General features: G+C 45.3%; 2 protein-coding genes across 2 annotated transcripts; one reads left to right on the top strand and one right to left on the bottom strand.

The window, feature by feature from the left end:
• Positions 1-412: 412 nt before the first annotated feature.
• LHX4 (LIM homeobox 4) lies at positions 413-41,011 on the bottom strand. The gene is made up of 5 exons (XM_033151075.1): positions 40,818-41,011; positions 11,715-11,917; positions 7,609-7,763; positions 5,732-5,903; positions 413-875 (listed from the first exon to the last, which is right to left on the bottom strand). The coding sequence occupies exons 1-5, from the start codon at positions 41,009-41,011 to the stop codon at positions 481-483; spliced, it is 1,119 nt and encodes a 372-aa protein (XP_033006966.1). The 3' UTR covers positions 413-480.
• An 8,325-nt stretch (positions 41,012-49,336) lies between these two features.
• LOC117048008 (60S ribosomal protein L27-like) lies at positions 49,337-49,763 on the top strand. The gene is given in 2 exon segments (XM_033151311.1): positions 49,337-49,509; positions 49,511-49,763. Coding segments are annotated over 2 exon segments (396 nt in total). The 3' UTR covers positions 49,734-49,763.
• The last annotated feature ends 11,185 nt before the right edge of the window (positions 49,764-60,948 follow it).

Below are 60,948 nucleotides of genomic sequence, written 5' to 3'. Positions count from 1 at the left end.
GTTGCATTTCCATTGGTTGACTAGAGGTGAGCAAATGAAGGGCGGTGGCCATGCCACATGAGAACTGATGTGGAGCTGCCAAAGGGCAAAATGTTTAGTCATTTCAACATGTGCTAGTGTTGCACTCAACAGCAGAGCTCTATGGGAAGAGTCAATAAACTCTTATTTACTACAGCTGGCACCCCTAAAGTCATACAAATACTATACACACCAATGTGCTCTGTTCAGGAGCAGTGCCTCCTATGTCCCACTCTTTCAGACAGAAAGCAAATATATATCTTAATACCATGTTTTCTTTCAGCTCTACAGGAAACAAATAGTGGATTCCCATTCTAAAATGATGGAAATGTTCTCGGAATGGCACGCCTGTGATCCTTGAAGTCTGATTGCCGTCCCTCAGTGGCCGTTTTTTTTTTAGTATGCTTTCAGGCCCCAGAGAGCAAGTGGGGAATATGGCAAAATTGAAGGGAGCGTGAAATTTTAAAAAGGAGGATGATCCATTTCATCAAGCCAAGAGGCAGGGCTTGTTGGAAAGTCTGGATAACCAACGCTGCTTCCAGTAGAAATATCAGAGGTTGGGCCTCCCGCCATAGCTCTGAGTGTCTGACTCACCCCCTGCCCTCCGTGTGCCATTATTCCTAAATTATTGTCCATTGTGTAATCCAGGCCATTTAGCAACGGAGTGTGTGATGGAAGGGATGATATTGAAGCGGGAGACTGTGGGATTCCGTAGGGGCTTCCATCCCTCAAGTCCTGATACGATTGTCCAGTCCCATCCATTGAGAAAGTACCGTTCATTAGCTGTCCACTAGCCACCTCACCAGCATTGTTATAAATTCTGTTGTTGTGGCCAAGCTCCGAGAGGATTTGGTCTTCTGTAAACAAAGCAAGGAAAACAGCATTTTAAGTGCAGCAGCAATAAGGGTCACTGCATACATTTGCCATGAAAGGAAGAAAGAAGAACGCAGGTAATCTATCCAATTGGCAGGCTCATCCATGACAGCCAACCGTCCATTCATTGATGCCAATGGATTTAAACTAGCCTTGTATCTAACCACCTGTCTGGTAGCTGTAGGCGACAGAGAATTGTAAGAAAAGTGGGACAGCATAGAAACCCACATGCAGGGCGGAACTCTGTCTCCTCTTCAGCACCTAGCAGACTAGTAAATGTTGGCACAGGCTAGTAACTTTTGTGACCTTATTTTTAATGCTTTTTCAAGCACACTTCTGCCGCATCATGGCTTAAGTATCTTTTCCATCACTGAAGCAGGATCAGCCCCACCCCAACTGGCTGTAGACCTACATTAACTGATTTCCCTTTCTTCTTGTTGTGGCAGTTTTGAAGTTCTGACAATCCAAAGACTGAGAAGCCTCATACATGCTCCAGTGCCCCACTTCTGGAAAAGACTAACCAAAGCAGTGCAGATGATGAAAGACGGGCATGTTTTAAATGCTCTGACAAACAGCATTTCTGAAATTCTCAAAGAGATATTTACATTGCAAAATTCATCAGTGTCATTGAAAGGTCTATAGTGGCATCAAAAGCCAAACCGTAACAAAAAAAGCCCTATTGTACCTGTGTGGGAAATGGTCGTTGTTGTGGTCTGTTTGTTTTCTAAAAATACATTTACTATTTTGACTTAATTTTAAACTACCATTTCTTTCTCACATATTATTATTTGACTACTTGGTTAATCTCTCATCAACTTATTTCTGGCCGCTTGCTGATTCAGCACATATCCTTGTGTATTTAAGGGCATTAGTCAGCCAAACATAAAGGGCTTAAGTCCAGTTTATTTCAGTGGCAGAGTTAAACCTAGGCAAAACACACACACCAGGGGCGTTGCAGGGGGGGCGGAGGGGGCGGGGGGCCCCTGGGCAGCACCCCTGTTGGGGTGACACATGGGGGGCCAGCCCCGCCCACTGGGATTTTTTACTTTTAATTTTTTTAAAAAAAAAATGGGTTATTTTCGGCACTGCGGGGGGGGGAGCTGCAGGGGCGGCCAGCGAGGAGGGGTGTCACCCCCTCGCTGGCCGCCCCTGCGGCTCCGCCCCAGCAGCGCCGAAAATAGCCCCCCCCTGCAGCGGCGCAGCTCGGCATGGAAGCAAGGGGCGGGTCAGCGAGGTGGCCCGTCCCTCTCCCTGCCCTGACTTGCGCTGCCGCGGCTGCTCCCGCAGGCACGAGCAGCCGCGGCAAGAAGGGGTGCTGCCGCCGGGCGGAGGCTTCTTCAGGAGTTTTTGCAGCGCGCAAAGACTCCTGAATCCGCCGCCCGGCACCCCCGGGGGCGGGGCATCGCATGCGTCATGACGTCATGACGCACGCACGCCCCGCCCCCCAGGGGTGTCTCTTGGCTTCCCGCCCCCGGCAGCCAAGGGGCTAAGAACGCCCCTGACACACACCCTGCCATTGTCATCAGTGAGACTTACAGGGGCTTAGTTTTTCAGCTGGTGCTTGTTTTTAAGATTCTACCTTTTCATCAGCCACAACTGAACAGACCCATCTTGTGGCATCACTGTTTTTAATGAGGGTGCACAACACCACATTAAAAAAATGCACACAGAACACCACACAAAACTTTCAGTGGGATCTAACATTTCACAAGCAGACTTATGGGAAATGCACTCTCCCAGATCTGTTCAAAGGGTCCCCAACCCTCAGGAGGAGATTTGTGGGGACGAAGAGGAAGGTGACGTGTCATTGTGCCAGCAGAAGGCCCTTCCATCCATGCACACACAGAGACACCTTTCTACACATTTAAAAGGAAGGAAAAAATCCAAACCTTAAAACAGGGAGAAAGTTGAATTAAATTGGATCTGGCTTTAGGAAAGGCAATCAAGTTTATATGGTGTTGCATATCTGTGAATCTCTCTTAATTCTGCCAGATTTTATGCAATAAAGTTCTATTTGTGTGTACCAAGACATGAGTCCTATTCAATTCATTGGGGTTTATTCCCAGGTAACAGTATAAGATTTCAGTCTTCAAAGATTCAAGATTCTCATGGCAATGCACAAAGCCCGGAGCAACTTGGGTCCTGGATATCTTAAGGATTCCTTATATCCCAGCTCAATCATCTGGAAAAGCGCTGCTTGTTATGTTAAGAGACTTGAGGCATTTAGTCAGCCTCATGCTGCGGAACACTTTTCCTGTAGAGATTAGACAGCAAGCCTCCTTGTTGACTTCCAAGCATCTCTTCAAGCCCTTTTTATGCCAACAGGCCTTTGCAGCTGCTATTTATTTATCATTAGGATTAATGCCTGCCTCTTTAATAATTAACTGTATTGTTCGAATGGTGCTTTTACGAATTATTGCTGTACACCACCCTTAGATTTTATGATAATAGCAGTATGGAAACGCTTTTTATAATAAGAGAGTAAAAATATGTGTTACTTGGTGTGTTGGTCTGGCTCTCCTTTTTTCCCTCTTTTTATGATTGGTTACACATGTTGTTGATGGTTATTTTTTATATTTGAAAAAAATCTTATTTAGTCTTAAATAATGGGGATGAGATGTTTGAAGCAGGTAATTCAGGCTACAATTCTCAACATACCCTCGGTCTAGCTCAGGGCCCCACAAGTGCAAAAGTAGGTTTCTAAAAGGACTGTGGAGGCAAGTTTCCTCACTGAGCCAATAGTTTGGGGTTGAATGCGCAGAGCACTTTCAAGACTGCAGTTCTGCAGTGAAGCACTGATTCAGCCCTCCACTACACCACCCAACAGCAGCTTGGCAGGATTTTAAACTGTGGACTGGAGCAATTCAATAACTTACTTTTTTATTTGAATCCATTTCTAAACAGCTTAATTTGGGGGGGGGGACAGGACACTTAAGCAGCATACAAGAAAACTCAAATGTATGATAAATTTACAATCTGTGCAGTAGAAATGCCTGTGGAATTTAGCTTATGAGGAGGCTGTAAATTAGCTGTCCAAACAGTTGCCTTCTGAGCAAATGTTTAGGCATTCTTAAGGTAAAGGTAAAGGGACCCCTGACCGTTAAGTCCAGTTGTGGACGAGTCTGGGGTTGCGGCGCTCACCTCGCTCTATAGGCCAAAGGGAGTCAGCGTTTGTCCACAGACAGTTTTTCCGGGTCATGTGGCCAGCATGACTAAGCCGCTTCTGGCGAAACCAGAGCAGCGCACAGAAACGCCGTTTACCTTTCCGCCAGAGCGGTACCTATTTATCTACTTGCACTTTGACATGCTTTCAAACTGCTAGGTTGGCAGGAGCTGGGTCCGAGCAACGGGAGCTCACCCCATCGCGGGGATTCGAACCGCCAACCTTGTGATCGACAGGCCCTAGGCTCAGTGGTTTAGACCACAGCACCACCCATGTCCCCTTAAGAGAGGGAAGCATATTTTGTTTCCAACCTGTTTTGGCTAATGATTTTGAATCCTGTTAAGAACACGGGTGCTTTTAATGTGAGAAGAATCCCTGTGAAAAGCCAATGAGAAGTGTTCTCTCATGGGATATCTGCACAGAAATGTTTGGGGTGGGAGGGTCACATGCCGCCCATTCAGTCCTGAACAGGAGCACTCCACACGGCACCATTTTGCAGGTCCCACTGCCACATGTAGCGGCCTCCTCTGCCTTGCAGCTCCCACTAATAATTCTCTCTGGGTACTGGACCTTATATCTCTTTGATACTAAAAATCCAATGGTGATACCAGATGCTCCAAGTTTACTCACCAAAATTGGAAATGTGGCACCTGTGGGATGGTTTACCCAGCCATTCTCCAGTCAGTCAAAGACTATGCTGCATATAGCAAACTGGTTGTTGGGGGGGGGGGTTTGTCGCAAAAACAAACGGCAAATTCAACTTCCATCGGAGAACTTCATTATAAAAAACAATTCAGAAGTTCAATTTGTCGTTTGAATTGGGCAGGCTGCACACAGTGAGGGCATGAAAGCAAAGGTTGGATTTGCTGCCCTCTCCGCTGCATGTAGGATGTTGCATTTGGACTGCGGCATATGCCTAGATAGGAATACCCACCCCCCATGCAACCCATTCCTTTGGGTGGCCAATGTACAATGCTTCTGTATGGGAGATTCTACATCGAAGAGGGGAAATCCCAAGCCTCCTTCCATGCCACTGCTTTTGTAGCCAACACAGACGAAAACAAGGGTGGGGAACCTCAGGGCTGGTGTCTGACTGCAGGAAGGAAGGAGGAGTTTGGATTTGATATCCCGCTTTATCACTACCCGAAGGAGTCTCATAGCGGCTAACATTCTCCTTTCCCTTCCTTCCCCACAACAAACACTCTGTGAGGTGAGTGGGGCTGAGAGACTTCAGAGAAGTGTGACTAGCCCAAGGTCACCCAGCAGCTGCATGTGGAGGAGCGGAGACGCGAACCCGGTTCACCAGATTATGAGTCCACCGCTCTTAACCACTACACCACACTGGCTCTCTGCAGCCCTCCAGGACTCGCATTGGCTCTGCTCTGTGCTTCCCTGAAGCAATTTTGTCTCGATAATGCCTCTTACGTAAATGGATGGAAGTATTTATATGTGGAGAAATCCTATGGCTTGCTTTTTTCTCCTGCCCTGCCCAACACCAGCACGCAGAAGGTTGCCCTCAGTCTGAAAAAAGCTCTCCATCCCTAGCAAGGGCAACTTTAAGCACAATTATATGAGCCTATGGCTCAATCTGCCTTGTAGAGCAAGTTTGCATTGTCCTGTGGACGATAGCCCTAAGGCTAAGCCTTCCCCCAGTCTCTGCTCTTCCCCCATGCCTACCTCTGAAGCTCAGCTCACTATCACTAACCCCACAGTCCTCTGCAGAGCTCTCCTTTTCATGTTTGCTGCCTCCTCGATTCCTCTTAACGCTCTTGTAGAACTGGCCCCAGCGGTGACGCCCAGCATCTTTCTTCAGACGTTTCTCTTTGGCTCTTCTGTTTTGAAACCAGACCTGGAGCCGTAGAAGATAAAGGAGGAAAAAAAGACGTGCATTGGTGGTGGCTTGAGAATCCATCCAAGCAGAGAACTCTAGTGTGGGTTCAATGGACAGAGAGCAGCAATTTGATCTCCTGCATCTGAATTCAAGCCCTACTTCTGCCATAGATACGTTGGTTTGTTATTTGTAGCATTTCTACCCTAAAGCCAAAGAAAAGGCTCCCAGAGTTGCATATAGATAACTACAGAAAAATGGACAGGACATACAAAATGAAAATGGTGTGAGAGGGAGGAAGAAGCAAGCAAACTCAGACACAAGTTCATAGTTCCATGGTCATCTGGTGTGATGACCAATAGGTGGAAAAGTTCAGAAGAGTTTGCAATGGCTGCTGGAGGGTACAATGGCTGCTGGAGGGAGAGAAGCCTATGCATCTGTTTTCTTCCCTCTATTAGAGCCTCGATTATGTGACTTTCTCAGCTTGTTTCTGCATTCCTAAAAATATTATCTGCAGTTGTGTTTCTTTTGTGGTTTGCAAAAAAATGTAAAAAGATAAAATAGTTCCCCAATGTAAATTATTCCCATTATTAATGGGATTGCAGCAACTCCTCCCTTAAAAAATCCCAAGGCAGATTAATATCTGGGGTTAAAAAATCCCAAGGCAGATTAATATCTGGGGTTATTAATATCTGGGGTATTACTCTGTTATGTACTTTTGTGCTTTTGTGTTGTAAACCAGCCTGTGATCCTTGAAGGGCATAAAATAAATTTCATAGATAAACAACATTCCTGCCAAACCAGACGATCCACAGTGCAGTGTGGCACAAACAGAAGCAGCTCCTAGTTTACCTGAAGAGGTGCTCCATGACAATACAAGCCTTACACATGCTCAGTTGATACGGTTAGTATGAAATCTTTCCCTTGGAGGATGGGTGAGAGTTAACACAGGAGCACATGCTAAGAGGAAAGCCTTGGAGCTGCTTTTGACATCCCTATTTTACTGTTGTGTCTAACCATCGGAGGATTCACCGGCCTTGCAATTAATGTCACATCCAAAGCTACCTCTGCATATGTTTGAACTGGTGCTGGTTTCTGCACCTTCTCTGAACGTGACCAGATGAAAAAGAGGAGAGGAGAAGAAGAAGAAGAAGAGTTTGGATTTGATATCCCGCTTTTCACTACCCGAAGGAGTCTCAAAGCGGCTAACATTCTCCTTTCCCTTCCTCCCCCACAACAAACACTCTGTGAGGTGAGTGGGGCCGAGAGACTTCAGAGAAGTGTGACTAGCCCAAGGTCACCCAGCAGCTGCATGTGGAGGAGCGGAGACGCGAACCCGGTTCCCCAGATTACGAGTCTGCCACTCTTAACCACTACACCAAACTAACAAGAGGATTAGTAAAAGGTACCGGATCGTATAGGTGGGATTTGCAAATTTCCCCACTCCTGCTTGACAAGCTGCAACAGCTGATATTCCTTCTTCCACAACAGATCTTTATAAAAGCCCTAAAATTATATATACATTTCTTTCATTCCGTTTCTGCATCTGAGGTCCATAGCAGGTTCATGGAATTTTAACCCACAGGTAAAGGGACTTCTCCTGCCTCCTGCTTGCACACACAAACTTCTCCTGCATGGGCTCAGCTAATGCCACCTGGCAAGTAATTAATGCTGTAGATCAATCAGTTACTTGAGGACAGCACCTGCATTGTGCCATTTGGCTCACCTGTACAACCCGCATGTCCAATCCAGTTTCAGAAGACAGCTGCTCCCGCACATGCCTCGCCGGTTTGGGGGAGTTTTTATAGGCATTTTTTAATGTTTCCAACTGTTTGGCTGTGATGGTGGTTCGAGGCCTCTTAGCTCCAGCTTCTGAATCGTCTGTAACAGAACAGTTTCCTTTTATTTTGGCACACGGAGCATGAAACGGAAGCTTAGGCAGAATCTAGGTATATGTGTGCAGTGAGTTTTGAAAGTGGAAGCTGTCTCAGGAATGAGATCAAGGTAAAACCAGCCTTCACTTTCTCTTTTAACAATAGGTTGACGCTATTGAGTGGCAATTTAGAGCCATTTTGATTGCACAGCTTGCAGAAGTGCACAAATAACCTTGTTTGTTATCATCTCACTACCTTGTGCTTTTGATTCTATAATTAAGTAACACTTCAACTGGAAATCGTGGATCTCACTGTCAGTTGAATCTGCAAGCAGCAGCACGCGCAATTCTCTGCAGTTAAAACAAATGTATAATTTGAAAATTGTATAAACTTACTCCAAATCTGATTTAGTCTCAGATAATTGCCTATGAATTTCAAGGAGAGCAGCAACAGCCCCTATCATCAGATCAGTAAAAATGCTAGTGTGAGTATACTCTCTGGTTGAAGTTGCCAGGCTGAAATGGGTAAAAAAATGCCTGTTTTTATTTCTGAACTCTCGCAATGGGTTGCTACTTAGCAGCCATTCTAACGGCAGCGTTTTTCTTTTCTTGAAGGACAGAGTGCACATTCTGGAAGAAGCGTGACTGCCAAAGCCACAAATTCAAATATGCTTCACGGAAGTATGCTACCTACTCTGATAACAAAATGTATTGCTATAGAAGCACAATCTCCCCTTCCTTCATATATAGACAGTTCAGCGATCCTGTTTGGTCCATGCCTTGGAATTCCTCATCTCTTGCTTTGCAGCTCCTTGGGCTGCAAAACTTTATGACACTGTAGCCATCGATAACGCTGAGTCAATAATAGAAATTGAGCAATATTCAATCTATGATCTTTTTAGCCCTGCCCCCCCAAACCAATCCCCTTAGCACAAATAGGCATTGCATCACCCTAGCTAAATTGATTAGGTCAAAATAGAGTCCTTAATTAATGAGAAGTCAGGGCTTGTCAACATGAAATCCATTAAAGACCAGTTCAGTTTTAATTTCAGTCAGGCACTGTTTGGCAGTCTCTGTGGATTCATTAGTGTTTGGTGATCTATAGCCTCTTTCTGTCTCGCTTGCCTCAACCCACCCCCCAATTCTGGGTTTTTCACCTACAGTAAATATTGGCATTTTAGACCTCGGGATGAAAAATGGGAGACTCTTTGGGTTAAGGGCCAGATTAAGCTGATGTGTAAGATACAACTCTGTTGCCTCAAACAGAACTGAGCCTGGGGGGGATGTTTTGGCTCTTAGTGTTCCTTCATGCACAGCATCTTAAACAGAAAATAGATGGCATGCATCCCTCTGTTGCTCACCAATCCCCCGGGAATAGAAGGTTCTTTTGGGGGGGGATACATTTGTGGGGAATAAAAACCAAATAATTTGGCCCAGTTCCGGGAGCTTGAGGGAGGAACTGAACAATTAGATGCTCAAGACCTGCCCCTGCTCCTTGCTTCCATGCACCCTGGCACAGCCGTTTTGCCAAAGCTGAGGATGTGCCAAGGATGATGTTATGCAAAGAGATTCAGGCTGGGGAGGCTAACAGCAAGAGAGAAAACAATGTGTTGGGAAAGAGGTGGAGATCCTAGGGTGGCAGGACAGAGCCAGGCCATTGTTCAGGCCTAGTGAAATGGGCAGGTTCTGGCTGCCTTTCCCCATTTCCCTGCACCTGTATTTTTGCAGGTAACACTGTCCATTCCAGTAGGATGTGTGTTCGCTCGGTAATTGATATGCCCCATCCATTGCAACTCTTTCTGCGATAAGGAAAAAGATGTTTTGTGTGCACAGAACTTCAGGAGGAGGTTTGGTGAGGTACATTAAATCTCGAGAAAAGGAAGAGGACATGGTTTCAGTAGGACAGCCCTTAAAATCCAAGGGAGGCAAGCAGGGGCGTAGCAAGGGCGGGTGGGGGGGCGGGCTGCCCCGAGTTCCAGGGGAGGGGGGTGACACTTTGACCGCCCCCCCCCCGCCCTGCCGGGTGGGCCCCGAACGGGGGCATGTCGCCTTTTCCCCCTTCCAGCGGCTATTTTTCAGCGCGAGGGGCGGGCCAGCGAGGAGGGGCCGTCACGTTTGTCACTGGCATGACACCCCCTCCTCGCTGGCCCACCCCCCACCGAAAAAAACTGCTGGGACGGGGGGAAAGCAAAGCAGAGCAGGCACATTCAAGCGCCTGCTCTGCTTCACTTTTTCCCCTTTCCGTCACTTTTTTCGGCGGGGGGGACAGGCCAGCGAAGAAGGGGCGTCACACTTGTCACTGGCATGACACCCCCCTCCTCGCTGGCCCACCCCCCGCCGAAAAAAGCCGTGGAAAGGGGGAAATTCCCCCTTTCAGCGGCATCCATGTGACGCCACGACGACGGCACGGCGCACGCGTCGTGCCCCTCCCCCAGGGGGGTGCCTCTGCGCCGCCGCCGCCCCCAGCAGCGCAGAGGCTTGCTACGCCCCTGAAGGCAGGTACATCATTCAAATGGGAAAGCTACAAACTGCAAAGTTCGGCTTCCAGGCTTAGCTGCCACCTGGCCATGCCCTTCCTATCTCTTAACACTGTTCATCCAAGGCATTCCTCCTTTCCCGAGACATAGAAATCTCCCCAAGAAACAATGCCAGGCTTTGTGTCTGGAGTATGGAGTTTTGAGCTGGGACGCAGCAGCACTTTGCTCCAGACCTTGCGCAGCAGAAGGAGACAGCCTGCAACGTTCGGGCAACAACCATCCAAGTGGCCAGAGGCAGCAGGAGGGGTGACACGACTGGAGAAGAGCAGGAGAGCCCACCGGTCATGGCACGACTCTCCATTCCCCAGCTCAGGCAAGCCACCCCACGGTACAGCGACCTGCAGGTGTACATCCTAGGGCGGTGCCGGCATTTGGTTTCAGTTCCGTTCACGGCACACTTGCAAATGAGGCTGGGCAGAACTGATGTACCATGCGCGTATCTATGCGCTCTACGTGGGACTACCTTTGAAGGTGACCCGGAAACTGCAATTAATCCAGAATGTGGCAGCTAGACTGGTGACTGGGAGTGGCTGCCGGGACCACATAACACCGGTCCTGAGAGATCTACATTGGCTCCCAGTACGTTTCCGAGCACAATTCAAAGTGTTGGTGCTGACCTTTAAAGCCCTAAACTGCCTCGGTCCTGTATACCTGAAGGAGCGTCTCCACCCCCATCGTTCAGCCCAGACACTGAGATCCAGCGCTGAGGGCCTTCTGGCGGTTCCCTCGCTGCGAGAAGTGAGGTTACAGGGAACCAGGCAGAGGGCCTTCTCGGTAGTGGCGCCCGCCCTGTGGAACGCCCTCCCATCACAGGTCAAGGAGATAAACAACTACCTGACATTCAGAAAATACCTGAAGGCAGCCCTGTTTAGGGAAGTTTTTAAACTGTGATATTTTAAATGTATTTTAATGTTTGGTGGAAGCCGCCCAGAGTGGCTGGGGAGACCCAGCCAGATGGGCGGGGTACAAATAAATTATTATTATTATTATTATTATTATTATTATTATTATTATTATTATTATTATCCGTGTGCCAGGATTGGATCCCAGGTCCCCAGAGGGCTCAATCCCTGCCTTGCAAACAAATCCCAAATGTCATTTCCCATAAACAGGCTTGCTACCTTTCCTGCTCGCATGTACTTAATGCCAACACTGGGTGGTGCCAGAGGAGAAAAGGGGGGCAAGTGCCCCCAAATAAGGAGCTTGCCCCCCCCCCCACTGCTGGACTCCTATCGTTAACATAATTTTCTTTCATACCTTGCCAACCTAGAAATATCCTTTGCCTTCCTGCACCCCCACCCTGGCCACCACTGATGTTAACCTGAAAGAAAAAGAACCAATTTTTCCCCCCTAATTCACACAAGCTCTCCTGTCTGTCCAGAAGCAACTGTATCTTGCCCGGCATGTTTGGTGAATCCCTACCGTTCTGCTTGGCTGTCTCATAGTCTTCCTTGCACACCAGGCGTCCGTCTTCCATGAGGTAAAACTCATCGCCTGTGGCCAATTGTCGATTGCAGATGATGCAGGCAAAACAGTGCAGGTGATAGACGAAGTCCTGGGCTTTCCTGACCACCTGCGTGGGTGGAATCCCCTGCTGGCACGCTGTACATTTTGTACCAAAACGCCTGCAAAGGAGAAGAACAAGAGACTACGCCTATAACCAGAGCGATATACCGGTATATATACTGTACTTGGTGCAGGGAAAAAAGCACAGAAAGTAGCATTAGGCACAGATTTCAGCTGAACACAATTTTCCGCTCATACAGGTGAAACTCGAAAAATTAGAATATCGTGGAAAGGTTCGTTTCTTTCAGTAATTCTATTATATCGTTCCGGGAACCTTAGTTCTTAAAATAAATGCCAAACACTGGATTTAGGAGAAATCAAGAGTAAGCGTTTTATTGCTGAGCAATAGGTCCAGGGAGTCATCTCCAAAAGACTGGACATCAATCACAGGTATCCAAAGGTTTTTATAGGTCCTTCAAACGTTACATATTCATGCCTTGCCTTAAGCATCAAGCCAATGAGTGTATGACAGCAACCCAGAAATCCAACCCTCTTGTCCCCAGAAGACTCTCTGAACTTCACCCTAGTTAGCTGAGACAAGGAGATTCCCTTCTGCTTTCTTGTAACAACCTTCTGCCCCTGTGAACTCTCCTTTCGTTGGGTCATTCTTTCAGCTTGGTAAGCATATAGATCTCATTATGTCATTTGGTAAAACTCTATATATGTATCTCAAACACCCAGGACATTCTGCAGACATCCTCTTTCTCCCAACATCCTGACTCACTTGGGGACATAGGACCCATGACATAACTTATCTTCTGTGGTCAGTCTGCCTAGCTAGATATTTCTGCTTGGCTCAGCTGTAACCCACAAACTCTTTGTAAGAAGCATTCCTTACAAGGGACAGTCTTAACGCATAAGCATACAGAATAAAGCAAAGGTGAGATTATATATCTATTCCAGGTTACAACAATTCAACTTAAAAGGTGAAACTAATATAAGAGATAGACTCATGACATGCAAAGCGAGATATGTCAAGCCTTTATTTGTTGTAATTGTGATGATTATGGCGTTACAGCTGATGAGAACCCCAAATTAACAATTTCAACTTTGGGGTTTTCGTCAGCTGCGCGCCATAATCATCACAATTATAGCAAGCAAAGGCTTGACATACAGGTGAAACTCGAAAAATTAAAATATCATGGAAAAGTCCATTTATGTAAGCAATTGTTTTCATTAGCTACTGGAGTTTAATATATGAGATAGACTCATGACATGCAAAGCGAGATATGTCAAGCCTTTGCTTGTTATAATTGTGATGATTATGGCGCACAGCTGATGAAAACCCCAAAGCTGAAATTGTGAATTTGGGGTTCCCATCAGCTGTACGCCATAATCATCACAATTATAATAAATAAATGCTTGACATACCTCGATTTGCATGTCATGGGTCTATCTCGTGTATTAGTTTCACCTTTTAAGTTGAATTACTGAAAGAAACGGACCTTTCCACGATATTCTAATTTTTTGAGTTTCACCTGTACCTCGCTTTGCATGTCATGAGTCTATCTCATATATTAAACTCCAGTAGCTAATGAAAACAATTGCTTACATAAATGGACTTTTCCACGATACTCTAATTTTTCGAGTTTCACCTGTATGACTCTTGAGAGCTAACCTAGAGTGTATGAGTAATGCCTGCTGAAATCTCAGAAGCCAGAGACATTCCTATATCTGCTTTTGAGAGGTAGAAGGCAAGGTTTCAGGGCCGTGTATAGGAAATTTTCCCCTTCCAAGGACCAGCAAAACTAGAATAAATTAGGTATTTAAAAAAACCCAATGCAGATTGGCACAGTGCATGCAGCTTTTCTTGGTCGTATAGAGCAGGCACGTCCAACAGGTAGATCGTGATCTACCGGTAGATCACTGGACGTCTGTGGTAGATCACTGGTAGATCACCGGCTCCCCCAAAGAAGCTCAATTCCCCCCAAAACTAAAAAAGCTCAATTTTTTTTTGCCCTGGACCCCAAAAAACCAGGGATTTCTTTCTCCCTAAAAAAAGCTCAACAACATATTTCACCTGAATGCCTAAAAAACGGTATTTTCCTCCTCCCCCAAAAAGCTCAACAACTTTGACCTGAACCCCCCAAAAGAGGGTAGATCACTGCCAGTTTTTAACTCTGTAAGTAGATCACAGTCTCCTGGGAGTTGGCCACCCCTGGTATAGAGGATGGATTACCTGGGCACCAATTTTTATTTTAAGGGTGGGATGCACACAGCTCTGCCTGCAGCAGAAAACCAGGACGGAGTGAGTCACTATTCTGAGCAAGGGAGGCCAAGAGATCTTCTGAAGAAGATAAGTACTCAAAATGAAGAGAAAGGGATGTGGACGAAGGGGCAGAGTTTAAAGGAGCAATCGACCCAATTATGCATGACATTTCACACAGCAGGGCTTAATCTTCTTCACTGGAGAGAGACTGGACTAATGGATCGCTGGAAGGGTTGGTTTTAATGGTCCTTTTAACTAAAGCCTACGTGGGCCGTGCGGTTGCCCCCACAAGGACAGTACATATTTCATCCACATTAAGTCTAAATTAATTACGGCTAAATAAATAAATTATAGCTGGGGTGATGAATACAGAATTAATTTAGAATGATGGGGTCTCACATGCGCCAATAATACTGTGTATAGGGGAAAGTGAGGAAGGAAATGTGTCCTCGATGAGATATTGTCCCCCTGCATGTGAGTGGGGACCTAATGGTCTGTAAAGGTAAAGGGACCCCTGACCATTCGGTCCAGTCATATCCGACTCTGGGGTTGCGGTGTTACTGGCCGAGGGAGCCAGCGTACAGCTTCCAGGTCATGTGGCCAGCATGACTAAGCCGCTTCTGGCGAACCTGAGCAGCGCACGGAAACGCTGTTTATCTTCCCGCCGGAGCGGTACCTATTTATCTACTTGCACTTTGACGTGCTTTCAAACTGATAGGTGGGCAGGAGCTGGGACCGAGCAACGGGAGCTTGCAGGGATTCAAACTGCCAACCTTCTGATCAGCAAGCCCTAGGCTCTGTGGTTTAACCCACAGCGCCACTATAAGGCAGTGTTAAAAGCTGTGCTGCGAATCAGTGCCCAAGACAGGTAACAGTCTCGGGAGGGAGTGCAGCAACAGCATGCCAGCATGACAATGTGAACATCATCGGCAGAGTCCCAATCCTGTGCAGTAGATGTTTATGCCCTTGGAATTCAAGGATGCCATCTCTTAATTGCGGGGTCTCTTGTGCGCTCCACAAAGTTGCAAGGAAGTACAAACTGCTCTAGCAAGTAACAGCAAAACATTTGGTACACTGCAATGTTTACCAGCAGCATATTTGTACTCCAACCAGCAGGTGACTGCAAAAAGGCTCCCACAGCTCCTTTTGGTTATTTTTCAGATGTATACATTTTTCAGATGTATACTTCAGATGTATACTTAAATTTTGAATTATGGTGCTGGAGGAGACTCTTGAGAGTCCCATGGACTGCAAGAAGATCAAACCTATCCATTCTTAAAGAAATCAGCCCTGAGTGCTCACTAGAAGGACACTCCAGTACTTTGGCCACCTCATGAGAAGAGAAGACTCCCTGGAAAAGACCCTGATGTTGGGAAAGATGGTGGGCACAAGGAGAAGGGGACGACAGAGGACGAGATGGTTGGACAGTGTTCTCGAAGTGACTGGCGTGAGTTTGGCCAAACTGCGAGAGGCAGTGAAGGATAGGCGTGCCTGGCGTGCTCTGGTCCATGGGTTCACGAAGAGTCGGACATCACTGAACGACTGAACAACATACTTAAAACATCTCAGGAAATCCCAACATCCCAAGAAATGCAGGTGCTCCCGTCTGCCTGATTTGTAGCTTGCATTCAGTTTCCAATGTCCTCTGCATCGCAGAGAGAGAGAGAAGGAGACTGTGCTCCTATATTCTGGGACAGCGTATACCCATAAAGTCACATTAAGGCAACATTAAGGAGCCGCATTTATTTTAAGTGCCGGAAAAGCAGAGTCATAGCATCACAGTTCAGCCATGCAGCCACTTGATTTTATGGCCTACCTTCCCAAACCTAAACTGCAGCTAATCAATCTGCAAATGCAGGAAAGAGGATAAAAGCTACTTGCAGAGATTCACCTCTCGGTTTTTCTAAGCGTTGGCACGTGAGTTCTGGTTAGTAGCAAAAGCAAAAAAAAAATTTACTCGCTAACTTTTTGCAATTTATGCACACCTGCAGGCTACTGTCCTACAACAATAACAAGATAAAATGGGAGAGTAAAGGTAAAGGTAAAGGGACCCCTGACCATCAGGTCCAGTCGTGTCCAACTCTGGGGTTGTGGCTCTCATCTCACTCTATAGGCCGAGGGAGCCGGCATTTGTCCGCAGACAGCTTCCGGGTCATGTGGCCAGCATGACAAAGCCGCTTCTGGCGAACCAGAGCAGTGCACGGAAACGCTGTTTACCTTCCTGCCAGAGCGGTACCTATTTATCTACTTGCACTTTGGACGTGCTTTCGAACTGCTAGGTGGGCAGGAGCTGGGACCGAGCAACGGGAGCTCACCCCGTGGCAGGGATTCGAACCGCCGGCCTTCTGATCAGCAAGCCCTAGACTCTGTGGTTTAACCCACGGCGCCACCTGAGTCCCTAAATAAATCTCCAGGACTTCTCCACAATAACCATCTTTGGCTGAAAATATTGTAATAATATTGTATTGTTACAGCATGCATGGATGTCCTCACAACACAATGAAAAGCAATTGACCCGGGGTGTTCAGATCAACCCTCATTCATTGACATTTTGGCTCTCTTTGTATTTGTACTACTTCTCCTTCTGACCCTACTGCCCTCTGTTCCCATCTTTGCCTTTTCTATAAACAGCTTCCGCCACCGGCCTTACAGTCAGCATGCTGGTCTTGATTTTATAACTGGAAATAGGACATCGGCTCCTTGCACCCCAGTTGCTCACCCAATCCTCAGAACTGGGGGCTTTGCAAGGGAGGGGCACTGGGGGCAATTGCCCCCAGGGTTTTCTACATGGAGGGGCCTCATACACGAAGGAGCATCAGCATTGGCATTGCTGCATTTTGTCAACTTTTATAAGCTGCAGACAGCAGGGGCCTGGACACTTAGGCGTTGCCCCAAAGAGGAAAACGCATCCCCAAAAATAAAAAGGAACAGCATGGAGGGAGAATAAAGGAGACCAGGGATCATTCTGGTTGATCGGCTGAAATGCTTGTGCAGTTGGAATGACTGGAAGAGCGCAACCCATTCGAATTCCACCCATTGTGTTTCTTCTTTTAATCGGGGGACCTTTTTTGGTTCTAACGAATCAGGAATGCAGAAGAAGAAGAGGAGGAGGAGGAGGAGGAGTTTGGATTTGATATCCCGCTTTTCACTACCCGAAGGAGTCTCAAAGTGGCTAACATTCTCCTTTCCCTTCCTCCCCCACAACAAACACTCTGTGAGGTGAGCGGGGCTGAGAGACTTCAGAGAAGTGTGACTAGCCCAAGGTCACCCAGCAGCTGTATGTGGAGGAGTGGAGACGCTAACCCGGTTCACCAGATTATGAGTCTACCGCTCTTAACCACTACACCACACCGGCTCATATGTGTATATACCCGAAGGAGTCTCAAAGCAGCTAACATTCTCCTTACCCTTCCTCCCCTACAACAAACACTCTGTGAGGTGAGTGAGGCTGAGAGACTTCAAAGAAGTGTGACTAGCCCAAGGTCACCCAGCAGCTGCATGTGGAGGAGTGGAGACGCGAACCCGGTTCCCCAGATTACGAGTCTACCTCTCTTAACCACTACACCACACTGGCAGGTATACATCATGGAATGGCGGTGGAAGAGAACTATTGTTGCATGCCACCCCAATCTCTGAGCGGTGCGAGATTCCAGGGGTTCCAGGCATGTTCACCCAGGGTGTGACTGCGGTGTCTTTATGATATATGGTTTATTTACACATACATACAGTGCTGCTTCTGGTTGCAAACGCTTCAGGTTACGAGCTCCGCTAACCTGGAAGTAGCTGCTCCTGGCTGCGAACTTTGCCCCAGGATGCGAACGGAAATTGTGCACTGGAGGCGCGCCCGCAGCGGGAGACCCCATTAGTGAAAGCGCGCCTCAGGATAAGAACGGTTTCAGCTTAATAATGGACCTCCGGAACAAATTAAGTTTGTAACTAAAAGTACCACTGTACAACCTAAGCCGATGATGGAGGGGTTCACAGCGTTAACACTCTGAGGGGGTTTTGCTTTTCTGGATCCAAACAAGCATCAGGCATTCCCTGCCCCTCTCCAGCTTGCTCTAAAAATATCTACTACAAACTCTGCCTTTGCCTTCTAACTAACTCTGAGTCCTCTCCCTTTGGTTTTCTTGATGGCTCATCACCTTCGTTTTGCTCTCTAAATGGCTCACCTCAAGAGGAAACTGCCTGGCTTATTTAACTTTTAACATCTGCTGGCTCCAGGGATTAAGACTCCGGCACCCACAAACTCATAGCAATATTAACGTGTGCTTCACAACTAACATAATGTACAAAGCCATCCTAGGGGGATCATCCATAAGCCCATTAAATCCATGCTTATTGGGCTATGGGCTGCACCACTGCTCCTGAGTATTGCCTACCTTGTGGAGCGTAAGGGGCAGTAGTAGGCATCATGATGGTATCAATAGGGCCTGTCTGCCCCAAAAGAGCAACAAGGAGCCAGAAGTGACAGCTTGGCTCCTGAAGGCCAAGGCTCCACCCTGTATACTCAATAGCTTTCAGTTCCATGAAAGTCACTTCCAGCAGGGGGCGTAGCCAGGATCATAACTGGGGGGGGGGGCAAGCCATGGTCGTTCAGGTTCAAAAACAAAAACAGCTTCAAAAAACAGAAAAACTCCCCCCCCCAAGCAGAAAGCCCCAAATGGCTGAAAAAACTCAGTTTCCCAGGATCCTCAGTCCTCGCAAAGGAACTACTCACCATGCAAGGGAACTCAGTTGCCAAGCTCCCTTGCAACGATGAATCCCGGCAACGATGAATTCGCCCCCTGACACTGCCCAAGTCTCAGCCTGCATCCCCATTTGACCAAGCAGGGTGCAGGCTAGGATCCGGTCTCTGATAGGCACGCCAGCTCTTTGTCGGCATGAGGGAGGGGGAAACAGCCAGCGCAACACACACACACCACACAGAGTGGCCAACTGCCTCGGCAAGAGCTCAATTTTATTGAGATTTGGGGGGGGAGAAAGATCAGTCTTGAGCTTTTTTTTTTTCTTTTAGGCTGCCGATAACCATTTAAAAAAAATTTGCTTCTGGGGGGGGCAGCTGCCCTCCTGCCCCCCCCCCCGGGTACGCCCATGACTTCCAGGTAGGTTGGGTCACAAGGGCCATTTCTCAGGGGCCAACAAGCCCTTGCTTTCTCGAACTGCGAACAACCCCCTTCCATCCAAGATGGTGCCAGGATGTTCTTCCAGCCCTCTACTGCCGCTGCTGCCAGGAAAGGAGTGGAGGATCAGTTCTAACTTCACACTGCCAGAAGAGGGAAGGCAACATCGATCATTGATGCAAAATAATCATCCCAAAGTTCACCTTGAAAAATCTGTCCCAAACAAGATGGTCCTTTGGAGAACCTGCCGCACAGATTCTTCTTGTTCTCCGACAGCGAATTTTGAAAATTTTAATATGAAAATTGTCATTGAGTTGAAAGAGGAAGGTGGCAGTTTAAGTCAGAGGCAAACTCTTTGGTAAAAACAAACAAGCCCGAAAACATTTGAGATACATTTAATGGCAGTAATCTGGGCACAAAGTCCTTCAAAAATTTGACTGTGTTGACAAAATCCTAACAAAAACAGGTCTTGATGTTCTGTCAAGGAACAGTTGCCTTTCCTCCTTTACCGTGGGATGTAGAGCACTCTGAAGAAATTGAAGAGGCAAAGGAAAAAATGAGTCATCAGCAGAATCCACCTATTCAGATGAAAGAGCAACAGCATGGAAACACAAATCAGTTTTCCAAGAAAAAGTAGAAGAAGAGTTTGGATTTGATATCCCGCTTTTCACTACCCGAAGGAGTCTCAAAGCGGCTAACATTCTCCTTTTCCCTTCCTCCCCACAACAAACACTCTGTGAGGTGAGTGGGCTGAGAGACTTCAGAGAAGTGTGACTAGCCCAAGGTCACCCACAGCTGCATGTGGAGGAGTGGAGACACGACCCGGTTCCCCAGATTACGAGTCTACCGCTCTTAACCACTACACCACACTGGCTCTTCCAAGGTGGAAAAGGTGATGGCAAGCTAACTGGCAGAGACAAATGAATGGTTTGAACATACTACAGTCTCTCAAGTGGAACTGAATAAAAGCTCCTGGGTTCCCCCAGAAATTGTGGATTTAATTCAACTCCTGACAAGACTTATCACTCTTCCCAAAATAATGCTACACTCAAAAGGGATGCAGTAGCTTTGGTGAGAGCTTACCTAAAAGATCTTCAAATCTCTGTTCCCTGATCTGAAATATTTCATTTTCTTCTTGGATGTAATGGACCTGAGATTATTGCATAAAGTGGTTTGAAGATCGCTTAGAGTAAGAACCTGGTAGAGGTGCTTCCAAAAGGTATCATAGCTGATGATAATCTTTAACTAACTCTGCCTATTTCAAGTGGTGAAGGGAAAAAGAGAATTCTCTAAATCATATCTTATGAAAAGTAAATTATGGTAAGCAATGCAGCAGTCAGGCTGTGATCGTTATCGTTCTCCCTGCAGAATAAGATCTTGGAGAGAATTTCTCCTGATAATCTCATTTCTGATTTTGCTGCTCAAAAGAATGAGTTATCCAAGGCCGGATTCAACTAACCTTGCGTACTGGCAGAAGCCAGTGCAAGGACTCCCAGGAGCACAGTGAGCCTCTCTCTCCCCCCCTCTATGCCCAATGCCTCCCCCAAAATCTGCTTGGAAGAGTCAAGAGAACCCCCAAAACATCAAGACGGGAGATTGTTCTGTCTGGCAAACAGAAATGTTTACCACTGAGGGCAATTGTAATAGTGCCCGGTGTTGAGCGCCACCCAAAATTTCTACGCAATGTAACTTCTACAATAATCTGAATGTGGTTTTTCATTGTGTATAAATATATTCCTTAGATTTGTTTGTGTTTATGGTTCCCAGATGCAGAAAGACTCAAGGAATGCTTGCAAGCGAACTTTATAAAATTGTCTTCAAATTCTAGAGGCATATCTTAACACACTCTTTCTGACATCAAATCAATATGTCTTTTTAATGGATTGCATGCATATTTGCTCTCTTTGGGGGTTTTCACAGCTGGAAGCGGGGAGGAGAATGGCATTAGCACATGGCAGTGGTTTTCAAACAGGGTGCCGTAGCACCCTGGGGTGCCACGGGCAACACTAGCCTCTGTCCCTCATTCCTTCCCTCCCTCCTCTGATGCCCTCTTGCGTCTTTGCCTCCCAAAGGCCTGCACAGCTGTTTGTTGCAGCAGCCCTGGCTACAAGCTCCCAGACACCTGTGGGGCAATGTGAGGATGCACCTTTTGGGGGGGACAGCTCAGAGACTAGGGGGGGCAAGCAGCGGCTGCCCGGAGGACTCCCAAGGAGAGGGGAGGAGGCTGAGGAACACCCCACAAGAGGGCCTTCAAGAAGGGTGAGAGGCTGCCAGCTCTGCAGGGAAGGGGTGACATAACTGGGCTCCTGAGCCCCACAGGGGTGCCACAGTAAGAATATATACTGTATTTTTCGCTCCATAAGACGCACGGTTTTCCTCCTAAAAAGTAAATGGAAATATCTGTGCATCTTATGGAGCGAATGGTAGTCCCGGAGCTGAATTGCCCAGGGGCCAAAGAGGACCCTGCTTTTTATTTTACAAAGGGAAAAGGGGTGTTGAAAGGACCCCACTCAGCAGCTGATCAGCAAGAGTCGGGAGAGAGATAAGAGTCCCCGGCTCCCTTTTAGCCCCGCCCTCTTGCCCCGCTCTCCTTTGTCGAATGTGCTGCAGAGGGAGGTTGTTTGTTTCCCAGCGACATGTGACTGGCTGATTAGATTATCTGTCTGGAAACAGTAGAAAAAGGCTCCCTTTCCTTCAGAAGCTGCAGAAATGTGAGTTGAACCCATAAAAACGGGGGCTTTTCCTCTTTGCTTTTCCCCCTTTGCAAAAAAGCTGCAAAATTTTAGCTGTTCCTCAAAAAAACAGGGTTTTTCCCTTTGCAAAAAAAGCTGCAAAAATTTTGGCTGATCCTAAAAAAAAACAGGGCTTTTAGAGGAGGAAAAGCAGGAAAGTATTTTTTTTCTGTTTCCTCCTCTAAAAATGAGGTGCGCCCTATGGAGTGAAAAATACGATAGTGGTCAAGGGAGCCTTGGACTCAAAAAGGTTGAAAACCTTTGGCACATGGTATAGTGAATGGGGAACCCCTCAAACAGAAATTCTGCCCTGCTCCTCTCAGAGTCATATGCCCTGCTCAGAACACAGGATTAAATGCAGTCCTCCTTACATGCTATCCAGTCTCCTGCCAGAACCTTCCAAGCACCATGATTACACTTTAATACATCTTTTTGCCTCTATTCACGTTGCATGAAAAATGTTCCACTCTCGTAAAAAACATGTTCTTTAATGGCACCTGTCAGAGACTATCAGCAGTCTGGAAATGTGGCTAAGTAAACACGCAATTTGTTACCGAGGGGCAGCAACAGGAATTGCTGGACATCGATCAATCAGTTTTTAAAAGGGCAAATTAATAAAAGGGTACGTGGCGGCATAACACATTAACATGGGGAATTCGTTCAATTCCTTCCCCCAGTTGGATGCCTCTGTGAGTAACGTAAGAACAGCCAGGTTCCACCTAAAGAGAATTGCTAGCTTCAGCGCTAATATTGCTGCATTTGGCAGCTGCCGGGTTTGCAGGGATTGGCAGGACTGTGATGTCAGTCAAAGGGCCTCTCCACGCATTAAATGTTTGGTGCACAACCTGAAATGTTTCAAGTGAACATTTAAACAAGCGCTTGTGGATGCAAAAGACAGCCCTTCGGTTATTTAAGTCTGAGTCAAGTAACCCACTTTTCGAGGCTAACCAATTTTAAGACAGCGTAGTTTTCGAAAATTGCAGTCCAACATTCCTCCTCAAATCCCTGCACTGAATTTCACCAGCCCCAGCCCACCCCACCCCCCTCAGTTGATGGGTATTGTCATTCAAATGTGTCATGTGAACAATTATGTGGGGCAGGGATTACCTCCCCCACCCCCAATATTTTATTCATGTTGGCACCCTTATTCCAACTAAACATCAGGAAGAACCTTGGATGTGTAAGAGCTGTTTGACAGACGAGATGATCCTCGGGCTCCCTTCCAATTCTATGAAATGTCCCCCCCACCCCATGATATCATTAGCATTCATGTATTATCCGACAGAAGCATTATTTAAAAAAAATGTACTTTATTATAATTATTTAAAATACAAATGTATACAAATGAAGAACAATAGCAACAACCAAACCCAAATGAGGGGAAAACATTCATCACTTAATATAGCTTATAAAACTTATAAAGTTTTCCAGTTACAAAAGGAAAAAGAAACAGTATATTAAGAGAGGGGAAAAAGGGGGGGATATAGAAAATAGGAGAACAAAAGAAAGAAAGAAAGAAGAAAAAAGAAAGAAAAGAAGAAAAAAGAAAAAAAAAGAAAGAAAGAAAGAAAGAAAGAAAGGAAAGAAAGAAAGGAAAAGAAAAGAAAAGAAAGAAAGCAAGAAAAGAAAAGAAGAAAGAAAGAAAAAAGAAAAAAGAAAGAAAAAGAAGAAGAAAGAAAGAAAGAAAAAGAAAGAAAAGAAAGACGGGGAAAAGAAAGGAAAGAGGAAAGGGAAAGGAAAGAAAAAAAGCACACTTATTCTTCCAAATGTACTTCCACTGCTTTATACAACGATTCGTTTTTCTAATTTCTACATCATTCCATCTGTCATTTTTAAACTATCACCATTCATTATATACAAAATTTCAGTCTCTTCCGAACCTTCTCATATTTACTTATACTTATTCTAAACATAACCAAAATCTCTCATTCACTCCTTGATTATTGATGCTTGAAACATATCTGGCTTGCAGGTGCCCAGCGTTGGATCTGGTCTTGGGAGCCTCAACCTACCCAAAGTCCAAAAGATGACTAAATAAAACTGAAAGCAGCAGTCCTGACGTGAAGACTTGGCACTCGCCAACCTGCTCTGTAAAGAACTTCAGGAAAGCCTTGGCAGTGCTGGTAAGAGCTCCAGTTAGTGCTGAAAGTACATTCTGTTCCAGAGGCCGGGGGGGGGGAGGGATGTCAAATGAGCAACATCCATAAGCTACGTGCAACTTCACAGTTTCAAGCACCGGAAGGAATTCATGACAGACACATGGAGAAGCCACAGGGCTGTACTGGACCAGTGTGAAAAGGCTGTTGGCATTGTGGAAAGAACGGGGAGGCACAATTTTTGAGTCTTATTCAACATCTTTATCAATGACTTGGATGAGGGCTTGAGGGCATCCTGGTCCAGTTTGCAGATGACACCAAATTGGGAGGGGTGGCTAATACCCCAGAGGACAGGATCACACTTCAAATGACCTTAATGGATTAGAGAACTGGGCCAAAGCAAACAAAATGAATTTTAACAGGGAAAATGTAAAGTACTACACTTGGGCAAAAAAAATGAAAGGCACAAATACAGGATGGGGACACCTGGCTTGAGAGCAGTACATGTGAAAAGGATCTAGGAGTCTTGGTAGACCATAAACTGACATGAGTCAACAGTGTGATGCAGCAGCTAAAAAAGCCAATGCAGTTCTGGGCTGCATCAATAGGAGTATAGCATCTGATCAATAGTACCACTGCATTCGCTCTGGTCAGACTCACCTGGAATACTGTGTCCAGTTCTGGGCACCACAGTTCAAGAAGGATACTGACAAGCTGGAACGTGTCCAGAGAGGGCAACCAAAATGGTCAAAGGCCTGGAAACGATGCCTTATGAGGAACGGCTTAGGGAGCTGGGTATGTTTAGCCTGGAGAAGAGAAGGTTAAGGGGTGACATGATAGCCATATTCAAATATAAATGGATGTCATATAGAGGAGGGAGAAAGGTTGTTTTCTGCTGCTCCAGAGAAGCGGACACGGGGCAATGGATTCAAACTACAAGAAAGAAGATTCCACCTAAACATTAGGAAGAACTTCCTGACAGTAAGAGCTGTGGACAGTGGAATTTGCTGCCAAGGAGTGTGGTGGAGTCTCCTGTTTGGAGGTCTTTAAGCGGAGGCTTGACAGCCATCTGTCAGGAATGCTTTGATGGTGTTTCCTGCTTGGCAGGGGTTGGACTGGATGGCCCTTGTGGTCTCTTCCAACTCTATGATTCTATGAATTTTTAAAAGCTTTTCAGAGTTGCTGAAATGGCTAAAGCCAGCCCTAACACAACCACTGCTGTATTTTGATAGCAAAACCTTTTGAACATGGTTTGGAGGGCCATTGTCTTGTTTGTTTTTCTCTGGCATTGCGGTGTTGCTTACGCTTTTTACATTTATATCTCCCTTTCCTCCAAAGAGCTCAAGGAGGTAGATACACAGGTGAAACTCGAAAAATAAGAATATCGTGGAAAGTCCATTTATGTAAGCAATTGTTTTCATTAGCTACTGGAGTTTAATATATGAGATAGACTCATGACATGCAAAGCGAGATATGTCAAGCCTTTGTTTGTTATAATTGATGATTATGGTGTACAGCTGATGAAACCCCAAAGTTGAAATTGTAATTTGGGGTTCTCTCAGCTGTACCATAATCATCACAAATAAAGGCTTGCATAGCCGCTTTGCATGTCATGAGTCTCTCATATATTAGTTTCACCTTTTAAGTTGAATTACTGAAAAAATGAACCTTTCCACGATATTCTAATTTTTGAGTTTCACCTGTAAATCTCTCAGGCGCCTTCGTGATTCATCCCATCCATATGACTCATGGCTGAAGGTGACAGCGCTGACTGGAAGAAGAGGGAGCAGGAAGTGCCCTCAGCCTCCCCCAACCTGGTGCCCTCCAGATGTTTTAGACTACAACTCCTCTGATGGCGGGCTGATGGGTTGCAGCCTAAAACATCTGGCGAGCACCAGGTTGGGTGCTAGTTCGAGACCATCCTTTTTAAATCATTGCTTAATTGTCTTCACAAAACGAACATCAAAATAAAGTAAAGTAGGCAATTGTGTGTGCCATAAACAAGTAGGAATTGCAATTTAACTGGACTAGGCAAGATTCACTAGTTCCTTATGTTTGCTTTCATATGATTTCATTTGATTCCAGGGTCTTACAAAAGATCAAGGGCATCCTTTATCACATAAGTCTGTTATTATTATTATTATTATTATTATTATTATTATTATTATTCACTAGGGCGGGGCCTGACAGGCTCCATAAAGCGCTGCTGCTGGGCAGAGATTTTAGTTTATTTGTTTTTTTAATTGCTGTTATTTTTTCCCTATGTCATTTTAAACTGTGGTATTAATGCTGTATTCTCAGTTTTAGATTTTGATTTGTGTGGAAATTGTTTTCCACTTAGTTGCGTATTTTCTTGATGTGGTTTATTTATTGCTTGTGGCTTTTGTAATTATGTAAAGCTTGTCATGTTGTGAGCCGCCTTGAGCTTAAAAACTGTGGAAAGGCGGCATACAAACAAAATGATGATGATGATTCTAAGATATCACTCCTGCTTTCCCCTCCAATGGAGATGTCAACCAGATAGAATAAGCAAAAAAAAAAGTAAAAATAACAACAGTCCAATTATTTAAAAACTAAGTAAATAGCAGGTGTGTTACCAGGCTAAAAACAGCATTAAAAGAACCAGGAAGTTGAAACGCACAGATTGTAAAACAGCAAAAGGATCTAAGACGGTTGAGAAACAAGATTCAGAAAACATTTCTCTTCAACTATGTTGGGGGGCCATTGGTTTGTTTTCGTTTTACTGTATATTTGCATTTTTCTGTTGTGAACGGACTGAGATCTTCAGATGAAGGGTGGTATACAAATGTAATAATAATAATAATAATAATAATAATAATAATAATAGGATAATCTGAGCTCTTGGGTAGGATGCTATACAATGGGCCATGTTCCCAGCAACAGTACCTGAGAAGATAGTGGCACATTCCTCTCCTCACCCCCCCTGTTGTCCTTCTCCAGTGTGCCCCCCTTTGCATCACCACTGCACTTCTCCTCCCCATTTTATGGTACCTTCCTTTCCTTTCTTTTTCTGTACCCCTTTCGGAGACCTGCTCAAGTATCACGCTGCGTGTGTCCTGACAGGTAGGCTCCTAGTTCTGCAAGACAGCACCTTCCGTAAGCCATGGTGCAAAGGCGAGAGAGAGAGAGAGGTTCATCGGCAGCAGGGCCGGCGCGTCCATTTAGGCGAACTAGGCAATTGCCTAGAGCGCCAAAATGGAGGGGGCGCTGGCCAACCTGCCCCCCCACCCCCGTAAGCCGTCTTTGCCTTTGGGCTTACTGGCGCGTTGGGCTTACTGGCCTCTGAGGGGTACCCCAGCTAGTCCCGCCAGTGTGCCCTGCCAACTATATATGGCTGGCGGCAGTTGCGGAGGAAGGGGGAGCGGCAAAGCATCTGAAAGAGCTGGCTGGGTGGGTGCGCCAATCAGCACCCCCCGCGGGTGAAATATGATTGGCCGGGGGGGGCACTAGAAGGTGATCTCGCCTAGGGCGCAAAAAAAACCCTAGCACCGGCCCTGATAGGCAGAATGGCCAGAGGAGGATTGTGTGTGTGTGTGTGTGTGTGTGTGTGTGAGAGAGAGAGAGAGAGAGAGAGAGAGGTGAGGACTCCCCACAGCCTCCACTGTACCTCCTCTCCATCCAAAGACACCTTTTCAGCCAGTGAAAAACACTCAAGAAAGGCACAAAGGGGGCGGCCTGAGCCCCAGCAGAGAGGCCTGGAGGGCTGCATTCGGTCCCTGCTCCTGATATCCCTATCCATGCCCTAACCCGGCACCCTTAACAAGCTTCAGTGCCCAGGGTGACACCATTTTCTGGTTTGCCTCAGGCAGCAAAATGTTTGGGCTGGCCGGAAGCAACATCTTTCCAGAGAGTGCCTTCCCCTCTCAGAAGCTTGTTGTTGTTGTTGTTGTTGTTGTGTTGTTGTGTTGTTGTGTTGTTGTTGTCAGTCGTGTCTGACTCTTGTGACCCCATGGACCAGAGCACGCCAGGCACCCCTATCCTCCACTGCCTCCCGCAGTTTGGCCAAACTCATACTAGTCGCTTCGAGAACACTGTCCAACCATCTCATCGTCTGTCGTCTCCTTCTCCTTGTGCCTCCATCTTTCCCAACACCAGGGTCTTTTCCTTCTATATTTCCTGTAAATTCCTCATGGACTCTGCATTTCATGTCTATGCCTTCAAGGATGTTCTTCCATGGTGAGGGGTTGCGGGGGGCAATATTACAGTAGAATTGGCTCCTAGGCTTATCCTGCTGAGTGATGCCCACACGAGAGCCGTTACTTCCTTTGAAACCTGCTTATGTAATGCCATTAAAGAGGTTTTAACTAAAAGCAAAAACACTCATTTCTGCAGGGCAGATCAAGCAGCCATTTCCCCACTCCAGAGAGATCCAAACAACTGGCGAAATGAGGGGGGATATTAACTGTTGGATTAAAAAGCTCATTAATGCCAACAAAGGAGCGCTGGAGAGATGTCCACAGAGCAAAATATTATCTTACGACATTATGCCACTGGGAGCTTTGAAAGCTGCACAAGTTTTGAACAGCCAGCCAGCCAGCCAAGCATTATATGGTTTTTGGGTGCTTAGAGAATGAGATATGAATGCTAACAAGCAGGTGTGCCAACATGAATAAAATAGGGGGGGACGGACATCACCTTGCCGACAAAGGTCCGTATAGTTAAAGCTATGGTTTTCCCAGTAGTAATGTATGGAAGTGAGAGCTGGACCATAAAGAAGGTTGATCGCCGAAGAATTGATGCTTTTGAATTATGGTGCCAGAGGAGACTCTTGAGAGTCCCATGGACTGCAAGAAACCCATCCATTCTTAAGGAAATCAGGCCTGAGTGCTCACTGGAAGGACAGATCCTGAAGCTGAGGCTCCAGTACGTTGGCCACCTCATGAGAAGAGAAGACTCCCTGGAAAAGACCCTGATGTTGGGAAAGATGGAGGGCACAAGGAGAAGGGGACGACAGAGGATGAGATGGTTGGACAGTGTTCTCGAAGCGACTGGCATGAGTTTGGCCAAACTGCGGGAGGCAGTGGAGGATAGGGGTGCCTGGCGTGCTCTGGTCCATGGGGTCACGAAGAGTCGGACACGACTGAACGACTGAACAACAACAAACCTAAAAGATCTTCAAATCTCTGTTCCCTGATCTGAAATATTTCATTTTCTTCTTGGATGTAATGGACCTGAGATTATTGCATAAAGTGGTTTGAAGATCGCTTAAAGTAAGAACCTGGTAGAGGTGCTTCCAAAAGATATCACAGCTGATGATAATCTTTAACTAACTCTGCCCATTTCAAGTGGTGAAGGGAAAAAGAGAATTCTCTAAATCATATCTTATGAAAAGTAAATTATGGTAAGCAATGCAGCAGTCAAGACTGTGATCGTTATCCGTTCTCCCTGCAGAATAAGATCTTGGAGAGAAATGTCTCCTGATAAGAGGACGAGGACGAGAAGGTTGGACTGTGTTCTTCAGGCTACCAACATGAGTCTGACCAAACTGCGGGAGGCAGTGGAAGACAGGAGTGCCTGGCGTGCTCTGGTCCATGGGGTCACAAAGAGTTGGAAACGACTAAACAACAACAACAAGCCCTGCCCTGCAAAATCACAAGATGTGGTGCATGTACACCATCAACTTGGGGGGAGGGCCTCAAATATTTTATTGGGGGTGCCAAAGCAACCTTGGCCCCTAGGAGTTGGCTCCTATGCTAATAGGGGATTCTTCATGTTTGCCATCATTGTGAGTCACCCTAAATCAAGCAAGAAGAGGGCCAGTTTTCAAGTTATTTGGTGAAATGGCTATTTCTAAGCAATGACTTGTTTTCAGCTCCCAGAATTCTTTGACGGGGTTTGTGTGTGTGTGTGTGCCCTTCAAAGGTAATATTGTGTACACAGCACAGATTTTACTCAGAGTAGGCCCGTTAAAATTAATAAGACCTATCTGAATCACGTTCATTAATTTAAATGGGTTTACTACACGAAAATTTAGTCGAACACTACCCATAATCTCTAAAGATGCGTTTACAAAATAAAAAATACATGCAGCAAACACCATCACCAGGGAACCATTAGGTGTCCTCTTCCTGTTGCTCTAATCCCTTGCATAAACAAAACCCCCACTCTCTACATTATGACTTCAAATGATCCATGTTAATTGAGCATCTGGCCTATTACATGTTCCTCAGCTGCTAATGGCAAAAGGGGGGGGAGATAGGGCAGGGAGAAGCATCAGGTTTCATCGCAAGACCTGCAAACAAACCCACAAACAAAATGGGAAGCTTTTTGGGGGGGGGGATAGAGACCACAACAACATTCACACCTCACATTTGAAGCTCTTTATTATACCACTTGGCCATGGTTTCCCCCAAAGAATTCTGGGAGCTGTAGTTTGTTAAGGGTGCAGAGAGTTTGCTAGGCAATCCTATTCCTGGCATCCTATGCATGCCAGGAAACACGCTTAAATTGTTAAGCATGCACTTCAACAATTTAGGAGCACATCTTAAAAAATGCACTGTGTTTAATCCCCCCCCCCGCCAAGTTTTTTTTTAAAGTAAGCTCACCTGACACTAGCTATGCTGTATTTAATGCTGGCATGCTAAAACTTTCTGCTGGTTCCCAGGCACATTTCACTGCTTCAGTCTGCCGTACAACAAATGTTTGGGAAAGATCAGGAGGAAACAGGAGGGCAATTGAGAATGGGCATTATTGTGGGGGGCTTCCTGCCCTCTGGCACAGAACAGATGTGCTTGATGTGGGCAAGAGAGATTAAAATCAGACGAAGCAATAGTCCAATTTGGGCTTAAAAACTCAGTGAGGGGGGAGGGGGTGTATTAGAGGGATTTGGGTCTCTAAGAAGGTTAAATTCCCACAAATAGCATTCACCCTGTGAGAGCTCTAGAGCAGGACAAAATTCCCTTTATTACATGCTTGGAGATTCTACTCCATTTTAAAAAAATGATCCAGTATTTCCCCACACATCACCTGCTTGTCTTTTACAGAGTCTCCTCCCCATGACATCTACCTTCCCCCCCACCCCACTCCATCCCGTTCCATTTCCCCCCCAAATCTGAATTTCCTCCCCTCTACTAGCACATAGCATAAGGACATATCCGTGGCACATTATTGCAGTCAAAGCAACAATTCATGCTTTGCCAGATAGACACATCGCATAGTTGTCAACCCTCCCTGCTGTTCCCCACTGCTATATACTTAGCTGTCAACCCTTCCTGCTGTTTCCCAATGCTATAATAAGGGAATTTCCCGCAAAAAAGGGAAAGGTTGACAGCTAGTTTGACCAAACCAAAGGTTGACATGAGTTTGACCAAACTGCAGGAGGCAGTGGAAGACAGGAGTGCCTGGCGTGCTCTGGTCCATGGGGTCATGAAGAGTCAGACAAGACTAAACGACTGAACAACAACAAAGCAATTGCAGCATCCTGGTGCTTTGGTGAATTCTGGATGGATCAGCTACACAGAGAGAGGGGGGCATCCCCTCCCCCAGCTGTCCTGGGATTTCTCTTCGCCTAAATGTTAAGGGGTTTTGTGAAGGTCCCAGCATTTTTGTGGCAATTAGAGACTATGGAATTGGGGTGTTGATTCCATAGTCCCAGCCTGCATGATTAGGACTCACTCACATAGCTGAGTCATTTGCAGATAAGTTGCTCCCACAAGGCTGGGAAAGTGGATAAAAGGCGACTTAAAGGTAAAGGGTAAAGGGACCCCTGACCATTAGGTCCAGTCGTGTCCGACTCTGGGGTTGCGGCACTCATCTCGCTCTATAGGCCAAGGGAGCCGGCGTTTGTCCACAGACAGCTTCCGGGTCACGTGGCCAGCATGACAAAGCCGCTTCTGGCGAACCAGAGCAGCGCACGGAAATGCCGTTTACCTTCCCGCCAGAGCGGTACCTATTTATTTACTTGCACTTTGACGTGCTTTCGAACTGCTAGGTGGGCAGGAGCTGGGACCGAGCAACGGGAGCTCACCCCGTGGCAGGGATTCGAACCGCCGGCCTTCTGATCAGCAAGCCCTAGACTCTGTGGTTTAACCCACAGTGCCACCTGGGTCCCTAAAAAGGCAACTTAGAGATGCAATATTAGAAGCCAAAGGGCATGCCGAGCTGGCATTACATGAGCTGGGGTTTAGAAGAGGGAGACAGATAGAGGGAAAGTGATACATTTCTAATTAGAGTAACTTCAGTTGGTGAAGGAGTCCAGACTTTAGATCTGCCTACACACATTTCATTTTAAATTTGTACACCGCTTTTCTATGTTGTTAAAAACAAGGTGGTTTACAAGCTGAAGAAGCAACGAAATGGACAGCAGCAAAGACCACATACCTAATAACAATCTGATCCAATACACAAAAAGTCATAATAAAAACATAACTTTAAAACAAACAACTTGCTTCAAATCTGGCTGGGTAAAGAGTAAAATTAAAATGAGCAAATAATAATTAAACTGTTTACACTTAACAATTGCAACAAAGAATTACTAAACTATAATCAATAAAATGAATGGGAAGTTACATGCATAAAGTATCGCAAAACATACAAAACCATGGAAATGTAAAAGGATCAAATTGAGAAACAACGACACACAACACACACACACACACACACACACACACATATATATATATGTAAAGGGACCCCTGACCATTAGGTCCGGTCATGTCCGACTCTGGGGTTGCGGCACTCATCTCGCTTTACTGGTCAAGGGAGCCGGCGTACAGCTTCTGGGTCATGTGGCCAGCATGACAAAGCCGCTTCTGGCGAACCAGCAGCACAACACCGTTTACCTTCCCGCCGGAGCGGTAACTATTTATCTACTTGCACTTTGACGTGCTTTTGAACTGCTAGGTTGGCAGGCGCAGGGACCGAGCAACAGGAGCTCACTCCGTCGCGGGGATTCGAACCGCCGACCTTCTGATCAGCAAGCCCTAGGCTCTGTGGTTTAGACCACAGCGCCACCCGCGTCCCACATATATACCTGAACTCCTCTTCCCAGCTGCTTCTGCTGTTCTCAAAGTCAGGGTCTAGAAAATGATTCTAGGGCTGGGGGGCGGGGGGGGGCAAGGCAGGTGGGAAAAGCCATTGCCTGTTGGACAGGACAAAGACTCTCTCCCTCACTTGAACTGGTGATAATTAATTCTAGGCTATAGCAAGGTTATTTATTAATGATGACTGTCTGGTAGTAATTATCCAAACCCCAAACTGAGCTGTTTTAATGCTCAGTCCCAGAGGCTCTGGTGTCCCCTTGGGGTTCATGAGATTGCAGTGAAACTAATATAGAAAATAACTAATAAAGAAGGCTGATCGCCGAAGAATTGATGCTTTTGAATTATGGTGCTGGAGGAGACTCTTGAGAGTCCCATGGACTGCAAGAAGATCAAACCTATCCATTCTTAAAGAAATCAGCCCTGAGTGCTCACTGGAAGGGTAGATCCTGAAGTTGAGGCTCCAGTACTTTGGCCACCTCATGAGAAGAGAAGACTCCCTGGAAAAGACCCTGATGTTGGGAAAGATGGAGGGCACAAGGAGAAGGGGACGACAGAGGATGAGATGGTTGGACAGTGTTCTTGAAACAACTGGCATGAGTTTGGCCAAACTGTGGGAGGCAGTGAGGGATAGGCGTGCCTGGCGTGCTCTGGTCCATGGGGTCACGAAGAGTCGGACACAACTGAACGACTGAACAACAACAATATAGAAAATAGTTGGAAAAATTGATCTTTCTCTAAGGTTTCCACCAAATGCTGAAGAGCAAGCCACTTTTCAGTTAAAATGTAAAATTAAAAACAACTTGCCTCTTCTGCATGCAAGTAGCTGTAATGAAAACCTCAAAGAACCTCCTGGCTGTGTGTGCATGGGGCCCCTATAGCTTTGGTGAAACACAAGGGAAGCTGAGTTTTAGTATGGAATCCTTTCAAGCCTCTCATAAGGTTGGCCATAGAATAAATCTCTGGTGGGCCTCAAGAAAGCAGAAAACCGGGATATGTATCCTTAGCACAACAACATTTACTAACTACTGACATTAAGTGTGAAGTCAGATGTAACATTTTAAGAGTAACAGAGGCAGCTTCACAGTGCCCCACAGTAATCCAATGTATCTTTTTCTGTGGAGTCTGTGCTAGGATTAAAAAAACAACAACCACCCAGTTCTGCAGTTTTTCAGTGTCTTTTGGTTCAATAGGGCAATCCCAGCTGTGGAGGGCACCTACTGGCTAGCACCAATGCCATCGACAACGCAATTCCCAGAGGAGGTATGCTATAGTTCTCTTTTAAATGATTGCATTAAAAACAAAAGCAAACCTTCAATTTTGTTTTATTTTAGGTAAATCGACGAATATGAGCTGCTTATTTTAAAAAATAAATAAAACAGAAAGGTCTCCAAATAAAAGACCTCGGAGAGCAAGACTCGAAAGGACCCCTCTGCCCAATTGTATGCCAATATGGGGGGAGATAGACCACCTGCCCAAATAAGTACAAGACCTTTCCATAGGGACTGTCACTCAGTACATAACAGAAGGGACAAAGCTAATCCAACATTTGTCTTGCTGACGTGTCAATGTATAAGGCAAGCTATGGTGCTGAGTTCACACTGTGTGTGAAGAACCACTAGAATAGATCTTAAAATCTGCCAGTTTTTATCTCAATCCTTCCTGGTGGAAAAAGAAATTCCAAATAAATCAAAAGAAGTATTTCTTTATGCAATTGCGGCGGCCAGAATTTTGGTGGCAAAAAGCTGGAAAAGAACAAGAACTTCCAAAAATTTCAGACTGGCAGAGCAAATTACAAGAATTCGCTGAATTGGCCCTACTAACTAATAATCTCGGAGGAAAATCTAAACAAAAATTTGCTGAAAAATGGGATATATACAAGAAATATGCCCAAAAGTATAATAACAACTTTACTTCCATGCCAGATTTTGAGTGCTAAAGGAAGGGCAAAGAGTTGTGGAAAGATGGATATATAATATGGCAGAATGTACTGGAAAATATCTGAACGAAGTAGCATTGTTTGATCTACATTCAATAATAAGAGAGGTAGACGCATGGGGATTTGACAGGAAGACTGATTTGTGAAATTAAGTTTTGTCAAGTTAAGTTTGTTATGTATACGTAGGTAAGAGAGTCTAGGTATATAACGTATGTATAAGTAAGTGGATGTATGGACTATCTAATTATATGCCTGGCTGAATTTTTTTTTCTTTTTCTAATTTTTTTTTCTTTTAGTTTTCTCTTAAGATATAAACAATAAGACATAGATACGACTATGTGGGATGTTAAATTTTATTCAGTAATATTATAATAGCAGTTGTAATACTTTGTTACCTTTTTTTCCTTTGTTTGTTAAATAAAATGAATTAATAAAAAATAAATTAAAAAAGAAAGCCATGTTAGATGTGTTTGAAGAATCGAACATTTCGATTCAGCAATTATCTGTTTCTTAAACAACCGAATATGCATGTCTCCTTACACATAACTGAGAATTATACCTGTTTCCCCCCTTTTCCCAATGAAGCATGCTGGGTAATTCAAAAGCCAGCATACTCTTTTGCCCACAGAAATGGGTCCAGCGCAATGTGCATTGCCATGACTATTTTGTGTCCTCCCCCACACCCTCCCCCTGCCGTCAGTCCCCACAGCAGGCAGACAGGGCAGCAGCTGTCTAACAAACTAACTGGGTCACTGGGCTACAATCCTGTGCATGTTTGCTCAGAATAAAGTCCCATCTGTTTTAAATGAGGCTTACTCTCAGGTAGCTTTGCACAGGGCTGCAGCCTGGTACTTTACCTGGAACTGATCCCAGAGGCGCAATGCCCTTGTTCCATCAGTCCAATCCATAGCCGCCTAGGTTCCCCACTCCCGCAACTGAAGCAAAGCAGCTGCAAGGAGCAGATCAGGTTTTGATTAGGAGAAATATTAAAGAAAGGGATTTATTTCTAATGCAAAACAGCTTGGAGGGATTGTTATATGCTGGAGGGTGTCTTAGGTTAAGCCACGCGTGACTCTGTGCAGGAAAGGCGTTTGTGTCCCCCCTTTGCACTCCTTTAACTACTTAAGCACTACTACTTCTGAGTTCCCTTCCTGGTGCTACTGTGCAGTGACTGAGTTTGCAAAGAGGTCTATCACTGGCCAGCCAAAGTGATGCTCAAGAAGCCCTCACGAACACCTGTCCTGAACCCAAAATCAAAGACTTCACACCCAGGTAGATGGCCCAGAAGTGTATAATTTTCTTGCTGTATGCTTGTGAAACATCGACCACTTATAAACGCCATCTCCAACTCCTCAAAAGATTCCATCAGCGGTGTCTCCCAAAAAATTATACGTCACTTGCGAAGATAGGCAAACTAATGGCAGTGTACTGGAAAAAGCAAAGATCACCAGTGTTGAAGCAATGATTCTTCAACATCAACTTCGTTGGACTGGTCATGTTGTGGGATGCCTGATTATTGTCTTCCAAGGCAACTACTCTACAGTGGACCCTTGGGTTATGTTACCTTCAGGTAACGTAACTTTTGGGTTGAGAACGCAGCAAACCCGGAAATGTATACTTCTGGGTTTCACTGCTCATGCATGCGCAGAGGCGCTCTATCATGCACACGCACATGCGCAGAAGCAGCACCTCTAGATGTGGACTTTTGGGGTACATACGGACCCCGGAACAAATTAGTTCTTATCTGGAGGGTCCACTGTATTCTGAACTTAAAATGGAAAGCGCAATGCTGGTGGTCAGCAAAAGAGGTTTAAAGACTCTCTCAGGCAAATCTAAAAAATGTAGTATAAAACTGACAACTGGGAAACACGGGCCTATGAGTGCTCCAACTGGAAACAGCCTTCACCAAAGGTGTTGTAGACTTTGAAGACGCTCAAACTCAAGCAAAAGCGAGAGACGTGCTAAGAGAAGACACGCTTGGCAAACCCTCACATGATCAACTCCCACCCGGAAACCAAGTCCCCACTGTGGAAGGATGTGTGGATCCAGAATTGGCCTCCACAGTCACTTACAGACTCACTGTTAAGACTGTGTTGCTGGAAGACAATCTTACTCGGCTACAAGTGGTCACCAAAGAAGAATGTATAATTTTTTTTCCCTGACACTAAGTGGCTGAGATGAGCTTCCCAACCCAACCAACTAGCAGCAGAAGACAAGGTCAATCTCTGTAGCTCCTCCAGAATCATTCTTCGCTATAACCGCTATAACTATTGGCACTGTAGCCCCTTCTTGGCTGGGCCCAGAATAGTTATCTGCCTTCTCATCAACCCTAGGATGAGTTACTGGAATGGAAACAAAAGCTGCTGAAGGGATTGAGGGAGAAAACACAACAACTTGAGGAAGCCATGGCATGACACCATCATGCTCTGTAGCTGGGGCCCAGAATATGAGATGCACAAAGCTGATGATGTCACCTGAGACACCAGCTCAAATTCTGCAAGCAGGGGAGAAAGAACATGTCTAATAGACACCAGTTACTGTATTTTTCACTCCATAAGACGCACTTTTCCCTCCTGAAAAGTAAGGGAAAATATCTGTGCATCTTATGGAGCGAATGGTGGTCCCTGGAGCTGAATTGCCCAGGAGCCAAAAGAGGATCATGCTTTTTATTTTACAAAAAGAAAAGGGGGGGTTGAAAGGACCCCGCTCAGCAGCTGATCAGCAGAGATCGGGAGAGAGATAAGAATCCCAGCTCCCTTTCAGCCCCGCCTCTTGTCCAAGCCTCCATTGTTGAATGTGCTGCAGAGGGAGGTTGTTTGTTTCCCCAGCGACATGTGACTGGCTGATTAGATTATCTGTCTGGAAACTGTAGAAAAGGCTTCCTTTCCTTTAGAAGCTGCAGAAATGTGAGTTGAACCCCATAAAAACTGGGCTTTTCCTCTTTGCTTTTCTCCCTTTGCAAAAGGAGCTTTGCTTATCCCCCTTTGCAAAAAAGCTGCAAAACTTTTAGCTGATCCTCAAAAAAACAGGGTTTTTCCCTTTGGAAAAAAGCTGCAATACTTTTAGTTGATCCTAAAAAAAAACACCAGGGCTTTTCCCTTTGCATAAAGCGAAAAATACGGTAATTGATATAGCAATACTCCAAAAATATTTTGACATCAGCCAGTTATCCGTTTTTTTAAAAAAGCAGCTAGATGAAGCTTCTCACACCTCTGTGTGAGCAGAGCTTGTCATTGCCACCTTAAAACTGCAGTTTAATTGGGACATAATAAACTACCTGAAGGCCTGAGGATTTCTTTTCCGTCTTAATTAGGTAGTAAAGAAAAAGGCACTTTTGTCCTTGATTCTACTAGACCCCTCTTTCAGAACCTTCAAACTGCTGTCAGATAAAAGGATAAAGAAAATGTATCTTATGTTTAAAGGCCATGCTTCATTCAATAGTAAACTGTCAAAAGGTGGGGAGGAAAAACAAAACAGCGTCTGAGCTTTGACTACTCACAAATCTTCTACTCAAGGTGTGTCTACCAGGAGTTCCTTATCCCAATGCACTGAAATCCGAACAAAAGAGAGACAACTATGCCCTTTCAATGGATTAGGCTGAAGCCTCGTAAACATGAGAGAGGACAAACCCACCCTCCAGACCAAACTGCGATCCGTAGACCACCAGAGGTTTACGAGCCTGCTTCAGGTGGCCTGTGGTGCGTCTGAAGAACACCCATCACATTAAATATCTATATTGGCTTTAATTGCATTGAAATTTGCATTTCATACACAGCATCTAGCACAGCAAAACAACCAGTAAGTGGTCCGCAGAGAAACATTGCGTTTTCAAGTGGTTAAAGGGAGTGTGGATTTAGGGAACCACAGGCAAATGCTTCACTCTCCTTGTGGACTTGTGAGGTAATTCTATTATTAATTTAATTTCGAACAGCAGCTATTGCGGATGGCAAATGCTTCCGTAAGAGTTTCCACAAATGCGTATTACAGGGCCTTCCCATAGGAAACAAAGAAAAAAACAAATGCTCATGAAGAAATCCCAGGGGGGATTTGTATTTATTTATTTATTCATTTATTTGACTGTAGTAATATGTTCCCTGTTGTTGCTCTTGGAAATGCTTCCTTGACCCTTCAAAGCTTTGGGGAGACAGAGAGGGAGCTCTCCACAGAGGAGGAGGAGGAGGAGGAGGAGGAGGAGGAGGAGGAGGAGGAGGAGAAGAAGAAGAAGAAGAAGAAGAAGAAGAAGAAGAAGAAGAAGAAGAAGGAGAAGGAGAAGGAGAAGGAGAAGAAGGAGAAGAGTTTGGATTTGATATCCCGCTTTTTACTACCCGAAGAGGTCTCAAAGCAGCTCACATTCTCCTTTCCCTTCCTCCCCCACAACAAACACTCTGTGAGGTGAGTGGGGCTGAGAAGCTTCAGAGAAGTGTGACTAGCCCAAGGTCACCCAGCAGCTGCAGGTGGAGGAGCGGAGACGCGAACCCGGTTCCCCAGATTACGAGTCTGCCGCTCTTAACCACTACACCAAACTGGCTCTCCATTGTTGAATGTGCTGCAGAGAGTGTTTTTATTGTGTATTTTGGTGCTGTGAACCGCCCTGAGATCTTCGGGTGAAGGGCAGTATTCAAATTTAATATGTACAATAAAAAATAGCTGAATAAAACAGTTTGATCATGACTTTCTAGTGCATTCCGCAAGCACTAGAAAGGCTATAGATGAGAAGAATTGTTGTCTAGAGAAAGAAGAGCCAACATCACCGACAGCAGGCAGGGTTGGTCTGGAGGGAGGCATGACTCCTCTCCTTGGAGAGGAGGCAAAACGCTTCAAAGAGGACCCTGCCCAATTCTTTAGGAGCAGGGCCGGATTTAGGTTTGATGAGGCCCTAAGCTACTGAAGGTAATGGGGCCCTTTCTGTGTCCATAAATTTGTCAACAACAAATTGTCGCTGTTTGTTTGTTTTTTTTGTTAGGGTTAGGGTGGTCGAACCTGATGCCCACTTCCAGTTTAGTTCCTTGTTATGGGTTTGGTTGAACATGAGAACAGAGAGAAGCGTCCCAGCAGAAGTTATTTGCTATGGGAGTCTCGCCTTTGCAACCCTAAACATGTCTGCTCAGAAGTAAGTTCTCAATAGCTATTCAATCCCCCAAGAAGAAAATGTTGGCCGGAAAATACATACTGCTCTTGCTGCCCCCATCTGACTGTAAGGAAGTAGGTGTGTTGGACGGAAAACAATTTACATTGCCAATAATTGCATCAAGTGAGCCAAACTGGAGCTTTCTGTGAAGCAAGCAGGATATCTATCTATCTATCTATCATAGCTAAAACAAAACAAAACAAACAAAATAAAAAATTCTTTCCAGTAGCACTTTAGAGACCAACTAAGTTTGTTCTTGGTATGAGCTTTCGTGTGCATGCACACTTCTTCAGATGCTACCCACCTGTAACTATCATAGCTGTCAACCTTCCTTTTTCTTGCATTGGGAAACGGCGCTGGAATAAGGGAATTTTCCGCAAAAAAAGGGAAAGCTGACAGCTATGATCTATATATCTGTATAAAATAAATACCATTGCCATGGGAAGCTGCCACAGAATCAGAATATGATATTAATTAAAAAAAATACCCAGATTTCATATAGCACTTTTATCAAAAAAATTGTAACAGTAATATTTACAACAATCTTGCATATCATCACGGTTTGCCTGCTTGCCCTTTCAGTCACTATGTGATCTCTCAGTTGATCCAAGCGAAAATGGCATGTTCAAGCATCAGCAAACTCCTTTGAAAGGAAGTGAGATTGCATATCCTGCAGCTACTTAGAGGGCTAGCAAACTCCCCGAGGTGAAACTGGAAAGGTCTCTGCACCTACTTGAAGAAGTCTTCTTTGCAATAGACGCTCCCGCCTCTCGAGAAGCAGCGATCCGCCAGCTGCATTTGGCAATCTGCACACTTGAGGCAAGAACCGTGCCAGTGGCGGTCGAGGACTTTCAAGATGAACTTATCCAGGATGTGCTGGTTGCAGCCGGCACACTGGGGGATCTCTGGCGGAGGAAGAAAGAACATCAGCCAAAAAAAAAAAAAAACCCCACCCAACAACACTGCAGAGCGAGAAAAGACTTCAAGGCATGACCATTTCTGACATAGATAATGACAGCAACCTAATCTGTTGCTTGAGCAATTTTAGTGGGGGAAGGTGCATTGGAACTGCTGGTTCAACATGTGTAACAAACAGCGCTCCTAACAAAAGGATATCTCATATTCCTCTGCTGTTTGCACACCATTTCCTGTCTGGACTTACCATCCGTACCAATTTGGTCACTTCTCTTGGTTCGCTACATGAACTAGCCTCGATCCGGCACAAGAGCTCAGGGCAGCTGCCACACAGCTTGTAGTAGCTGAGATCAGCTCTTGTGCAGAACTGTGACACAGAATTATTGTGAAAACCCATCCCTGTGACTTGCAGGAATTGTGGTAAATATTAAAACAGGCACACCCTAGATCTCCTAGCCCAAGTCTCCTGTTTTAATTGCCGTGCTGTTGTTTTATGGCATATTTTAATTAGGGGTGCTTATAATGGGATTGCTTATTGTGTATATATTTTCATTTTTAAAATGTTTGTATTTTGAGGTTCATATGAAATCGCCATCGTCTGAACCAGGGCATCCAAATATGCACCCATTTAACAGCTTTGTCCCGTATATACACTGATTGAATCAAATAGCAGAAAGGAGCAGGAGGTGGGGCGGGGGGAGGCCGTGGCAGTGGGCGACAAACACTGGAGGTGGCAAATGGGAAGATCCTTTGGGGGCCCAGATCTGCTGCCCACCCCCACCCCCCAGCTGTCCCCAGCCTTCCATTCAAGGTGACTGCCTCACTGAGCCTCATGGGCTGGCTGGCACCGGGTGGAAAGGCCCTGTATAAATTGATATATATATGTCCAAATAAGTTGTTATAAGTAGATCTAGATAGGATTGCCATTCCCCTCCCCAGTTTAAGTCCAACAACTAAAGAGGGCTTCTGCCTATATATAAACTGCCTGTCTGCAGGCAGAACAGGTAATACTGATGTGCATATCTGTGTGTTCGTCTCTATTTCTATCCGCCTATAGTTCGAAATAATGGAATGCGTTGTAAAAATCTGCCAAGGGAGATTACCCAGTAAAAGCAATGCGCATAAATTCTGATATACATGCCGGAAAGAAGATTGATTTCTGAAGAGTCAAACGGTAGAGCAGGTTTAGTGTAATATTGCAAGAGATGTTTATGCATCAGAGCCTTCCTGTTTTTGCTATCCACTTGGGTAGCTATGGAGTGGCAGGAGACTGGCTCACAGTAAATATCAAGGATTTGTTGCCTTTTGATGCTGCTACAAATCCTCTGGATGGCCGGGAAAGACTTCGCAGGAGCAAGAGCGATGGAACCTTTTGTATTGAAATCCAAATGAAACAGCCAAGCTGATTGGCTTATTTATTGAGGAGCCTTCTATTGCTGGAGACAGGCATTGGTTTTTGAAGAGAACCGAAGGTGGAATGATAGACCCATGACTGCCCCTGCTGTACAGACATAACCAGCTACTGTCTCTGAAGTCACAGAGCATGTAGGGTTCTGTAGTCCATCAAAAACTTGCAAGACATGTTTCTCCAGAGATGACCATGGGACAAAGGAAACAATGGGTACACACTATCGTATACCTGTATCTATTTTTTAAAAAATTATTTAGTTTTTCTGTATTTTGAAATTTACAAACAATTATCAAACAACCAACATAAAAAGAGAATTCCGAAGAATATCCTGGACTTCCCTCCTCCCTTTGTGGGTCCTCATATTAACCTTTTCCTCCTGCATCTTGTCTATTAATCCACATCTATTAAATCTCCATTATACCCAAAATTCAACATTGTAACTACAAGTGTTACTCCAATCCAACTAATAGTTTTAATTGTTTACAATGCTTTTTAAGGTAAATTATATATTTTCCCTATCGTATACCAGTATCAAACCACCTTCAGCTTTTCAGAGCAACTATCTCCTACTCTAAAGGTTCCATAGAATCCTTACAACATATATTTTTTTTGCTGTCCAATTCATTCGGCAGCTCGATCCAAATTTTTGTTTCCACTTTTGAAGAAAAGATGGAACTCAGGATGCTAAATTAATTTACTTATTAAATGACGAGGAACCGAATAGAACCCATATGGTCGCTAGGTTTTTGACTAATGTGCTATTTACAAAGAAGAGGAATGGTTCTCTTCCCAAGAGATCTTCCGCAGGCAAAGGCATGCACAATACCATTCGCTCGGCTGCAGCCTTTTCCCAGAGGCAGCACCGAAGTGAAAAATAAAAAAGAGTGCCTCTGGCCATGTCCTGCCCAAGTTCAACTGGGCTTGCACTGCAAATTTTGATCAGCAAACAAACAGAATGGTCCTTTTCAGCAAGACACCACCTGAGCAGCTCTGAAGCTGTCTGACGACTCTGGCAAGGCCATTTTTTTTTATTATTATTTTAGAAAGGAGCGAAACCAGTGGGTTTCAGATGACCCAATGGGTCTCATCCTGTTCTATACCAAGCCACTGCAAATATAGCAACCCCAGCCACATGTCCCAGAAATGTGCTAAGTAAATCCAATATGCAGAAAACATTGTTGTGAAGAGGGTTGGGGTTAGTACTGTGCCCTCATCTAGGGCTTGTTGTTGTTGTTCAGTCATTCAGTCGTGTCCGACTCTTCGTGACCCCATGGACCAGAGCACGCCAGGCACGCCTATCCTTCACTGCCTCCCACAGTTTGGCCAAACTCATGCCAGTCGCTTCGGGAGGCAGTGGAGGATAGGGGTGCCTGGCGTGCTCTGGTCCATGGGGTCACGAAGAGTCGGACACGACTGAACGACTGAACAACAACAACAACAACAAAGACTGCTGATGCAAGCCTATTCAAAGTCAACTAGGAAGGCAGCCCCAACACCACCTACTGGGGGCTGAAGGAAAAGGAGGTTTTTTAATGTAGCTGGTGTAATGGGTTTTACTATCAGATTTCTTAAAACAGGAATATCCCTGTGAGATTCCTTAAGTCAGGTGTCAATATGGTAGCTCCAGAGCCTGTGGCACTCCAGTTCCCATCAGTTCCAGCCAGCATGGTCAGTAGTCAGACACCATGGGTATTGAAGGAAATCAGCCCTGAGTGCTCACTGGAAGGACAGATCCTGAAGCTGAGGCTCCAATGCTTTGGCCACCTCATGAGAAGAGAAGACTCCCGGGAAAAGACCCAGAAATTGGGAAAGATTGAGGGCACAAGGAGAAGGGGACAACAGAGGACGAGATGGATGGACAGTGTTCTCGAAACTACTAAAATGAGTCTGACCAAACTGCGGGAGGCAGTGGAAGACAGGAGTGCCTGGCATGCTCTGGTCCATGGGGTCACGAAGAGTCAGACACGACTAAATGACTAAACAACAACAAATCAAAGTATTTGATTTGACAAAAGAGTGTTAATAGCATGGAATATTTCAGGCAGCAGCAGACTGGAGTGGCGAGTTCAGGAAAAGTTTTGCCTCCTCTGCTGTTTGGCAAGACTGCTGCTTTGCGTTAGATCTCAGGCTGGATCTAGACACATCAAAAAAGCGTTTCAGGAAAACGCATTGTAAACTTCATAATGGGAAACCACATTGGCGAAAGACAGGACTCCACAGCGCCATCTGGTGTCATGGTGTAATAAAACGCTTTTCCTTTACTAATGTAGCTGAGCCTTCAGTGTCCTCCCCACTGACCTCCAAAACAATAACTGAACCCCTTTCCATCACTGTTTGTTTGTTTATTGCAATGCTGAGATTCTGCTTTACCAGCAATGACCCTCAATGATAGCTCACAATAACGAAATTTAAAATTAAATATCAATCACATTAGATGGAATGGCCCTGCCCAAGGGTTATTGATTGTTGCTTTCCTAATCCGTCCCACTGGCCGTCCCACATGGCACAAAACGGAAGCCCACCAAAATGGGGCAAAACACCTTTCCAGCTTGGAGAGCGAAAGGCTAAAATAAGCAGGAGTCAATAAAAAATCTATACGCCCGCTTTGTCTTCTTAAATAGAATTGTCTTTTGCACCAGCTCTTCCATTGCTATCATAGGCCTGGCAAACAGCTTTCATTTATCTAATTTATTTTAACTAAATCATTTAACATAGCAGGAATCATGTTAATGGAATTCTGCATAGTGACCAGATTAGAGTCTAGCACTTTAAAGCAACAAATGTCTCCAATTCACCTCTGAGCTAACACCATCTTATTAAAATAAATATGTTTCCTCTGCATTTGCCTCTCGGTAGACGTTCAGCACAATACGCAATTGGATTAGCGCCGCTGCTTAATTGACTAGCTACAAATTCATTTCCCTCGTTTGTCCTCATGCACCTTCCCCACTCGCCCACCCCAGACACACCTCCAGGACTTGCCAAGATCACAGAATGTACAGGAAAAGGAGGGGAGACTTGGAATCATAGAATCACAGAATTCAAGAGAGGATCCCAAGGGTCATCTAGTCCAACCCCTGCAGTACAGGAATCTCAGCACGTGGCCCTCCCCCCAATTGAACCATGTTGGTCGATCCACAGTAGAGAGGTAATAAGCTTTTGAACTAGTCTTGTACAAAAAGGCAACAGGAATTAATCCTCCCTTCTCTTTTTGTTTATTTTTGTGTTTCTTAAGGGTTTGAAAACTGTTCTACATTCAGAAAATGAACAGCGTACAGAAGTGGAATATAAAACAGTATTGAAATCTAAAAATTGAACTGGAATGTAAAACTGCAGAAATAAAATAGACTGGCAGTGCGGTCCTAATTTTGTCTACTCGGGAGTAAATCCTATTAAATTTGTTGGGGCTTGCTGTGGGGGTTAGGTTTACGGCCTAATCTGAGAAGGTTTGGGAGAAAAAAAGTTTTCGGCAAATGAACTGGTACCACAATAGTAAAAGCACATGCTCAAATCACAGCATGCTTTATCTAAAGTGGCACGTGGCAGAATCAACAGATTTTCATTCACAGGTGAAAGTAACCTGGTTGGGATGTGGAGAAGAGATGGCTCCTCAGATACCCTCCTGCAGAACAATAGAGGGCTTTCCGTACCTTGAATGTAGTTCAGTAGCAGATTAGCAACTAGTGCAGTGCTTTTAACATAAAGCACATTTAGTGCTATAGTGCCTTGAGTCCTTGGCCCTGAAACCAGACCCTTTTGCCGTCCCAGTTTCTGATTTGATCCCAGAATGTCCTGCTTTTCCTTAGGATGTCCCTCTTTTCATTGGAGAAATGTTGGAGTTATCTGACCCTGAGCTGTCTGAAGGCAATCCTGTATAGGGAAGTTTTCTTAATGTTTAATGTTTAATGTTTTTATATATGTTAGAAGCTGCCCAGAGTGGCTGGGGCAACCCAGTAAGATATAAAAGTAAAAATTATCATTATGGAATGGGATATCCCTAGTGTCAGGCTTCAGGGGCTCGACTTCCTCCCCCATTGGCCGTAGATAAGCGGGGGGTGGGGTGGAGGGAGGAAGCTGAGTCCCTGAACCCTGACATTGTGCTCCCACTTCCCTCTAGTCACTTCCGTCCTTGTGTCTCCTAGCAACCTGATTTCAACCATTAAACCTTTTGTGAAGTTACCATATCTAATCTCCTAGCCTTGGGCCTGAGAGGCTGCACATCTTCCAGTGAGAGAGAGTCGGCTAGCTCACTCTCTTCCTGTTGTTGTTGTTGTTGTTGTTTCTCCTTCTTCTTGCTGTTCACCTCCCAGTCCTGCCCAACTATTGCCTTCCGAACTGTGCCCCTCAGCAAACCATTGTTCCAAATCAATACTACTCCACTGCTGCTGTGGAGTTTCAGGATCCTGGCCATGAGCAAGCTATTCCTCAACAGAGCTGTGCTCCTCAGCCTGATCTCTGACACCTATTTTAATCAGAGGAATGTTGGAGGATATGTGAAACTATTGCATGAAACATCTGTAGGTCATTTGAGAAGGGCTTTTAAAAGTGGTAAAATAAGGAGAATTTGGAAGGCTCTGCTTAGATCAGGCATGGCCAAAGTTGGCCCTCCAGATGTTTTGGGACTACAATTCCCATCATCCCTGACCACTGATCCGGTTAGCTAGGGATGATGGGAGTTGTAGTCCCAAAACATCTGGAGGGCCAAGTTTGGCCATGCCTGGCATAGATGAAATATATTTAGGAAAGATGAGGTGAAGGAATTTCAATAAAATTAGTGAAATTTTTCATGTGGCTTTGGCACACCTTACAGACCGATCATTATTTCATAAGCCTCTCATATCACAAATATTTTTTAAAGTGGGGCTTTTTTAAGGCCCCAGGAATAGCCTTGGAAGCTTTTCTGCGTTTGGCTCTTTTCAATCTGACACTCGATCAGTATTGTGGGGGGAAATAGGAAGCAATACCTTAAAATGTTAGAGTGCTAAATATGACAGAGATTAATGGCTCCCCAGGATTCTCGGAACTGACTAGGGATTTGGAAAGTGTCTTAATCGGGCACTTTACACATCATTAATATCAGAACATCCTGAGTACTTTGCTCCTGAAACTTCAAAGTGTTTCATTGTCCTTCAAAGTAACGGAAACTGCCTGGGCAGAGAACTTGTTTAGTGCTCCAAACACATTTTAGAACCGTTTCTTAAGACTGTTGGGACCTTTCAGGTTCAGCACATGAAATAAACATCTGAAAAGCGATGGACAGTAGGGAGATCTGAATGCTTTCCTTGTGGAAACACTTATTTTGGAAGACTATCACACACACACACACACACACACACCAGCAACACAAACTGCAATAATTTGACACTAGAAAAATGTGATCCCCATTTACCACTTCAGTGTTGCTTAAATTGCAACGATGTGGACCATATGGCAGGAACAGCCAGTGTTTCTGTTGCATGTTGGTGGTGAGTGGATGGTTTATGGTATGTGGGGCCATGTGCTCAGCCCTTTGCAGGGGGCCCTACTCATTACCCAAATTAACATGACTATGACCAAAAAATATGTACAGTGGTACCTTGATTACGAGCGACTCAACTTCCATATTTTTCGACTTCTGAATGACCTCCGGAAGCGAAAAAATGGCCGCCACTTCCGAAATTTTCAACTTGCGAAGGGAAAGCGGCGGCCCGATACCTCGACTTATGAAAATTTGAATGCGCTTTTGTGACTTGTGATTTTTTTCCCGTTCTGAGATGGCGCCTTCGACTTACGAAGATTTCAACTTACGAGCGCGCCTTCAGTACGGATTAATTTCATAAGTCGAGGTACCAGTGTAGTTGGTATCCATTACTTAGCTCTCCCCTATGGCTCCTGGAAGATGTCCTAACCCAAAATATGAGGGCGCTAAATGCATAAAAAACGAGCCCTTGTGCTGGCTCCTGCTAGCCTGCCGGGTTAGTTTAATCCAGCCAACTGTTTCTGATTCCAAGGTGATCTGAAAGTTCTGCCTGTGGTGGCCATTTCACATGCCAGGTCATCACTTGTTATAGCCATCGCCTGTGAAGCATGCATGTGTGAAACAGTGTTAAGCTCAGTTATGAATCTGGATAGGTAACTCCCCGCCCCCATTCCTGCCCTTCTCCATTGCTCACAAATAGGTGCTTAACTGTGCTGAGACCCTGCCTGCCCACGGACTGTCTCGCCAGAGTGGTGCATGCTCTAGTTATCTCCCGCTTGGACTACTGCAATGCGCTCTACGTGGGGCTACCTTTGAAGGTGACCCGGAAACTGCAATTAATCCAGAATGCGGTAGCTAGACTGGTGACTGGGAGTGGCTGCCGGGAGACATAACACCGGTCCTGAGAGATCTACATTGGCTCCCAGTATGTTTCCGAGCACAATTCAAAATGTTGGTGCTGACCTTTAAAGCCCTAAACTGCCTCGGTCTTGTATACCTGAAGGAGCGTCTCCACCCCGATCGTTCAGCCCGACACTGAGATCCAGCGCCGAGGGCCTTCTGGCGGTTCCCTCACTGCGAGAAGCAAAGCTACAGGGAACCAGGCAGAGGGCCTTCTCAGTAGTGGCGCCCGCCCTGTGGAATGCCCTCCCATCAGAGGTCAAGGGTATAAACAACTACCTGACATTCAGAAAATACCTGAAGGCAGCCCTGTTTAGGGAAGTTTTTAATCTGTGATATTTTAATGTATTTTAATATTTGATGGAAGCCGCCCAGAGTGGCTGGGGAGACCAGCCAGATGGGTGGTGTACAAATAATAGATTATCATCATCATCATCAAAACACATGTCAGAACCCTGCCACCAACCACTTATGAAACATGGGTACCACAAAGGCAGCTCTACTTCTGCATCAATCTAACTCAAAATGGTCAAGCTGGGGTGCCATTGCTGCCGCAGCTCCAAGGTTTATGAAACCAGGGAAAGTCATCCTTATCCTTGCTGTGAGTTACTCCGGACGCAAAGCTATTATTGCTAAGAATATTGACGATGGCACCTCTGACCGCCCCTACAGCCAAGCACTGGTGGCTGGCATCGATCGCTACCCACACAAAGTGACAGCAAGCATGGGCAAGAAGAAATTGCCAAGCGTTCCAAGTCAAGTCCTTTGTGAGGGTCTACAATTACAACCACTCGATGCCTACCAGGTACTCCGTTGATATTCCCCTTGACAAGACCGTTGTCAACAAGGATGCCTTTAGGGACCCTGCGCTGAAACGTAAAGCACGGCGGGAGGCCAAAGTGAAATTTGAGGAGAGATACAAGACAGGCAAGAACAAGTGGTTTTTCCAGAAGCTCAGATTCTGAGCGGCATGCATTTGCACCAATAAATATTTTGAAAAGCCAAAAAAGGGGGGGGGTCATGCTCTCCTTAATTCCCCGAACCAACTCTCTCTCACTGTAGGAGTACAATTTCACCGAACTGCATACAAACAAGCCCCACAGTAAAATTCTGAAATGCAAAATTCAAGCCTTACTGAATCAGCTTAATATTCGCCTTACAGGTGGGTAGTCGTGTTGGTCTGCCATAGTCGAAACAAAATAGAAAATTCTTTCCAGTAGCACCTTAGAGACCAAGTGAGTTTGTTCTTATGAGCTTTCGTGTGCATGCACACTTCTTCAGATACACTTCTTCAGATACTTCTGTTTCAGTGTATCTGAAGAAGTGTGCATGCACACGAAAGCTCATACCAAGAACAAACTCAGTTGGTCTCTAAGGTGCTACTGGAAAGAATTTTCTATTTTGTTAATATTTGCCTTGCTCTCAGAATTTTTCATCAGCATACCAAAGGCAGTGTAACAACAGTGTAACAACATACTCAGAGAAAACTCAAAAAGCTGCGTAACCTTGCACTAGCAAATATTAATCGCCTTTTCAAACTGTAACAAATTGCACCTGATAATCTGGTCTAGAAGCAGCAACAGCTGTGCATCAAGCTGAGATTTGGGGGGGGGGGGTCTGTTGCCATTTATTACATCAAGGGAACATTTTCCTCGCTTAACTAATATGAACCTTGTTATCTCCCTCCTTTGTCCAACTTATGAGCACTTAGGTAGTCTCTTCCATCCTCTCAATCTCTCTCTCATGTGTAGCTGAGCTTGCTTTCAGCAGCCACAGATCTGATTAGGTTACCAGCTAATGGACCTACTCCTTTAACCCTAAGTCAGTGTCTTTCAGAGAACTAAGTGCTGGAAGGAGGGGTCCTTGCCTTGCATGATTCAGAAGACAACACAAGCAACGTCCCTCTCTTTTAACACTTTTCAAACATTTTCATTGAGCCCCACAACTGTTTGAGTGAGGAGACAATCTGAAAGGAGGGTGGGGAGAGGTGCCCAAATTTCCAGTCAGTTCAGCACGGCAATCCTAAAAGCTACGGTCTAGGCTAAAAGCTAAGGACCCTGACTATTAGGGTCAGTCTTGTCCCGACTCTGGGGTTGCGGCGTTACTGGCCAAGGAGAGCCAGTGTACAGCTTCCGGGTCATGTGGCCAGCATGACAAAGCTGCTTCTGGCGAACCACAGCAGCGCACGGAAACGCCGTTTACCTTCCTGCAGAGAGATACCTATTTTTCTACTTGCACTTTTGATGTGCTTTCGAACTGCTAGGTGGGCAGGAGCTGGGACCGAGGCAACAGGAACTCACCCCGTAGCAGGGAGTTGAACCGCCGACCTTCTGATCAGCAAGCCCTAGGCTCTGTGGTTTAACCCACAGTGCCACCCGCGTCCACGGTCTAGGCTTTTCTGAAGGTCATCTCTAGGCCCTTTCTGGCCTCTGAGAAAGTGATGATCACAGGTGCTGAGATGTACCCAACATGATGGGGGGGTCTGAAGTCCTGCACGCATTTCGTGTGACGTCACTCACATCACACATGCGTGACAACAGTCACATTGGGGAACCTTCAGCCCCATAGAGTTGGTGCACCTGGTAACAATAGCGATCTTGTAGCGTCACCAGAAGCAACCCTTTTAAAACAAGAAAGAAGAAGAAGAAGAAGAAGAAGAAGAAGAAGAAGAAGAAGAAGAGAAAGAAGAAGAAGAAGAGGAGGAGGAGGAGGAGGAGGAGTTTGGATTTGATATCCCGCTTTATCACTACCCGAAGGAGTCTCAAAGCGGCTAACATTCTCCTTTCCCTTCCTCCCCACAACAAACACTCTGTGAGGTGAGTGGGGCTGAGAGACTTCAGAGAAGTGTGACTAGGCCAGGTCACCCCAGCAGCTGCATGTGGAGGAGGGGAGAGGCGAACCCGGTTCCCCAGATTATGAGCCCACCACTGTTAACCACTACACCACACTGGCTCTCCAGTTGGTGGCATTGCCTACCAAGCCCCTCTTTCTCTCATACCCACACATCACAGGGACATATTCATGGGAGACTTTTACTGAGGCAACACTCATGCTTGTACCCATTGCCATGGAAATAGGGGCAGCTCTACCGTTTGGCAGAGTGAAGCAGCTGCCTCAGGAGACAGACCCCGGGGTGGCTGAGGGGAGCAGCATTAGCTCCTTCAGCTGTTCCAGTCTGTTGGACTACAGACCTGTGTGCACCCCGTCCCCTAAACTAAGACACTGCTCTCAAGAGCAATGGAGGCTGTTGGCCCATTGCCAGCACTGAAGTCAGATTCAACTGTTTCTGTATGTGGACCTTTGTTCTTCAGATTCTATACACCAGGCCAACTGCAGCATGTGTCCTCAGGACATTAAGGCAAGCTGAGAAGCTCCACCTGTCCGTAGGCAGCAACTCAACTTTGTTGAACTGGTCATGTTGTGCAGAGGCCTAATTATCGTCTTCCAAAGCAACTACTCTATTGTGAACTTAAAAATGGAAAGCGTAATGCTGGTGGTCGACAAAAGAGGTCCAAAGACTCTTTCAAGGCAAATCTAAAAAAATGTAGTATAAAAACTGACAACTGGAAACACTGGCCTGCGAGTGCTCCAATTGGAGAACAGCCTTTACCAAAAGTTTTGTGGACTTTGAAGACGCTCAACTTGGGACGAAAGGGAGAAACGTGCTAAGGGGAAGGCACGCTTGGCCAAACCCTCACCGTGATCAACTCCCGCCCGGGAACCAATGTCCCCACTGTGGAAGGACGTGTGGGTCCAGAATTGGCCTCTACAGTCACTTACAGACTCACTGTGAAGACTGTGTTCCTGGAAGATAATCTTACCTGGCTACAAGTGGTCACAAAGAAGAAGATACAGTGGTGCCCCGCTAGACGAAAATAATTCGTTCTGCGAAAATTTTCGTCTAGCGGGTTTTTCGTCTAGCGACAGCGGCAATGACAGCCGCGCTTTCGCTAGACGGAAAAAAAAGAACGAAAAATTTATGTCTTGCGAGGCAGCCCCATAGACAAATTCGTCTTGCGGGGCAGCCTTCCGCTAGACGAATGCCTTCGTCTAGCGAGTTTTTCGTCTTGCGAGGCATTCGTCTATGCGGGGCACCACTGTAGTATAATTTTCTTTCCCCTGGATGACTAAGTGGCTGAGATGAGCTTCCCAACCCAACAACTAGCAGCAGAAGACAAGGTCAATCTCTGTAGCTCCTCCAGAATTATTATTCGCTATAACTGGGGAGGACACTGTGGAAGGATGTGTGGATCCAGAATTGGCCTCCACAGTCACTTACAGACTCACTGTTACGACTGTGTTAATGGAAGACAATCTTACTCGGCTACAAGTGATCGCCAAAGAAGAAGACGACTGTCAGGGAAGTAGAGCTGGGCATAGGCAGAGTGACTTCTGTCTGGCTGATTTCCGGAAGCTTCTATAAACATTATATATGCTCCCCACTAGATGTCCACCTCTTTAACTGCCCAGCATACATTTCAACTCTTCTCCTTTCCCTAGAGAGATGGATTGCATTGGTCCCGATGCTAACTTCCTTATTTACTCAGCCGCCCATGCATTTCAATGGGAAGTGTTGGTGCAAGCATAATTAATGCAGACTGGGCCCTATAAATTTTTTTATTGCCCTGAGCTAGTTGAGGACCGCGTAGGCTCCTGAAATGTCAGTGAGTTATGCAGCTTTCCCCAATAAGTGGCAATGAAAACTTTATAGCATCCCCAACGCTGCGGATTTTGTTTATGCTACTGGTTTTAGTCCCCGTTTAAAAAAAATAAAATAAAACCATGCTCTGTTTTCTCCTTGAAGTGCATTAGTTGCCAGGGAAACAGTGGTGTCAATCAAGTGGGCAGAACTTCAGTGATGCCCTAAAGTGCTGACTTAAGCAAGGGGAAACTTCTCCCTTAACCACATTTGCAGAAATTTGATCCTAATCAGCTGCAGGAAGTTGTTGTGTACAGAACACACAATGAAGCATACTGATGGGCATAATCAGTCTATTGCATGGGTAGGCAAACTAAGGCCCGGGGGCCGGATCCGGCACAATCGCCTTCTAAATCTGGTCCGCGGATGGTCCAGGAATCAGCGTGTTTTTACATGAGTAGAATGTGTCCTTTTATTTAAAATGCATCTCTGGGTTATTTGTGGGGCCTGCCTGGTGTTTTACATGAGTAGAATGTGTCCTTTTATTTAAAATGCATCTCTGGGTTATTTGTGGGGCCTGCCTGGTGTTTTTACATGAGTAGAATGTGTCCTTTTATTTAAAATGCATCTCTGGGTTATTTGTGGGGCCTGCCTGGTGTTTTTACATGAGTAGAATGTGTCCTTTTATTTAAAATGCATCTCTGGGTTATTTGTGGGGCCTGCCTGGTGTTTTTTACATGAGTAGAATGTGTGCTTTTATTTAAAATGCATCTCTGGTTATTTGTGGGGCCTGCCTGGTGTTTTTACATGAGTAGAATGTGTGTTTTTATTTAAAATGCATCTCGATGAGTTATTTGTGGGGCATAGGAATTCGTTCATTTTTTCCCCTTCAAAATATAGTCTGCCCCCCCCCAGGGTCTGAGGGACAGTGAACCGGCCCCCTGCTGAAAAAATTCGCTGACCCCTGGACTCTATTGTGACCGTACAAATAAAATAAAAAACAGAGCTGCAGAATTTAATCAGCAGAATTTTAAAAATAACTTTAGCTGATTTATTGTAGAGGCCTGTTTTAATAGCAACTAAATATTTATATAGTGCTTTGAGCAATCAAAGTCCTTTCTATGCATTACCAGAGAAATCTGTACAACGGTATTGTATAGTGGGCCATAGATAGATACAAAGAAGGTGTGCATTCTCTGCCTAGGGCAGTGTTTTTCAACCATTGTTCCGTGGCACACTAGTGTGCCGCGAGATGTTGCCTGGTGTGCCGTGGGAAATTACTTTATATATAGTCAATATAGGCACAGAGTTAAATTTTTTTAACATTTTCTAATGGTGGTGTGCCTCGTGATTTTTTTCATGAAACAAGTGTGCCTTTGCCCAAAAAGGTTGAAAAACACTGGCCTAGGGTTCGGCACCTGAGGCAATGTACAATATGAGTAAAACAACAATAAATCACAGTAATGAAACAATTTTTTAAAAACGCATTTTAAAACACAAATCAGCAGCCAAACAATTTGTACTAAAAGATCCATCGAAAGGTCAACAGAATCCCAGTGGTAGAGGGGAAAGCCAGCTTCACACCGAAGCCTTTCTTACAAAGCCATTTTTTATTTAATCGCTGGAATGACAGCGAAAATGCCTCTGCTAGCAAGGTATTGCAGAGTCCATGTAAAGCACAGTAAAAGTATTGCTTCCTATGCCTTTAGAGGTCTCACATCTCAGAGAGAGAGAGAGAGCGCTTCCCCAGCAGATCTGAGGGATTCCCCAGGAAGTGGCACCTCTAAAACATAGAGAGGCCACAGACCAAGCAAATTTTAAACATCGCCACCAGCACTTTGAGCCAGGCCTGGAAGCTAATTGGAATTCAACAGAGCTGAGCAAGACTGTGGGTGAAATGCTCTGTGTGGCCACTCTTTCAAGAGGAGAAGCATGGAATTATGCAGTAACTGAAGTTTCTGAACCATCTTGAAAAGGCAGTATCTCCACCTGGCAACAGCTCACCTTGCAACCGTCAATATGAGATATTACGAAAGCATAGGTGACTTACAGCCAAATCTTTATCAAGAGAAGCAGTTGAAGCTGGGTGAGGGGGGGGGGGGAAGCAGCCCTGGGCACTGCCAGCACCTGAAAATCCACCAGCAATTCAGGGTCCAGGAAAACACACAAGCCATGCAGGTTGTCCTGGGGGGGGGGGGAGAGAATGCCATCCATCACATGCAAAATTGACAACTGGCCAGCCTAAGGCTGAACATCCCAGTCATCACCGCTGCCAAACTTGTATAGATAAAGCTTTAGCATATTGCAACAGTGCTATGAGTATATCTGAATATAGAAAAGATTGTGATTGTGATTATGATTATGAAACAACTCCCATTCATCACTGATGCAATGCCCAAACTGACTTCGACTGAATCTCAACTAGAGTTGCACGGTACAATTACACCCTCCATTGATCATCACAGTTCTTCCACCCCATGCCACTCTAGTTAAGATTCTGTCAGTGTTTCCATAATGGAGAGCTTCATAATTCAACCCTAAAAATGTCACCTCTGGCTAGGAGATCAAAGGGTGGGAGCAATTAAGGATTGTTGGGTTTAAATCAAGATTGATTATGATTTTTCTCGCGCTTTTTAAAGTTCAGATAATCCTCGAAAATCAATTTGCTTTTATTTACTTAACTTTGCATCCTTAACATCATTTCTTGAAGTTCTGGAAAGGAAGTATTAAGCAGAAGAGATTAAGAACAACTCTACTAACCTGGGAAAACTGAAAGGAGAGAGAGAGAGAGAGAGAGAAAGAAGAAGAAGAAGAAGAAGAAGAAGAAGAAGAAGAAGAAGAAGAGGAGGAGGAGGAGGAGGAGTTTGGATTTGATATCCCGCTTTTCACTACCCAAAGGAGTCTCAAAGCAGCTAACATTCTCCTTTCCCTTCCTCCCCTTCAACAAACACTCTGTGAGGTGAGTGGGGCTGAGAGACTTCAGAGAAGTGTGACTAGCCCAAGGTCACCCAGCAGCTGCATATGGAGGAGCGGAGACGCGAACCCGGTTCACCAGATTACGAGTCTACCGCTGTTAACCACTGCACCACACTGGCTCTAAAGGACAAAATACTTTAAATTATGCTGAAAATTCACAGGAGAGAGAGAGATTAGCGTCACACAATTGATCCTAAAAAACAGCAGAGCAGCTCTATCATCAGCTATGAGCAAGGAGAGCTCTATACAACCCCTAAACACAGAACCCCTAAACACAGAAAACTACATGCTGGAGACAATCAAGTGAGGGCTTGCAAACACCCCAGAGTCATTCAGCTGGCTACTCTTGGAAACAGAATGCTCGGCTTTTGGGAAGGAGATTTATTGTTGGAAAAGTGACTCCTCCAACACAGTTGTCATGAATTTAAGGGCTTGATTGAAATCCTCATTATGACACAATGGGTTGGATACTGCAGCAGAGTTATTTGCCCCTTCTTCTAAAGGGGCACCAAGTCCATAGCCGGGGGAGATGGAGATAAGGGTCAATGGCCAAGGTAACGTGTACATCAAGTTGATGCACAACAACAAAAACCCAGATCTGAACATTTGTCTATGTTCGTTTTTAATTCATTTTATTTAAATAAGATGGAAATAACTGTTAAGGGCCCAGTGTCCCAGAACCTGTTAGGAACTTTGTTCATGCGAACAAACACAGTGCCGTATGGGAGCTGGGTTATTTCTGAGTGAGTAATGTTATCTGCACATTTCCCCTTCTATTTCTACAAGAAAAAGTAGAAGAAGAGTTTGGATTTGATATCCCGCTTTTCACTACCCAAAGGAGTCTCAAAGCAGCTAACATTCTCCTTTCCCTTCCTCCCCCACAACAAACACTCTGTGAGGTGAGTGGGGCTGAGAGACTTCAGAGAAGTGTGACTAGTCCAAGGTCACCCAGCAGCTGCATGTGGAGCGGAGACACGAACCCGGTTCACCAGATTACGAGTCTACCGCTCTTAACCACTGCACCACACTGTCTCTAAAGGACAAAATACTTTAAATTATGCTGCAAATTCACAGGAGAGGAGGAAAGGCCCATGGCTTGCCCCCTGATGACTATGGGCCTGGACCACAACGAGCAAAAACTCTTCCTAAAACCAAACCAAATCACCTCAAAATTTATAGATGATCTACCGCTTCCCGTATTGTGTTTCCCGTGCACAGTCACCTTCATTTTATAACGATCCTGCACAAAATCCTATCCATTCCCAAAGAAGTGCTGTTTATTTGCATAATAATGATCCCATAATTCACAAGGCAGCCTCCTTCCCTCCGCCTCGTGACATTGCATTTGCCTTTGAAGTGGCATGCAGAGAAACTGTGATGGTAATACAACCTGCTGATCAATTGCATCTTAACTGCTCTGGTTCCACAAAGAAGGCATAGCATGGATCGTATCAGGTACCCATGGATTTTCAGGAGAGACTTTCCTGCATTGCATTGTGGAATCTGCCTACTAAACAGGATCAGTTGTCAAGAGCATCCTATGCATAGCTGTCAAGTTTTGGATTTGAAAATAAGGGATCAGCAGTCTCACCTATCCTGGGGACAGTCACATGTCAGTGGTGGGCGGAGCCAGAAGCAAAAGTGGGCGGGGCAGCAATGTAAACTCCAAGCGGGCTCGGGCTCGGAGCGGAGCAAAGAGGAGGGCAGCCAGCAAAGAGGAGGGCAGCCATGTGCTCTGCGCGATGGAGCCCCATCGTCTTCTTGTCTGATCCCATCAAAACAGGACAGGAAGCAGCAGCTGCTCAAAGGCAGCCAGGCTCCGCCTGCCAGCTAACCCTATTGGCCGGCTGAGGGGCTCGGCGGCAACGGATAGGGGCTGGTGCGGGGGGAGGAATAGACCCCCCCTGTAAGCACGGGAAAGGGCTCCCAGTTGCTTTGAGGGCTGAGGCTTTTCTCTCCAAGTAGGCGAGGTCTTCCCACCCAGTCCCTGGTCAGCAGGGGACGAGCTGCTTCCATTAAAAACGGGAAATTTAAGGGAAATAAAAAATAAGGGAGAGCAGCGGGAAACTGCTTGAAATAAGGGAGAATCCCGGGGAAAACGGGATACTTGACAGCACTGATCCTATGCCAGCACAATCTGCTGTGGTGTCCTAATCTGGAGCTTTCTGCGGGGCTATGATTTAAGGTGCTGGACTTGACCCACCCACACTCACACCCAAGACACAGTTGTTTATCTTCTATGATTTTTCCATGTACAGAATTTCTGAGGTCTGGGACAGAATCTGACATTGGCCATGGATTCTGCAGGATCTAATCTCACTTTCAAACTTTTCCAAATGTTTATGGAATTACATTATTATTATTATTATTACCTACAGTACACTATGTATTTATGGAACACCATCCATGTAAAATGGTATTTTAAAGCAAAAGACAGCTGTCTGCCCTCCATTTTAAATTTAGAAGATGAAAGCAGCCGGGGTAAATGTGAGTGTCCTGGACTCTGGATTGGTTTCTGTTGTTAATGGGGACTAAAGAGATTGTGCTTGAAAACATACAAGCTGCCTCTAGAAATGGCCCCAGCTCTCAAAGCCAGAGATTCTGTCCCCTGCTTTGAAAAGTGAAACTTCCTCTAAGCTCTCAGCTACAAGCACATCCATACCATACATCATCCATCATTGTTACCTCCTATTCCTTATTTCTCTACCTTTCCCCCTGCCCCCTCCAACACAATTCCTTCTTGCACCAACTCAGTTAAAGGTAAAGGTAAAGGGACCCCTGACCATTAGGTCCAGTTGTGTCCGACTCTGGGGTTGCGGCGCTCATCTCGCGTTACTGGCCGAGGGAGCCGGCATACAGCTTCCAGGTCATGTGGCCAACATGACCAAGCCGCTTCTGGCAAACTTGAGCAGCGCACAGAAACGCTGTTTACCTTCCCGCCAGAGTGGTACCTATTTATCTACTTGCACTTTGACGTGCTTTCGAACTGCTAGGTGGGCAGGAGCTGGGACCAAACAACGGGAGCTCACCCCGTTGCGGGGATTCAAACCGCCGACCTTCTGATCAGCAAGCCCAAATCAGGTGTCTGCATGCTGCTTGTTAGTGCCATTGTTTTGTCTGAAGTGCAGAATTGTAGCTTTCTCGGTGTCATATTTAGATGAATTTTATTATACGTTAGTGATCCAAAGGATGAGGGATTCCTTACGGATCCCTAAGTAACTTTCACCCCAGATGCCCTGTCTAGGGGTTACATCTCTCCCCACTCTCCTTTACATATTATGTTTTGTGAGAAACATCCTCTTTACAACATGTGGTCATGTTCATGCAACAAGGACAGCTGGAAAGACATTCTCATGACTTATTTCTCCTCCAGATACAGCAAGTTCTGAGACTCTTATAGGAGGTTTTTCTAGACTGTTCAATCTGCATTCGTTTTTCACTGAGCAGGGTGAATCTGTTTCAGGTTATATATAAAAGATAACACCTTGCCTTAGCTTTTTAGAATTTCTTGTCCTTTTTAGCTCTTTGATTTGAAGGGGCTTCATTACATTTTTCACCTAAATAGCATCCCTTGCAGTAACATAATACTTGAAGTAAAATTAGTGATTTATTCAGGTACATAAACAAAAGGTCAAGTGACAATGGCAATATCAGTTCAGTAAATTCTCATGGATGAGAGTCTGGGTGGTCTATTATCGTTCCAAGCTGCGCAGTTAGAAACAGGAATCCTTTTTCCAATAATAATTAAATCTGGGGTTAAATGCTACCTTCCATTGGTGCAATACTTTATCCATTATTAGCATCTTCCACACCTTCAATTAAAGTTGTGTCCTTCTTCCACTTTTGCACAATTTGGAAATTAGCAACCACCTACTCACTCAGCTGTCATTCTGAAAGCCATAACCTATTTGCTATTATGTATGTCCTTCACAGATTCAAATAGGTACAAACTACATAGCCGAAAAAAACAAATAGTTAAATACATAACCAAAATCGCATGTTCAAAAAATGCATTAAATTAATTATAATTGACCAGTGACAAAGAATGGATTTTTCTGTTTGTTTTTTGTTTTCACGACTTTTATTGTTTATTGTCACAACCATCCTGCGGAGTAGATCATTTCGAATCTCAGTTTACACTTGTGGAACTGAAGTTAACATAGAGAGCAACTTGCTCAAGGCCACCCAGTGAAGTAAGTACATGACTGAGGCCGGAACACCCAGCTTCAAATGAAGCACTCCGTCTTCTGCAACACATCGCGAAACACTTTGCAACAGAACAGTGCAGACAATTGGAAAATGGAAACCAATCGCATGCGTACACAGCAGCTGTGGCAGCAGAACAGGATCAGGCAATGCCTCGAGAAGATTAAAAAACAGAGCATCATAGAATTGTAGAGTTGGAAGGCTCTAAGGGTCATCAGGTTTTTTTTCTTAAAAAAAGGCAGGCAAAAGTGTACTTCATAGTCATCAAAATTCAAAGTAACCATTTGTGAGCTGGCTCTAGATGGGTACTTTTTAAAACTGAGTCACAGAACTGACATCCATGCGTGGTAAATCAAGAG

Source organism: Lacerta agilis, chromosome 6 (assembly GCF_009819535.1).
Source record: "Lacerta agilis isolate rLacAgi1 chromosome 6, rLacAgi1.pri, whole genome shotgun sequence".
In the NCBI taxonomy this organism is placed as follows: domain Eukaryota; kingdom Metazoa; phylum Chordata; class Lepidosauria; order Squamata; family Lacertidae; genus Lacerta; species Lacerta agilis.
This window is presented reverse-complemented; position numbering and strand designations above follow the sequence as displayed.

Coding starts and splice junctions, on each gene's coding strand:
- LHX4 (XM_033151075.1), bottom strand. CDS start 41,011: ATGTTCTTTCTTCCTCCGCCAGAGATCCCCCAGTGTGCCGGCTGCAAC. Junction 11,918..40,817: donor TGCAAAGAAGACTTCTTCAA/GTAGGTGCAGAG, acceptor TCTCCTTTGCAG/GCGTTTTGGTACAAAATGTA. Junction 7,764..11,714: donor TGAGACAGCCAAGCAGAACG/GTAGGGATTCAC, acceptor GTTCTGTTACAG/ACGATTCAGAAGCTGGAGCT.